Here is a 72,089-nt window from a genome sequence, read left to right as displayed (position 1 = left end):
CCATACATAATAATAAAAATGTGGTAACAGCGCAGGAAAAGGTGCTCATGAGCTTTCACTAGAGAAAGCTTGATCTAGTTTCTTTTTCCTCTTGTGTTACCAGTCCTTCAAATGATGACTGCTCCTATGACAAATATAATAACATGAACTCCATAAACTCAAGATATACGGTATACAACATGCAATCGTTGATGAGTACTTATGCACTACAAGTTGATGACATATGTATCCAACATGAAATCAAAACACTTCCCTCACACTCCCTACCACAGAGAGTTCTCCCTCGGCTATCCATCCATCCTCCCATTTCCTTCTCTGATTTGGGAATAAAGACAACTTCCATCCTGATTTGCCTTTCTAGGACCACCGCTCAGTTTTTGCTCTTTTTGATTTAGCTACCACACAGTATTATTATTTTGAGATTCATTCAAGTTGTTACATATATAAACATGGTTGTTTTTGTGGTTGAGAAATATACAGTCATATTAAAGATACTTCAATTTACCCATTCTTCTGTTTGACACACATTCTGGATTGTTTCCGCTTTTAGGAAAATTAACAATATCAAAAGTTGACTATGAAAATTAATGTGGATATATAAGCTTTCATTTCTTTGGTATAAAAACCTAGGAACAAAATGTACAGTTATATGTTAGATGTATGGGTATGAGCCTAATCTTTTAAGAAACTGTCCAGCTGTTTTCAGGATTTACTTTGCTTTATGTGTGATCATTCCAGTTAATACATTCCAGTTAATATTGGCAACAAGTGGCATGGTTAATCTTAATTTTAGCCACTGCCATGGATGTACATTGCCACCTCATTATAGTTTTGGTCTTGGATGACACAGCCCACTTTCAAATACTCTTGACGCAAACCTTCTTTCAAGGCAGATTGGCCCATCCTGCCATCAGCACAATGGGCTCAATAAACCAGAGACGCACATGCCTTTGCTCCAATGGGAGCTATCAATCTGGGCTATTAACTCTGCTCCCATTCTGCACATTCTCTTTTGGGCTAAGGGGTTTGCAATGGTTTTGCTTAGGCAATTTGATCAGTTTAAAGATAGCATACATTTCCCCCAAACAATAAAATTTCAGATTATTAAAAATTATAGACAAAATTAAAGGCAATATCACACAGCTGGTATAAGCATTTCAAATGCTTTGCTAGTCATCATGACTTAATGTGACCATGAAATAAAACCCAAAAGTGGACAAAATACAGTTCCAGTTTCCATTGATAATAGTGTATATGCAGCTGTAGTTCAACTGGTCTTCTTGATGCTTTCTAGATTATTTTTTTGGGGAGGGGAAGGAGAGGAGTCAATTTTTATCATTTGTTGTAAACTCAACAAGAGTTTCCCTCTCTCAGTGCCTCTCACATCAAGCCTGTGTTGGCCTGTCTTCTGGGGAGGGGTGGAAGGAGGATTGGCTCTTCCATTTTGTTTGTTGGTCTTAGAATTATCTTTGTTTGGTATTTTTGTGCAGGACATTTTTGAAATTCCTTGCCCAAATATGAAGGCCATTTTTAGATAAATCTAGGTTAATCTAAAACATAAATCTACCAATTGGAGGTACAAAAACTGGAATGGTATTTTTTTTTGTGCAAGACATTCTTGAAATTCTTTGCCAAAATATAAAGGTCATTTTTAGATAAAACTAGGCTAACCTAAAACATAAGCCTACCCTTTGGAGATATGAAAATTGAAATGCCCCACCAAGCACAAATGGGAACTCCTTTCTACACTGCTTGTTTTCATAGCAGAAATAACACATTATGAGTTACAGGAGGACCAGAAGAGGGTGCCAGAGTCTGTGTTAAACTTCTTGCCAGTAAACATTGTTTAATGTTGTCAAACACTTAAACATTATGCCATTTTTTGTGAGTCTAAATGTGGTTTATCCCGGTAAATTATCTACAGGAACATGAGAAGAACAGACATTCTGCTGTTGATGGGTGAAGCAGTTTATACTGGCCATCTATACTCCCTATACTGATGGACTGCTAAGCTCAACTAGCTCCTTATTGAGTCTCTGCTAGAGGAGTGTTAATGTCATCAGTCATCATAGTGGATCTATTTATTTCTGCCCACAGTTCTATTAAGGTATGGCTTCACATATCTTGATCCTCTGTCATTAAGCACATACATATCAAGGATTGCATACATTCATTGAGGGAGGGCTGTCTCCTTTATCAGTCTGGAATGCATCTCTTTAACTTTCCTTCCTCTGAACTCTATTTGGTCTGAATTTAACATAGTGAATGCCTTATATTAACAAAATAATCCCAATCCTCTGCCATTTTGGGGCCTGAACTTGGTCTGGGCGCTGTCCTTGAGCTCTTCAGCTGTAGACTAGCGCTCTACCACTTGAGCCTCAGCCCCACTTCTGGCTTTTTCTGCTTATGTGGTGCTGAGGAATCAAACCCAGGGCCTCATGCATGCAAGGCAAGCACTCTATCACTGAGCCACCTTCCCAGCCCCTCCTCTGATATTTTATACAAAATAAATACCCCTGAGAAGCATATTATACAACCTGAGTTTTGATTCACTCTGTAAGCACTAATGTTTAAGCCATGCTCCTTTCATTTAGTCTTTTCTCAAAAGTGGGTTGCTTAAAAGTTCCTGCTTCGGCTCAGTGGCTTGGCTCTTACTGCTTATTCTGCTAAGATAATATCAGCAAGTAAAGAAAGGAAAGAGGAAGCCTGGCGCTGGTGGCAAACGCCTGTAATCCTAGCTACTCCGGTGGCTGCGATCTGAGGATCGAAGTTCAAAGCCAGCCCATGCAGGAAAGTCTGTAAAACTGTTTTTTTTCTGGGGGGGGTGGGGGGTCCAGTCATGGGGCTTGAGCTCTGGGCCTGGGCGCTGTCCCTCAGCTCTTCAGCTCAAGGCTAGTGCTCTACCACTTGAGCCACAGTGGCACTTCTGGCTTTTTTTCTTTTTGCTATGTGGTGCTAAGGAATTGAACCCAGGGCCTCATGCATGCAAGGCAAGCGCTCTACCACTGAGCCATCTTTCCAGCCCCGTCTGTAAAACTCTTATCTCCAATCAACCACCAGAAAACCGGAAGTGGTAGAGCGCTAGTCTGGAGCTGAAGAGCTGAGGGACAGTGCTCAGGCCCAGAGTTCAAGCCTCACAACCAACAACAAAAAAAGGAAAGAGGAAATCTTTTGGGATAAGAAAGGATTTTTGAAACATAAGGTTTGTTTTGGAAGCTTGTTCCAAAGTGGAAATAAGCCACCTTAGATATTGTATTGGATGTGAGGGAGGCACACTTCAGATTGCTTTAAGCAGAGGGTGTTGGGTACATTTCAAGACTGCTTGTGTACGGTTAATTTTATCTCAATGTCTTATAATGGTCACTTTATGCAAATGCATCCTACCCTCTTCAAGCTAGCCAATCACAAGCATATTGTGGACCTAAGCTCAGCCAATCAAGCAGAGAGGCAGAGCCTGGTGTTTTAGGGATCAAATGGCAGTAGTCTGCCAGCTTAGTGAGGCTGTTTGCCAATGGTACAACCCTTCCGCACAGAAGTTCTGCCTTGCTGAGACAATTCTGTTTTGGTGTCTTCAGCTGTGACGCCAGCGGTCCTTGGAGAACATATTTATAAGAGTTCACATTGCTCCCTTATTAAGTCATCCTGCAGCACTTAGTCTCTCTTGAGTGACTTTCTCAGGTCTGCAAGAGTTGTGTAGTTACAAAACACTGTCCTGGTACTACCTCACCTGGTTTTCACAACCGGCCTCTCAAAGTTCAAGATGTCAATGACGTCCATTTTGTACATATGGACAACTGATGATCGAGTTGCTAACTGACTTGCCTGGAGTCCAAAGCTCTCCTGCAGTGAGTAGGAGAGGCTGGAAACCCCAAACCAATTTCCATAGGCACAGAGCTTGGAGGCAATTAGCTAGCTCTCTGTTAAATTCCAAATTGGCTATGCTCAGGGGAAGGCATTCTTTCCATCTACCTTCGCTTCATTTAAGTCACTTTGACAGCCAAATGACTGACTGTAAGGTTTTAATCTGTGTTGCATTTGGAGGTTACTGTGATAGCCTCAACAAATGTTTGTTGTTGCTCGCAATTAATAGAGTAATAGTAACTTAATAAACACAGGCAAACTACAGCTACATTCCAGTAAGAAGTGGGCAGATAGTGATACAAGGACCACCTTAGTCTGTAAGCATTGACAACACATTCCTTAACTTGGTGTACTCAAGTTTTGATCCTACCTCTTTGCCTGACAGGCTACTTTCTGATACCTAGAGACAAAAGATTCATAGCAACTGTGATGGAAATTTGGTTTTCTATTATCCTTGCTCTCTCAAAAGAGAAGAAACGATCAATGAATGTAAGTGTTTCTAGAGCACCCTGGAGCTGTCAGGAAGAGGTTGAACAATGCAAAACTCACTTCAACCCACATGTTGCCAGTGAGTGTAAGCAACCAAGAAAACGGAGGAATGGATAGGGTGCGAGAAGGATTTTACTGAAAATGTTTAGCTACTTGAAGCCAGGAGGAAGGAAGGGCAGATGTGGCCTCAAAATCTCCCTAGTAGGTAACGGTAGGCTTTATTGTGTGCCAACCACACTACCAAAATGCAAACTATACACCCTTCCACTTCCCTTCTCAGACATCAGTTCCACTGTGGTGGGAGCTCTCTTGTTTTTCTAAACCCCAAGTATCTGTCAGGAGAGCATCTCCCTTAAAGTAGGGGCTCAATTAAATGCTATTAAGGTAGATGGTGATTAGAGATGGACAGCAAAGGTATTCAATGCACCCTCAAATGCAGGGCAGTTTTCAGATGTACCCCTACGATTATTTGTCTAAACACCCTTGGGAACCCAGGCCAGAGATGATGGTTGGAGAAAGGGACAGAAGAGCATTAAGTGACAAGTGTGTTGGTTGGCTCCTTGTATGTATCCAAAACACTGTAGCAACGCAGCCAGGATGGACAGATCATAAAGCACTGTAGAGAGGAGGAATCAGACGGGCACCGTCGCTTCCCTCTAGGTGAAAGGGCTAGGTTAGAATCCAGGTTTCTGGGAGCTGTAAAACCCTTAGTTTTACTTGGGCCAGTGCCACACCCTACTACCTAGCCAATCCACACTGTGAATATGAGGAAGGATATGGCAGCTGTGAATTTAGAAACAGAGTATTTAAAAACAAAGCGCCGCCTACTTTGTTTTAACCCTTGCACTCCTCCATAAGCTGCAGTATTAATATAAGCTATCTCCATCCGACCTTCCCTGATGGCCCCAAACAATTGGTGTGCTCTAAAAACTGAGAGAGGACATTAAAAAAAAAAAAAGAACATGTATCCTAGAGAAGCAAATACTTAGAAAAAAATGGCTCCTCCTGGTACAGAGCACTTACCTCAAAGGATAAACATTTGTGGCAGGATGCATTTCATCTCAGGGATAAACACCAGTTTTAAAATATATGGCAGACTGTATTGTTGGAAATAAACTATACAACATGGGGGGGGGAGGGGGAGAAAAACCCGGAGAAAAATGAATGGGGTGACATTGTCTAAAACAAAATAAATGTACTCATTACCTGATTTGTGCAACTGCAACCCCTCTGTACATCACCTTTATAATAGAAAAATAATATTGACTGTAGGGCAGAATGCATTCCCTCCTAAAAGCGGTGCCCAAACATAATGGTCATACATGAAAAGTTCTGCCCAGTCTCAGAGCCCTTGAGCCCAAGTGGTAAAAAGTGTAACACCACCAACCTGCACAACTAGAAGCCAGGCCCGGCCTCTATCACATGAATTCGCCTGATATCAAAGAGCCCAGGGTGTCTTTTCCTTTGACAGCACCACACCCGGTTAGAGGGTGTGTCTGCGGGTCTGCGGGTGGGCTTACTGGCTTGCTTACTCAACAAAGAGCCGCCAAGTTTTCTTATTATTGTGACTAATCCTGAAATTCTTATTCGGTGATCAAAGTCGAGGACCTGGCATGGAGTCCCCATTTTTAAAGGGAAACTTCACAAACCTTCACCGGATCCAGTGACGCACACAGACAGGCTGGTGCAGTCGGTGGCGCAGGGGTGGGGACCTGGGTGGGAGGGGTGGGGACCTGGGGTTGGGGGGAGCTGCACTCGTCCCCCGAGGCAAAGCACACCGGGGGACCCCGGACCCTCGCGGCCAGAGCCCACCGAGGCGGTGCCTTCGGAGACCCTCCCGCCCCAGCCGCGCCCCCTCCCCACGCCGGTCCCGCGTCTCACCCCAGGCCGTGGGCAGCGCGAGCAGCATCAGGATCGCCAGCAAGGCTCCTCCGCAGCAGAGGGAGAGCGGGGGCGCCGGGGTCCCCCCCGGCTCCAGGGTCCTCGGAGAAGAGGCCCCCAGCATCCCCGAGCCGAGCTAGAAACCAAGGTGTCCGCAAAGCGAGCGGCAGGGGCGGAGGGGCGCGCGCCGGAGGCCCGGGCTCGGCGACCCCCGGGGCTGGGCTCTGAGTCCCGGGGCTGCGCTCGGAGCCCGGGCTCCGGCGAGCGCTCCGGCTCCGGGACCGAAAGCTTCGGATCGCGGCCGCTTCCGGGCTGCGCTTCCCGCACCAGGGGGGAGACCCGGGTGCCGAGCGAGACTCCGGCCGGCCTCGCTGCGGCGGCGCGCGGGCTCCCCCCGAGCCCGGGGACAAAGGTTGTCCTCGCGGGCGGGGCGCTGCCACATCCGTATCCACCCCTTCCCAGAACGCCGCGAGGGCGGCGGGGCCCAGGCGCCGCCCGCGGCCGCGGGGAGGATCGCAGGCCACGTGTGACGTCCGGGGCGTGCGCACGGGCGGGCGGCCTCCCCGCGGGGAGGTCGGGCTCCGCGCGCAGCGTCCCTCGGCCTCACCGCCGGGTGCGGGGCCGGGGTCAGGGCTGGCGTTCGACGCCTCTCCGAGGCAGTGGGAGGCGTTGGCCTCGGCCCCCCGACTTGGGGTGGCCCGGGTCGGTGATGGGTAGTTAAGTGCAGGATATGCTAGAGACAGCGAGCGCACCGGACTGGATCCTACAGCGGGAGCTTTGGCTTCGTCCTTTGCTTAAAATTGGCAGCAAGAGAATAAAAAAGGGGGATCATATATCCATACTGGCACTACTTCATACAATGGAAAAATATGTCTCTCTCTCTCTCTCTCTCTCACACACACACACACACACAAATGAGAAAGAGGGTCAGGTGCTGGTGAATCACATCTGTAATCTTCACTACTTGGGAGGCTGAAGTCTGAGGTGTGTTGTAGGAAGCCAGCATCCCATTCCCCCCCCCCTCCGCCCCGGGCAAATCATCTCCCATTCGCTAGCAAAAAGACAAAAGCTAAGGTGTGACTCAAGAGGTTGAGCACCATCCTTGAACAGAAGAGCTAAACTGGAGAGTGAGGCCTGGAGTTCAAACTCTGGCAACCAGGGATGGGGGCAGGGAGTCAAAAACAAAATTATATTAGGCAGTGGATTAAGGATTCAAGGGTGAGACCTGGGCTAGGCTGAATAAAGTCATTACCACCCCCCTAAGGTCACTACATCTCAATCTGTGTCACACTACCAGGTAAAAGGGCTTTGCCGAAGTGATCAAATCAAGGATGTTGAGTTGAGGACATCGTCCAGAGTTACGCAGTTGTGTCTGATGTAATCACAGGGAGGGGAAGGAAGGGAGGGAGGGAAGGAGGCCACCAAGAAAGCCAAGGCCAGAGCTGCATTAGGAGCCAGGGAATGCTTGCTGCTTCTAGAAGCTGGAAGAGACTGCAAGAAACGTTTTCTCCTGGAGCTTTCGGAAACAATTTGTCTTACCAACACCATACTGGGACACTTTAGTCCTAGAAAACTCATTAACTCATTTTCACTGCTGACCTTCACAATTCTGAAGAATCAATTTGTGTGGCTTTCAATCAAAGAACACTAATGGGGGGGGAGGGGTGCTCTACAGAGCTAGAGAACTAGCACACTTCAATTTCTGTAATCCAGTGCTGATGTCTTAACACCTGTAATCCTAACTACTCCTGAGGCTGGGATCTGAGGAGTGTGGTTCAAAACCAAGCCAGGCGGGACGGGCCTTGAAACTCTTTATTTCCAGTTAACAACAAAAACCAGAATTGCAGCTGTGGCTCAAGTGGGAGAGCACTAGCCTTGAGCCCAAGTCCCAGGACTGGCCCAATTTCTTTTCTTTAAAAAAATGCATACATATTACACATTGTAATTGTCTATCTATTGTATTTGTCTGTCTGTCTGTCTGTCTACTGTCTATCTATCTATTTATTTTGGTCTGGCATCTGTGGCTCATGCCTGTAATCCTAACTACACAGAAGGCTGAGATCTGAGAATTGCAGTTTGAAGCCAGCCTGGGAAGGAAAGTCTGAGAGATTCTTATCTCCAATTAATCACAGCAAAAGCAGGAAGTGGTGCTGTGGCTAAAGTGGAATAGCTTTAGCCTTGAGCAAAAAGGAGCCCAGGAATAGCACCAAGTAATTTGCTTCCTTTTAATCTTTTTTTTTTTTTTTTGAGGAGAAAGGAGGAGGCTCAGATTCTAATTCCTTTTAATCTTGAGAGAATGGCTCTTTTGAAGCTTTCCTGATTTGGCCAGGTTGCATCACCCTTGCTTACTTTTTAGTTACGTAACTCTGTTCCTGAGCACTTTAATTAAGATATCCTGTTAGAAGGTCCTTTAATTATATCCGGTTAATTAAGCCACCTCTTTTTGCAGATTGTGAACCTGAGCTCAACCAATCTGAGCTGAGGGCCAGGGCCTTCAGGGTGAGGGATTAAAAGGGAGCAGCCTGACTGCCCTGGGTGCTTGCTTGCCAGATTTTTTGCTGATGTTGTGTTCTTCTGCAGAAGTAAACTTTGCCTTGCCAAGTTCTTTTCAAGTTGGTGTCCTTATTCTGATGCAGCACCCCAACATCCAGAGCTATTTCTAACCATGAGACAGAAGGACTTGGGAGTGGATAGAGGGGCTTTAGTGAAGGTCAGGAGGTGTGAGATTTATTAGGCAGAGGGTAGGGTTCCAATGCACCTTATTTCTCCCTAGTTTCCATTGGGCTCTGTCTTAAGACTCTACCATAAGAAACACCAGCATTGGTCATAGACTTATGACACTTCCTTTTACCATTTATTCAAAGATCTGCAGCTGGATGCTGGTGGCTCACGCCTGTAATCCTAGCTACTCAGGAGGCTGAGATCTGAGGATTGGGGTTCAAAGCCAGCATGGGTAGAAAAGTCCACGAAACTCCTATCTCCAATAAACTACTCAGAAAAAGTCAGAAGTGGTGTTGTGGCTCAAGTGGTAGAGTACTAGCCTTGAGCACAGAGAAGCTCAGGGACCTAGAAACACACACACACACACACACACACACACTCTTTCTCTCTCTCTTACATTCTCTCTCTCTCACACACACACACACACACACACACACACACACATCTGCTGTTATCTTTCCAAGTTCTCAAAAGTAATGGACTGAGCCAGATTACAATAAGGTATGTTCAGGGAATAGGATTATGTTTGCTTCTGATAGCTTTATAACCCACTCTATCAGAACAGGCGGTTTTGCACACTTGGTATGGCAGTCATCTTGTCCCTCTGCTTTCTCCTCCCAATCTTCGAAGGACTAAGTTCCTTACTCTCATTTTACTTCCATCCTGATCCTCAGTGACTTCAATTTGGTATTTTCCAAATAGTTGGCTTTTGGAGCGCCTGGACTCTGGCCTGTGCTCCGTCATGAATACCCTTGTCCATGCTCTTGTCACTGAAACTGCATCGTCCAAACTACAACCATCTCACTTCTCTAGCTACCAATCCTATACCCCTACTACCCTGACACTCACAAGCTCTGTATCTCTTGGTACAGAGAGCAATGGCTGGCCTTACTTTAGTCACAACTCACTTCAAGTGGCCCATTGTAATTCCACCAAGGATTTCCACCATTATATAATCCATTGGTCTTCCATTCTAAATGGCAGTTTCAGGTATTTTTAATCTTGCTATTGAACACTAACACATCCTTCATCATCCATCATCTCTATTTATAGCTTTGCTTCCTTCATCACTGAGGAAATAGAACCCTGTCAAAGAGAACTTCAACATGTTCTAACATCACTCCGCCCCAACACTTACATTTGGCTTCAAAAGTCTAATTTCCTGCTACTATTGTTACAGAAAATATTCTGGGAAGAAGCAAGCCACACTGGGAGAACTGGGGCCTAGAGGAGTTTCCAAACTGAACCCTAGTGGTGAGGAGTACAATCTATTATTGGGTAGAGCACCAATGTTTTGACTTTGGGTGTAGCCCAATGGGAAAGTTCCTGGAAAATTACTTGTAAGCTGGTTCTGGCAGTAGTAGATTTAGTTCTGATAATGGCTGACTTTCTTTATCAGTATGTTCAGTAATGTTCACTCCTTTATGTGAGGATAAGCTGTGTAAACTCAGTTATTATACTTGCTCAAGGGTAACACTCAAGGATTTTCTCTTTCTATACCCACTCCACTTTTCTTCTCTCTGCCTGCCTCCCTTCCCCCGCCCCCCAACTCATTTCTACTAGGTTTTCCCACCTGTGGGGTAATGAGTCATTCCCAAACCACAGCAAGAGTGTCGCCTCTTCATTATGTTCCCATTCAATGTTCCTTTTGCTCAGAATGTTCTTTTCCTAGGAATCTATCTTCTGTTCTCTTGAGTTCTTTTTCTCAGATGGGACCACCTTAACGGAGTCTTTCTTAGAACGTTCATTCTGAGCATATACTTTCCTAGTTCCCTGCTTTGTAATTTTTAAAGTGTTTTTTCCCCCTTATTACCATCTGACAATTTATTATTTGGTTCTCCCTTACCAATAAGGGTTTCATGAGACCACATCAGTTTATCACTGTCATATCCCATGACCTGGAATTATTTATTGAATGAATGACTGAAATGACTGGTTGAAACAGTTAACGTCAACAAGTCGTTCAGAAAACATGGTGGTGAAAAGCGAAGAAGAGAAAGGAAAGAGAAATATTAGAAGAGAAACATGGATAGTTTCAGGAGTACTTACTTTCAGATTGAGGATATAGCTAATGGTTATTTATTTACTTTTGTTGGTCATGGAGCCTGAATTCTGGGCCTGGGCGCTATCCCTCAGCTCTTCAGCTCAAGGCTAGCACTCTACCACTTGAGCCACTGCACTACTTCCAGCTTTTTCTGCTTATGTGGTGCTGAGGAATCGAACCCAGGGCCTTATGCATGCAAGGCAAGCGCTCTACCACTGAGCCACCTTCCCAGGCCTATTAGTTACTTTAAATGAGTCCTTTCTTTTGGAATCCCCTTCCCCAGCTTTTCGACTGGGAATCCATGCTTTCTTCCAGTTCCGCATGCTTCTGGTAGACTGTGGGACCTCCTTCTGATGTTTTGTAGCAGATAATGCTCTGTTGTGGAGAGTATTCTGTATGTAAGGTATTTAGTATGTCTCTGGCCTTTACCCATTAGATGCCAGTAGGATCCTTTCCCTCCCATTGTAGCCACCAAAACTGACTCTAAACACTACCCAGTAATACCACTTGGGGGCAAAATCACCCCACATGAGAACCATTGAGATAAAGCAATTCTACCTAAACCTCCACAGCGGAACAAACTATTCAGCTTTTGCCTTCTGCTGATTTGATTACCCTGACCCCACTAATTGGTTTATTTGGCGGCATGTATCCCTATTTGGACAAATCAGAGCTATCAAGTAGAGTTATTGAATAGAACTATTGAAGTTGATGATGAGAGAAGCTCTTTGTACTGGAATGTGAAATTAATGGCATGTGGATTGGATGTTATCAACAATAGGTAGGTTGCCAGTGGTTAGGGAGTATCTGCCACAGAGAGAAGTCAAGGAAAAGCAGTGTGGGAGGGAAGATCTATTCCTGAGGATGCACTGGGTGTCTTTAATTCCTGTTTTGGCAGAGCAAGTGACTTGTGTGGCCTTTCTGTCATGTGACAGTGTCCTATGATTTTGGCCTGCGTTGGTATGAGATGGATGGCGGTGATTTGCAGAATGTGTCTGGGCTTGGTGAGGCTTGGAGGTGGAAAGGAGCCATCTGAGCTTGGAGAGGGTATAGTTAATGGAACAATGTTGTAGAAGAAACAGAAAGGGATGAGAATAAAATGATGTGGTCTGTGTTAGCAGAGGCTGGAGATAAGTTTGAGTGAGTGGGTGTAGCTAGGCAGGAAGTAGAGGGAGGAGAAGCTCACACAATTACCCTCTGGCGATGAGAAGGGAAGGAGGGATACCGGTGGAATTGATGGTTTGATGTGAGTAAAGAGATAATATGAGGAAATTAAAATGACACCAATGGTGAATGCATAGGAGAGGCTGAATAACACTCCTCTTCTGAGTATACATCCCAAAGTCTGAGAAGCAGTATCTGAAGTGAAACGTGTACACCCATGTTTATAACAGCATTATTCACTATAGCCAAGAGGTAGAAACAAACCATGCTCCTAACTGAAGGAAAGGACAAGCAAGGCATGGTCTGTGCATGTGCTGTGGTTACAAGTGTTACCCACACACCCCTGTGGTGAAGGCTACATTCCCAGTCGGTCATCGTGATTGGAAGGCAGCGGAACTTTAAGAAGGAGTAACCTCCTCAGAGGAAGTTAGGTCATGCAGGCGTATCCTGGAAGTGGATACTGGAATGTTCCATACTCTAAGCTATTTAAAGCAGTCAGTGTCACAGCAACAGGAAGCGGTAATGGAAGACCAGGAGAAATAAATTTGTCTAGTAGACACGAAGTCTCAGCTTCACAAACATTAAGATAAAAGTTCCTGAGATCTGCTACATAACAACAGAACAAATCTCAGGATGTACCATGAGCTGTGTAGTTAAAAATGGTTACGATGGTAAATTCCAAGTTAAATATCTTGTATTTTTGAAACCACATTAAAAAAAAAAAACAAATCAGCTACGTAGCTGTGGTGGCTCAGGCTGCAATTCTAGCTAATTGAGAGGTGGAGATCAGGAGGATGATAGCTCAGTGGTGGACAGCGCAAAGAAGTTTACTGAGACCTTCATCTCAACCAGTAAAAGCTGAGCACTGTGGCATGTACCTGTCATCACAGCTGTGTTGGAGATAGAAATTCGAGGTTCACGGTCCAGGCTGGTCCTGGCATAAATGTACAACTCCATTAAAAATAACTAAAACAAAAAAGATGTAGAAAAGCACTCCATTTCTGAGAATATATCTGAAAATCGTGAAAGCAGTATCTGAAGTGATTTTGTAAATGTAGTTCAAATGGCAGAGTGCCCGTCTAGCAAGCTCAAGGCCATGATTTCAAACCTCAGTAACACCCAAAATAAAAATGAAAACAAAAGATGTGGATTGGGAGCATATCTCATCTAGGAGAAGATGAACAGAGGAAATCATCAGTGAGGAGAGTTTTGTTTCTCAATAGTTTAAATAATTGAATAAAAGGAAATCAGCATCGACAACTAGTATCTAGTGGGAAAGAATGGATGGATTGGAGGAAGGTGTTGGCTGGAAAATAAGGATGAGTCTTGGGAGTGTAGGTTGAATTTGTGAATTGGAGTTTGGCAAGAATGGTCAAGTGTTTTATATCCAGAATGAATAACTATTAAACATGATCTCTAGAAACTCTAAGATTATGATTATCATTCAAGAGTTTATTGACTCCAGAAAGACAGAGTCACATAAGGCAAATCTGTTTTTAAACAAATACAATTTATTTTAACGGCTTATGTACACTTTATGAAATTACATCCTACCAACTACTGAAGCTCATGAGAAAACTATGAAGTATCTAACAGTCTAATCGTACACTAAATAGTTATTTATTATTATTTTTTTTGTCAGTTGTGGGGCTTGAACTCTGGACCAGGGTGCTGTCCCTGAATTCTCCAGCTCAAGGCGAATGTTCTACCATTTGAGCCACAGCGCCACTTCCAGCGCTAACTATTTATAAGTATAACTTTACAACAACTTCAAAACCATGTGCAAATTGAGATTACCAAGTGACTATGACAAAGAATATTCAGTGTCCTGAGAAATATTCCAACCAAATGGGACTAATTAATCACATCAGAGAAGGCAGCTGCTATTAAAAATAAAGCCAGTGTTCCCAATAAGGTGTGTCCAACATAGCCATACTTTATCAAAAGGCTTCCGGTGGATCTCAAGTTGAGCTTCAGAAATTCTTGTACCACACCCAGTAGAAAGCTGGGCTCCATCTGGACCATCTAGCAAGGTTTCTTTGTTCTGGAGAATAAGTGCAAAGGGAAAGTTTTAGCTTATGAAATCATTTCACTGATGTGGAGACCACAGAGAGAGACTTGCTGATATTTGAAGGAGTTCTTGAGTTCATGTGCAGTTGGATCCCAGTCCAGGAGGCACTGAAATAGATCATTTCTGTTCAGCAGGAATAGCAGCAGTGAAAGTGAAAGTGTAAATAAGGAAGGCCTTAACGTTCAACCTACAAGTCAGCTAGAATGTTTGTAAAGCTTCTAAGAAGCTATCATTCTGTTAAGAAGTACTTCTCCCTTGACATGATCTAGAACAAATATATAATGCTAAATGAGGGAGAATGGAAGAAATACTCTATTTCTTACTTGTCTATCAATTCTATAGATGTTTATGCAATAGCTTTACTACGAGGCCTCACAGGTTTGTATTTAAGGACCCCTGTGCCACGATGATCCTCCGTTTCCCTCTTCCTTTTTCTACAATTCCCTGGCAGCGAGCAGCTCTTTCTTCCTTAATGGCCACAAGGGGTTTTTTGTACCTTGCTATGGTACTTAATCTTTCACTAGGACACACACAAGTCTTATTGGTCTTAGTGAACTAAGGGGCAGAGGTGGTTGTGTAGGAGAAAGCAGTCTGAACTTGAATTCTTGACTTTGTCCCAGAGAAAGTTTTCAACCTTAGTTTTTCTCATCTTGCAAATGAATCCTGTGTTATCTGGAGATAACAGCCATCTTTTCAAAGCGGTGGTAAGGGCCAAATGAGGCAAGGCATGAAAGACCCACAGCATAACGCCTGCTAAGGTAACCTTCCAATGAATAATCCCCAGTTTTTCCATGGAACTTCTGGCAGACCGGTCACAGGGTCTGTCTCCTTGTTCCCTAGCAACATACTTAATCCCTAACATCTTTCTCAACTCAGCTCCGTTCTGGAAACAGAACCACTGGAAGAGAACTTCACCATGTGCATTTCCCATCCCCCTTCCCACCCATCTTTGTCTATGCCCTGTGTTCTGACTTCTCTTCTGTGACTCAGTCTTTGACCATTTCAGGGCAGTGACTCAGTCTTGACCATTTCAGGGTAACTCCTCTGTTCAAGAAGCAGGTCTTGCATTCTCTAATGCAGCCAAATGTTGCCCCAGCATGTTTCCTTCTCCCCTGCCTTCTATTATATTCATTAAGTGATTAGATCATTCATTACAATCATTAGATCATTCCCTTCAGCCTATAAAAACCACACTATATTTAATCATTCTTCAGAATTCTTTCCCTTGACTTCTTATTTATTTTTTCCCCACTTAAGTCATGCTATTGCTCTATTTATCTGGTCCTCCTGATGGGAAAACAGGGAGGGAGGTGTCTATGTTAATATGTACAATTTCTCTTCCTTCACTTCCCTCCCCCCACCTCTCTCTTGGTTAGACATGGAGCTTGAAATCTGGGCCTGCACGCTGTACCTAAGCTCTTCAGCTCAAGGTGAGGGCTCTACCACTTGAGCCACAGTGCCATTTCTGGCTTTTTTGAGCAGTTTATTGGAGATAAGAGTCTCTTGGAGTTTCCTGCCTGGGCTGGCTTTGAGTCACGTGGAGGCTGAGATCTGAAGATCTCAGGTGTGAGTCATTGGCACCCAGCTATCTTTTTTGACTAATTGGTAACACTTGACCAAGTTGGTTGTTCCTTCCTCTATAAACTTCTCTCTGCACTTGACTTTAGCATATCTTACTTTGCAGCTTTGGCTCAAGCTGTTGCTTCCATTCTTTATTGGTCTCTTCTCTATGACTTTAATATTACAAGAGCCAAGGCTGAGGGCTTAGATTTTTTTTCCTCCTTGTTACCTCCTAGATGATCTTCAGATCTTATTTAGTTTATCCATATGCTTACAAGGTCCAAATGTGTATGTGCAGCCTGGCCTATTGTTCACAGCGCAGAGCTAGCTATGCATCACTGGCCTTCTCAACACTGAGCTGGATGTCCATGAGACATCTCACGCTTAGCATCTCCAAAGTCTTAAGTCCCGATTTCTCTTCCTAGCCTCACTCTTCACACTCAGTTATCTAAATGACAACTCTATTCTTCTAGATGCGTAAGCCAAAAATGATGCCACCAGCGCAGCTTCACGGATGCCTCTCTTTCTCCCTTATATTCTGGTAAACACCATCTGCAACTCTTATTATTATTATCTCTAAAAGAAAATGTGTGTAGAAGCTGCCAGTTTCTTGCCCGAGTTATTGTAATTGATTCCCCATCACGCACCCTTGCTCTCCTAAAGTCTCTTTCTCACACAGCAGTTGAAGTGATTATGTAGCACTTAGGCTCAAAACGCCAAGGGTTCCCATGTCAGCATCCAAAGTTATTAGGACAATCTAGCATTCTCTCTACAATCATTACCCCTTCTCTCAATCATTACCTCTTCTCTCTCTGATTGGATTTCTACCATTCTCTTCCTTGTCTATGATATGCTTACTGGCCACCTGAGGGGTGCTTCCAACACATCAGGCACCCACCACCTTCTGGCTGTTCTTTCTTTTTGGAGTGCTCCTTCTCAACGGAGTCACATGGCTGGCCCTTTGCTTCCCTGAAGTCTTTATACAACGCTCAATTTCTCAGTGAGGTCTTCCCTTGTAACTGTCTTTTTCTCTGTCCCCTTTGGCCTATTTCTCTTCATAACAGTTCTTATTTTCTTTGTTTTGCTCTTAGCCATTTTATTAGTATTTGTTGAATGGACAAATGGGTTTAAAAACTAAGAACACGAGTTGACAATAGTAAGTATGCAAATGATTAATGCTCTGGCATGATGATTGACACCTGTGAGATAGAACCATATATATCTTTAGTAGTTATTGATTAAAAATGAAGGCAGTCTGGACATAGGCATTAATAAAAATATTTCAGGGGCATTAGATACCAATTTGTCTTCTTCTCAGCTTGCTGGGTTGTACGGATCAACAGAATACCCGTCTCGTGTTTCTAAGTGAAGCACTCCTTCTTTAGGCTTTGCATTTGTATAATAATGGCTAAATGGAAGAAATAAGAAAAAAGGTTAAAATGATCAGCTTTATTCCTTGATCATGATTACGATAAAGATGTATCTGTTGTTTGTCATTTTCCCAACTTTTAGTACTTTGCACAGATGATTTCATCTTACTGTCTTTAATATCTTATGAAGTAAATACTGTAACTTCCTTTTATTTAATGGCACATGAGAATAAATAATTTGTTACTTTGCTAACTGCCCATGTCAGAAGCAGGTGGTAGATAGCTTTATTCCATGTCTAGGATGACTCTTAAAACTAACAACAATGATCCTCAAATTGAAAGAAGAAAAATTGAAAAAAGCAATTTTTATTTTAGCATGTGATCATAATATTACCACTGTGGGATCAGTTTTATATTACAATTTAAAAGGAAACTTGCATATTTGATGTTTAAGTTGAAATTCTCATATACTGATACAGCACTGAAAACTTAAGACACAAGACACTGTTTTAATTTGATTCTTCAAAAGCACATGCATGTGTGTGTGTGTGTGTGTGTGTGTGTGTGTGTGTGTGTGTGTCCATCAGTCTGTCTCTGTGTGTCTGTGTATATTGATGGGGATAAAGCCCAGGCTTTCGGTCATGCTAAGAAAACACTCTACTATTGATCTCCATCCATAGACTGGCTATACTTCTAAAACCACTTTAGCAGAATTAGTGAAGGACAATAAAATGTGATTATAGTATCATATAGGGCTTTGAAAAAACCAGTGAGGAAAGAAAACTACTGCTGAGGCAACCTTACACCATGTCTCATACTAGCATATTTAAGAAATCAGTTTATAGGAGGCACATTAGGAATCATACAGAAGGAAAATTTTAGGGCCCTGTGAGATTTAGGCTTTGTTAAAGTAACTTAGATAGCCTAGAAAAGAATAACACAATCTTTTCCAAATGTTTGTTTTAAAAATACTTAATTTTTACAATATTGATTCTAATATTTAATTAAAATTAAAAATTTTAATTTTAAACATTTAAGCTTTTAGTTAAATATTTAATTATTTAAATCAAAGCATTTAAATATAGTTTTAAATATTGATTTTTAAGTGTTTATTACTCCTCTATTAAAAGGGTTCTAGAGAGCTCAAGTGTCAAATATTATGTCAATTATTAGAAAATAAACTGAAGCTAGGCTCTGGTGGCTCACACCTATAATCCTAGCTACTTAAAAGGCAAAGATCTGAGGATTACAGTTCAAAACTAGCCCAAGCAGGAAAGTCTGTGAGATTCTTATCTCCAATTAACTACCAAAAAGCCAGAAGTGTAGGTGTTGCTCAAGTGGTAGAGCACTAGCTTTGAGCCCCCAAACTCAGGGATAGCTCTTAGGCCTTGAATTCAAGCCCCAGACTAGCACACACACACACACACACACACACACACATACACACACACACACATACACCACCACCACCACCAAAAACAACAATTACAACATAAATTAATTAATTAATAAAGTAAAATAAGTTAGAAAATGTAAACAAGAGAACAAGACAGGAATTTACTATCACATATATGCTCTGTTCATATCAGGGCATTTAAAGACAGTATATGGATAACAAATGAGCAAACGATAATAAACATACTGGAGCTCTATGAAGTGTTTGCATTGTAAGCATTTCTAAACTTTCAGTGTTCCCCACACATGCAGTGGTCTGATAGCAAAGTTAGTAGTAGCATGAAGGAAAGAGATAGAGACCACAGTTTCTATTTATTTAAACTTTTAATTACTTTTAGCCAAAATTATTCTTCTAGCTTCCTGTGGGGAAAGTCATGCAAATAACAGACTTTTTTTTTTTGAGACCCTTCTTTTTCTTGAATTCTATGGAACAGAGTGGTTTTTTCCTGCTCAGTCTGGTCTCATCCATCTTTTTTACTTTGTTACTTTTTCTGTTCTTCTTAGTGTCAAGGCTTTCGGTGTGATACTGGTGACACCTGCCTGATCCCACGCCCTTCCCCCAAGTCCTCCATCACCAAACTCAGAATATAGGCTAGATGGAGCTGGTTATGTTTCTCCATGAGCTGTTCCTCTCTTCTCTTGGTGAGACACTGGATCACCATCACAGGAGTTGTTCTGTGTACCCCTAGCTCCCCACATCCAGTGAGTCACTAAGTCCTGGAAATCCTAATCAGGTCAACAGCAAAGATACCTCTTACCTGTGTGCCTCCTCCTAATCCCTGCCACTGCTCCCTTAGTGGAGAGCTGGATCCTACTCCGGCATTTGAAAATGCAAATCTGAAGACTTCCCTGCCTGAGATCCTGAAGGACCAACTCAGCTCCCTGTCATGACATGCAAGTGTATGGAAGATCTGCCTCATGACCTGTGATCACCTTCCTGTCAGAGTGCATATCCTACTACTAGGCTTTGTGAGTGAGCCTAATGTGGGGGTAGTCACGGTAGGTACAGTTCAGTAGCTACAGAACAAAAGAAGACTAAATAGACACAGTCACCATCTCTCTTCAGATCCCTATTTCCCTAGCAACACACACAAGGCTTCTGAACTTACCGTCCTCTGTATTTTATTATCATGAATAAGGCGATGACAGCCAAGACAATAAGCAGTGCTGAACCGGCACAAATACCTGGAGTGGCGGGGGGGGGGGGGGGAGGGTGGGAAACGGTGAATTTCAAATATCACAAGAATATGACCTATTATGAAGCGATTGTGAAGGCTATACCTTTTCTCAACCAGAAATGCTGAATTCCTGGAGGATTACAATTGAACTTAAGATTTTTTTTTCTTCCTGATTTGATCCAGTTCATTTAATTGCTAAAGTACCAAGCTCATGACCACAGATTTTCAGTCAAATTTCCATAGAGCTTCTCTGTTCCTTTCCATTTTACTTGTAATATTCCTATCACTAGGTTGAAATTAGGCACATAGGATGCCAGGATCTCGTGATTTTATCTAACAACATTTGACTCTCAGTGACAAATTTATTTTGCTACAACATCGTAAGGCTGCTGAATTCAAAAGCACTAAATCATGCAGCAGGGATTTAAATACCAAAAGCTAATGAAGATCAACCTTCTAACTTAGGAACCAGTACTAAATGGCGGTTTAAGTCAGTCCTCCAGTGCTATCCTAAAGAAGTATTTTGTAACATGCATGTTCATTAAAATATACTTAAAATACCAAAGAAGATCATATACAGTGGGTTAAAGTGAAAAAAAATATTAACAGGAAAAATATGGGGTGTCTAATTGTATATGTATTTATGAAACATTGTAATAACAGCTTTTGTCCAAGTGCTTAGGGAAACTTACCACCAAGAATCGGAATCAATGATCCTAAGGAGAATATAAAATAAAAACATCAGTTGTAGTGTCACTATCCATTGTCCCCCAAGTTCCTTTATCTTCTGATTATGTGCTGTGAAAACACTCAGCTCCCTTCCCAGTCTGCTTATAAACTATTAAATCATTGAGTTATAACAACTTTTTTTTGATTGGTCGTGGGGCTTTAACTCTGGGCCTGGGTGCTGTCCCTCAGCTCTTCAGCTAAAGGCGAGCGCTCTACCATTTGAGCCACAGCACCATTTCCGGTTTTCTGGTAGTTTATTGGCGATAAGCATCTCAAAGACTTTCCTGCCCAGGCTGGCTTTGAACTGCAATTCTCAGAACTCAGCCTCCTGAATAGCTAGGATTACAGGCGTGAGCCACCAGTGCCTGGCTATAACAACTTTTTTAAAAAAATTATGTAATAACTCATTGATTTGTTTTTCACTTTAGTTAAGTAAGTTGGGGGGAGTTCTGTATGGGTAAAAAGCCAACATATTCAACTTTATAATTAGTGATTTTTCAGGATAGAATGCAACAAGATGGGAAATCTCTGCTACAGCTCTTTACAAAATGGAAGACTGTTAATTTTGTTTGCATTGCTTGCTTTTCTTAACTGAGCTCCCCTCTTTTGATTTCCTTTTATTTTTGTCCCTCACTCTCAGAAAGATATACTTTTTCTAGAATAGATACCTAGCTTCAAGATAATTGGTTATAATTGCACTGGTCAAAGACCTGTGCTAATTGAAGTCTTGGGAGTCTCAAACATTGTACTTGACTGAGACAAACATCCGTGAAGTACCCTGTACTTACTTGATCTGCAGACCGCTAGGGGAGGGTTCCACTGGTGGTCACCCTGGCACTGGCTCTGGGGACTGCCATCCAGGGTGTACCCATCTTCACATTCCAGGGTTACTATAGCTCCATACTGATACACTCTCCCTGGCTCCAGTCCCTTCTGAATTCCATTGATCTCTTCAGGAAAGCTACAGTTTACCTCTGCAATGAAAGGTATCTAGTTGAAGCAGATTATAGTTCGTTCTTTTACCAAGAAAGTAAAGTTTCTCCTAATGGAAAGCTTCCTGAGACCAATTTATTTCATTCTCAGTATGCAAAGTGTCTTCCAGCCACCTGTTTCAACCACTTGAAGATAATTTAAGCTGGATTGGTTTCTTTTTGTGTGTGTGCCTCTATGTCTATGCTAACAGTTTTGGATATTTTGAATGTCTTCTTAGAATGGGAAGTATCATAATTACTGTTGTTCTGCACTTCTAGTCTTACTCTGTGATTATTCATGTGCATACATGCTTTGTTATTTCTTCTTTCATTTGTTCAGCGTAGAGGTCAATAGTATAAGATCGTTGATTGGAATACTGACTACCTCCTGAGCCAGTTACAAATCTCTCTATGCCACAAGGACCCCACCCATGAGAAAGAAATAATAATGGAACCATCTTCCATGGAACTTATCAAGGTTAAGGTAAGGCCTGTGCATAATATCTAGCATTTTGTAAAAAGTATTCTAGAATATTAGATGTTAACTTACTGCTTGTATTTCCTATACTTTGTTGGGAAAATGAAAATCACTTTCTGAGATTTTTATACACATTTTACCCACACTGCCTATAAGAGCAAGTGAACTCAAAATGCTTGTCATGTTCTTGTAATGGTGTTTTTCATATGCACTTATTGCAACAGTCACTATAACGTGAATACAATCTGTGCTTTAGTTCAGTTTATAAAACCAACTTAATTTTCTATATCTGAAATGACTCCATAAGGGTCAGTAGCTGGGCAGAATATGACAAAAGGCTTTTTTGTGTATGTGTGTGCTGATCCTGGAGCTGAACTCAGTGGCTGGGTGCTGTCCCTGAGCTTTTTTTTGCTAAAAGCTAGCATTCTACCCTGTAAGCCACAGCTCTACTTCTGGCTTTTTGGTGGTTAATTGGAGACAAAAATCTCAAGAACTTTCCTGGCTTTGAACTGTAATCCTCAAATCTCAGCCTCCTGAGTAGCTAGGGTTACAAGAGTAAGCCACCAGTGCCTGGCCAAGTCATTTTATCTTATTTTTTAAAGATACTTGGATGTGTTAATGTATTGATTTAGTTCTATGCATTTGATAAAGTGAGCCATTACTCTGATGATTTTAAGTTGGAAGTGCTTAAATGAACATATCTATTTGGGAACAACTTAGTACACTAGGAAGAATAATATCAACAGAATTAGATGAAGGACCTTTACAGTAAGGGGCAGGCTGGCTCCAGATTCCCTCATGAGTGCAAACACGGAGGGCCTCTCCCACCAGCAGGTAGCCTTGGTCACAGCTGTACCGGATGGACATCCCGGGAGAAAACTGTGCTGTATTTCCACCAGTGTGATTCCCCTTGAAGATTGTAGAGGGAGACTGACAGCCTAAGAAAGCTTAGAGTGCAAAAAGAAAAGATCTTTAGGTCAGCACAAGGGCATACTTATGCCTATTGGCTAATTAATTGTTAACCAGAGACATTCATTCCAACTAGAGCAAGCAACGCTGGGCAAACAGGCATTTCTTGTATGCCATGTATAATCCGATGAAAAGTATCAAAATGAAGTTAAAACATCAGTGGCTGTGGACCCCACCTAGTGTAATGTTTTTCCATTTAAATAGAGATCAGGCTGCAGTCCAGGCTTCATTCAATGCCCCCAAGAAGCAGGAAGTAAAACAACCCAATGTAACAAATTAGAAAAGTTTGATCCTAAGTTCTAGCCACTGGAAACCTCACTGCAAGTTCACTGTAAAGTCCTGGAATGTAGAAACAGATTTCCGTTCATATAAGACCACTGTGCTGATTAAAAGGAGTGGTTCTGGGAACTGAAATCAGTTGAATTCTCAAATGGCAGACTCAGCTCTAGAGAATCACCAACAGGATCAAAGATGTCCCCGATGATAATGGACACTACAAGAAATGCAGTTCAGTAGCTTTGAAGGCGAATTTCATTTTCCAGATTATTCACAGGTCTTTTCACTGACACAGTAGCCTTAAATATCAAAATATCAAGCAATGTTATTGTCAGACATGTGCCTAAAAAAATTGAGATTTTTTCCCCTCCAAAATCTCAATTCATAGGAATAGTAAAATTGGAGACCCCATCAATTTGGAAGCTAACATCGTCTTTTCATGTGCTATTGCTGAATATAATGAGAAAGGAATGGTGGAAAACACGATCCAGATAGAAGTGAGAAGAAGGAAAAAGGCATCTGACATAACATTATAACTGCTTTGGCTTTGAGATGATTTTCCTTAGGCTGAATACAAGTGCATATTCAACACCCTTCTTGACTTCATCCCTTCAAGGACTTACCCATTTTGATACATGTTGGTATGCCTGGTACCCATGTGTTATCTGTGTGACATCTTATCAAGTGACTACCATTCATGAGGAAGCCAGGATTGCAGGCCACATGCACTATATCGTTGTGGGAATAGGTAGCACGTGTCTTATTGAGTTTGTATCCGTGTTTGACTTCTGGGTTAGGGCAGTGAGTTACAGGAGAGCGTAAACACTGTGGGAGAGGCCCACTCCAGGATCCTTGTCCTTTAGAATCTTTGCTGCACTGTAGATTTTTCTCTCCCAGAAGATAGAATCCCGGGTCACATTCATAAAAGACTTTACTTCCATATAGGAATGGCTCTTCCACTGTGCTTCTGTACTTCCCATTGGCAATCATGGGAGGAGGCTGACAGTGAATAACTGCAGAAGAGATATTAGGGGATTCAACTTCATCTAGTACATCCAAATGTTTGCATTCAGGCACAGATATCACCATGAAACGCATCATTACGTTACACAATTGTCTGTTCTTTGGAGCCTGGATTATAATGGTGTTGAAAGACTCCATTAAATGTGATTGTGTGAGCAATGCACACTCATAAAACATTCCAAAAATACATACACATACTTGATTTTTAATACAAAAAATCAGAAAATATGATAAAATCTTAGCAGGTAAGAAAGACAATGATGTTTTGGTATCCTGAAAATATAGGCTACAATTTTTCCACATAGTAAAATGAGCAGATATATAACATCTATTCATTCTTTCTAAACAATCTGTTTCCCAGTATTAGTGTTAGCCACACACTAAATTATCACAGGTTTGCCAATTAGCTCTTCAGTGTCTTGCCCTCTCTAACATGTCAGGTGTATGGAGAGTTCCCTCCCCCCACACCCCGGTTTACCTGTACAAACAGGAATCTTTTGAAACCAAACCCCATTCTTAGTATCTTGACACTTCTCATGAGTATAGCCAGTCATTTGGTACCTACAGAGAGACAGATTATAATGTGCTTCCTCTTCCCCAGATCACATTTCTACCACCTAGCCTCTTCAAACCCCAAGTACAGAGGTACTTCTACGTAAGAACGTTGACAGAGACAGACTAAAACCCATGTTCTTGTAAGTCAGTCACTCACATCAAAGCCTTTCCTATATCAAAAAGACATGAAGGAGTCAGAGTTGGAACCTAAGGTGGCTGCTGGCTGTGTGTGCTGAGGAAGGACCCCTGGAGGGGCTGCCTGACACAAGCTTTGGTGGAGTTAATACACCATCCATAGTGACTTCTTTCTCGGCATGCATTGTTTCACACTTACCCATCTTGACAGGACGTATTCACTAGTTTCACAGGTGAACCACGTGGAAGCTGCACAGGTTCACATCCTTCTGGAAGAGCAAAGTTGGAGTTACTTATAGATGCATCTCAGCAGAAAGAAAGACAACTCTGGAGCCAAAAGTACCTTCGCATCATGGGGCCGGACTCCACTGTCCTGAAGGCATACAGTGGATGGATTTATTTCCCACAAGCATGTAGCCAGGGTCACAAGTATAGTCTACAGACATCCCAGACACAAAAAGGATCATATTTCCACCTGTATGCCGACCGTGATGAATCTCAGAAGGAACCTGGCAGCCTGGAGAGAAAACTCCCCACGTAAACACAGAGGGATTTCAGCCTTAGAACTGCCAGGGCACAACATAATCTAAAACTCTGAAGCCAAGGCTAGGGTAGCTTTCATCCACCATGGAATGCTTTCTTCTCTTGTGAAGAAATAAGTCCCTTTAGAAAGCTTATCTCATTATCCATCCTGCGTATATCCCACATCCCAGGGGGTGGGCATTTGCATAAGGAACGCACACTGTGTACAAGGGAACAATGGGAAGGTAGGAAAGTAGCCCATGCTCCTTTTCCATGGCCTTTTGGTATGAGTCTAGCTTTGGGTGGAGATAACAAACAAGTATTAATAAATAAATGCTTTGAAAGAAACTCCCATTGCATTTTTTTTCTTACCTTTTTCACAAGTTGGTATATGAGGATCCCAGGTGTTATTGGCTTTGCAACGAATTTGGCTGCTGCCATTCAAAATGTAGCCAGGATTACACTTGATGGTTATACTGTCATTGTAGACATACGAGGCGTTCTTGACAGATGTCGTGTATCCATTGTCAATGATCACCTTTGAGCACTGGACCACAGGGAGCCTGAGTCTGCAGAGGGGAGCTGGACTGCTCCAGCTGCCTCTCACTCCGTCCTTGCTTGTGCATCGGATGGTACCCTCCCCGATGAGGTCGAATTGCACTCCTTTCTCTGGCCCAGGGTTACATGTATACGTGACTGTTGTCCCATAGGGAACATCTTCTGAAGTACTTCCTGTGTGTATCCCATTATAGATAACAGGGGGTGGTGAGCAGGTGATTTCTAGAGAGACAAAAAGATACTGTAGAAGTTTGTTCACATGAAAGAAGAGAAGAGAAGCTGGTTATGATCCAGGGCACGAATGGATTTTCCTGATGGGAGTCATATCCAAGTTCATTATGTATATAAAACACAATGTAAGCAGATTCCAGAGGAGAGAAACATCTTCATTAAAAGTGAATACGCTGATCAAGTTCATGTTACATGAGGCAGTAAGGCCCAGGAATCAATTGCTACTGAAAAGAAGAATTTTTTTAAATAACCAATAGGGAAATGAAATGTCCTTTTTTTTTGTAGTATAATCTCTTTGCTGTATGATAATCTATATGGTTAGCAAGGAATATTTGTTGTTGAATGAACATCTAGTTAGCAACAGGCAGCTTCATCATTCAGAAAGTAGGGACAGTACCATTTAATTGCAAGAATTTTGGTTCCTGTAGATGTAAAGCTGAGTGACTAGAATTCTAGAGACTCTATGTGAGTTGCTTAAGGTCAAACAGCTATGAAGCAGTAGGAGAAGAATCTGAATCCAGATCCTTCCTTAATCACTAAAACTCCAATGTATCCCAAATGAAGAATAGTGGGTGAACACATATTCATCATCATCATTAATATCACCCTAAACCACAGCGAGGTATTCATTTAGCTGGCGAGAATAAAGGGGTGAAAATAAAAACACAGCTCAGCTGTGCAACCATAGCTGCTGACAAAGTTAACAGAACAGTATCAAATGCATGAATCCCCAAAGCCTGGCTTAACACAGACAATTCCCAGGGAGCACACAGTTCTCAACCATTGTACATCCTGACATTTTTTGCTACTCACCTTTACAAAGGCGAATCTCTACAAACCAAGGAACTGTACCTTGACACAGTTGGTAAGCACTCCCACTCAATCGGGACCTAGAGATAAAGAGTCAGGTCATTCAGCAATGTGGGTCACAGGAAGCTAAGCAAAAGCTATTGGCTTCCAAGCAGACTGAACACTTTCAGGACAAGGTGAAATAGGAAAGCAACATCATCATCAACAACAGAAGGTAGCCAGCTTCCATACCATCCATCCATTGTCTAGTTTCCATGCTTGGAGAACTAGTGGGGTCCATAGTCCATGAGTGAAAGAAACCCTTACATAAGAGATCGCAGTGAGCACTGATAAGCCCATTCTGACTGATATTCAGTCTTCACTCACCCTTCACCACAAGAAGCATTAACAGCTGGTCTAATGAACCGGTCCTTGGGTTTTGTAAAGAGTTGTGGTCCTATGGGTTTACACTCTGCCACTAAGAAAAGAGACAAGGATGAGAAAACCAACTCAAGGTAATCTTAAAGCCAGAATATCAAGTGTACTTGAGGTCTGGTACCTTTGCATTGGGGGACAGCAGGGGACCACGTCCCCTCAGGGGTGCAATGTATGGATTCTTCTCCCACCAACACATAGCCAGGGTCACAGCTGTAGTTTACAGATGTTCCTGGGTCAAAGCGGACCATGTGTTTCTCTTCTTTTTGCCCATTGAGAATTTCAGGAGGGGCCTGGCATGCTAAAGCAAAGGAAAAATACAAAAATCCTCTTTTAATGTAAACCACCGAAACCAGGCGCGGTAGATAGATCATGCCTCTAAGCCAAGCTACTCTTGGAGCTGCTCATTCTCAAGCTGAGATCAGGGTAGACAGACGTGAAAGATTCTTAGCTCCAACAAACAACAACAACAACAAAGATGGAGCCAGGCAAGAATGCAAGGCCCCAAGTTCAAGTACACACACACACACACACACACACACACACACACAGGTGCACAACAGAAAGAAACCCAAAGTAATTGGCATGAATGTTAGAATTCCATGCTGGTGCCAGCTGCCTGGCACAGAGGGGCATCTCGCAGTAATTTTTGAACGTGGCTTTCCCCTCTGTCTGGTTTTCCTTTCTGTGCTGAAGCAGTTTCAGATCTTATTCAGTTTCCTGTTGAGTGTAACTCCTCTCCTCTCACCTCCATTCTTAAAGTGCCATCTCAGATGCTTTGAAGGGGCTTCTGACATAGCCCTGGGTGAGGCTTTGATGACTTGGCTTTTAAGAAATCAATGTTTAGCACAAAGAAGTGGTCTCCCCGATTCTTTCTGTCTTTCCTAAAGAAATGGACAACTTAGTGATCTCTAACATTTTTCCCTCTGAGCATCGAAACAACAGTGGAGATGGTATGAAGAAAGCACGCCATAGACATTAGTGTGACTGAGCCTACTGGAGCTGGAAAAGGCCCTGTTTAAAGTCCCTTAGCTCTGCCTCTTAGCTCTTTCAAAGCCAGGCATCCGTAGCACCTTTGCTGACTACTGGAACACCTACCCTTTTCACACACCGGGGCTGGTGGCTCCCATATTCCTTGGGCATTGCACCGGACTTTGTTGCTGCCCTTCATGGTGAAGTCAGACTCACAGGCGAACACCACAGTCTCATTATAGGAATATTGCTCTTTCTGCACAGATAATGTCAGGCCTCTGAGAATCTGGGGATGTGAACACTGAATGGCCGAAGTAGAGAGTTCACAGCGTGGGGCAGGGGCGCTCCAGCTCCCAGACATCAGGCTCCCCGCGGTACAGTGGATAGTGCTCTCCCCTACAAGGACAAACTCGATTCCTCCCTCTGGGCCTGGGTCACACGTGTAAGTGACTCTACTTCCATAGGGAAAACGCACTGAAGAGCTGCCTGTATGTCTTCCATTGAGGATAGCGGAAGGCGCTGGGCAAAGGATTTCTAGAGAAATTGCAGAGAGATACAAATGATCACAGACTGCAGATAAGAAGGCCCTAAGTGCTGCTGGGAACTTCCTCACATACTAGGTTCAAAGGCAATGATATTTTGAATCTGGAATGAGTCCAGCCAGGCAGCTAGCTGCGATGATAACTTGGAACTTCCTTTCTGAGTTTACCTAGTCTGGCTCCATCCATTTCTAAGATCTGCTTTGTGTGAGTAACCTGGCTGTGTACTTAGCATGTCTATGTAGTTGTGTTTTGTTTTTTGCCCTGGGACTTGAACTCTGGGCCTGAGTGCTATCCCTGAGCTTCTTTTGCTCAGGGTTAGTGCTCTACCACTTGAGCCACAGCATTACTTCTAGCTTTTTTGAGTAGTTTATTGGAGGTAAGAGTTGCATAGACTTTCCTGTCTAGGCTGGCTTCGAACCATGATCCTCACATCTCCGCCCCCTGAGTTGCTAGGCTTACTGATGCCCAGCTCTATGTAGTTTTGAGGGAAGGAAAAGCTTAGAAACTCTTCCTGGACTGGAGGAAGTCAGAGAATAACGAGGTCAGGTAGGCTGATACCATGGAGGCTGTCAGTGATATCATAATCCCTAAAGATGTTAGTTCTTTGTTGTGAGCCTGTATGATAACAAATGTATGTGGTGTCCTGTTGAGCCTCTGAGATTCCTTAGAAACCAGTGAGTTACCTCACCTACCTTCACAGACAGGCTGTTTGGTCCAAACAGCTTTTTGTCCAACAATCACACACTGACTAGAAGGTTGGCCTTTTAACCAATACCTGCAAAGAGAGGGTTGTCGTTTTGGAACTGTTGATAGTTTGTGCTGAAGAACAACAGCCTTTACTTAAAAATCAAAGACAAGTTCACTTAATCTCTGAGCACCTACTCTTTCTATCAGCGCCCTCTCTCTCTCTCTCCCCTCCCCCTCCTCCTCTGGGCCTCCCTCTGTCTTACTCCCCTTCCCTCCCTCTCTCCCACAACCCCACTCCAGGCTCTTCTTACAGAGATCCCTTCTTTCTACAGGCTTCATGGTTTATACTGTGTGTGTAATCCAAATGAATGAAATCTCACTCCTCCCCTCCACTCACCCTTCATTACAGGTGAAGCTCGCAGTTACACCAAACCGAGGACTTGCAGGTGCCTTTACCTTCCCGTTGGGAAATGGTCCTAGAGGGTCACACTGAGCCTCTAGAAAACATCCACACATAAGAAAGCATACCAAATAACAGAACAACAACCCAATTTCTTCAACTAGATTGTGATTTTAGGGTACCTTTGCAAGTGGGACTGTCTGAGCTCCAGTCTCCTGAGGATAAACACTCAATAGTCTTCTGTCCATCAAGCAAGTAACCAGGCTGGCAGCTATAAGTCACAGATGACCCTGGGGCGTAGTGGCCAGCCTTTTGCCCTGTGTGATACCCATGACGGATCTCAGCAAGTGGCGGACACTCAAGCGGGAAATCTTTATACACATCAGAAAAAGAAGCCATCAGATAATACAGCCTTCACAAGCTAAATGCTGACATAGAACCAAGAGTTACATAAATGGCATGTGGTCTATGTATCGCTGTTCATCATTAACTTTCAACTCAGCCTTTAAAAAATTCTCTTGGCAGTACCAGGGGATTCAACTCAGGATCTAATACCTGAGTGCTCTACCACGTGAACCATACCACCAGCCCCTTGGTTATTTTTGAGATAGAGTCTCACTTGCTGCCCAGGGACCTGGACTGTAATCCTCCTTGTTCTTGCCTGTGCCTCTGGGGATGACGGGCCTGTACCACTGCACCCAGCCACTAGGTTACACTGTAGTAACAGATACATGCCATTCTACCTACCAGGTGGTGGGGATGAGAGCTCATGAACGTTTATGCCCCGGCTGGCCTCTCAGTGTGATTCTCTAATCTCCACATTTCAAATGACTAGGTTTACAGGCTTAAGCCATCATGCTCAGCTCTGAATTGAGCCTTTAAAGGTCAGACATTGTATCATTGTATCCATTTCCTGTCATGATTATTGTAATGTTCTTATCTTTGATTACACTATACTTTGGCTTGAGAAAAAGATTAATTGTTAAAAAGGCTATTTTCATCTCAGATTTAAAATTGTTCTCTGGTCCAAAAGGTACATGTTATCATTTAGAGAGTTATATTATCAGACATTAGAATATTGTTTATTGGCTTTTTATATCTGGTGTATATGCATATGTAGATGTATGAGATGTCTATGGATATCATATATATTACTTTAGTCTTGCTTCCTTTATTTAATGATACAGTGTATTTGATGTCTGTAACATCTCTTTTATGTCAATACATAAGTCTTATTTATTTATTTCTTTGTGCTGGTGTACTAAGGCTTAAATTCAAGGCCTCAGTGCTCTCCATAGCTATTTTGGTTAAGGCTGGTATTCCACAACTTCAGCCACAACTCCACTTCTGTTTGTTTGTTTGTTTGTTCTGGCTAATTGGAGAAAATAGTCTCACAGACTTATCTGCCCAGGCTGGCTTCATCTTAGCTTTCTGAATGGCTATGATTATAGGCATGAGCTATGACAACTAGCTCTCAGTCTGTATAAAGGCTTGTTTTTCCATACAAGCCAATTTGCATCTACTTTAAGATCCCCTTCCTCCCAGATTATCCATCCTTATCTCTATTGATTGATCAACTCATTAACACATAGATGGGATCCTGTTTTTGAACAAGTTAATATTTTCTTAGATCTTTAATCTACTTAAAATTTCTCAGCATTGTTCTTTATTAAGAAAATTAAAATACTTCATTGTGTTGGTATAACTTGTACCAAACATTGCCTGTATCTATAGCATTAAATGTAGATTTGGATTTAGAGTTTTTGTTAGCCATACAACCCACATCAAATGAGAAGGAAATAGAAATACACAATGACTGTACTTTCAAAGTCATTTGATTTGAGATATGACAGCTCAGGAGATGACGTGGGGGAAGAGTAGATCTCTTGAGGACATGTTTGCTAAGGCCACAGAAAGCACAGCCCTGCCTTGGCCAGACTATATTAACAGATAAACATAGATGAATGTTATTTCCCTTGGTTGTCTTTTTGGTAGTAGATTCCATATTTCCTCTTATTTTAACACTTAGATATATAGTTTAAAGATCACCCGGTTAACTGCTCCCATTCTTGGGAAACTTTTCCCATTCAATTATGAGATAAATTCAATTAAATTTTCTTATACTCAAACTCCTTTTCTCATTTGATCTTTGTTGTTGATTTTTTCTATTGTTGTTTGACTCAGGGCAGGCGCCCCTATCTCTGAGCTTTTGTGCTCAACGCTAGCTCTTTACCACTTGAGCCACAGCTCCACTGTGGGCTTTTTTGATGCTTAATGGGAGTTAAGAGTCTCATGGACTTTCCTGCCTGGGCTTCCTTCAGACCACATTCCTTAGATCTCAGTCTTGATGCTTTTTGTTTTTGTTTTGTTTTGTTTGGAGGGGCAGTTCTATTCCTCTACACCGAAGAAAAACCAGGAGGCTATGATGTTCACTGTTCCTCTTGTTTCCCCTTTCTGCCCGTATCATTCATATGGGTAGACGGTTCTCTTAGAGGAATGGAAAGCACTCTCTGTCCACAAAGGCAGGAGCCCCATCTCTTGAATGGGTTGTGTTTTCAAGTGAGTTATACTTACCACTCTCACAGGTTGGCACTGGTGTAGGTCCCCATGTGCTATTTGCTCGGCACCAGACAGTTTTGTTTCCTTTCATGGTAAAGTTGGTGTGACAGGCAAATGTCACAGAACGGCCATGTGTATATGATGTCCTAGATCCTTCCTTCTTGTACCCTCCGGGCACTTTGGGCTCGGTGCACCTAGCATTTCTATTGAAATATTCACACGTAGGAGCAGCTTTGTCCCAAACTCCAGTCACGTTGTCTTTACTTATGCAAAAAAGCGCCTTTTCTCCGATGAGGCGAAAGACATTTGGGCAAGAGTATATTACAACAGTACCCAGAGATGGGGTATCAGAGACAAGACTTTTCCCACCATGTTTGATAGGAGGAGGAGGGTCACAAGAAATCCCTGGAAAGTAGGAAAAGGATTATATAGGGGTACTGATCATTGCAACAAAAGGACTCACATTTAAACAAAAGATCCACATCACTCTTTTCACAAGCAGAAATCTGTGGGATTTATTTCTGACTCATAAAGACTGTTCATTCCCAATCTCCTAAATTCTTACCTCCATGTAAACTGTCTTAATTCAACAATGATAACAAACTGGTGGTCAATTTGAACAATGAACAAAAGATAAACTTGGCACATGAGAATAATAAATTCATGGAATGTTAATGAATTTCAAATTCCCACTGTCTTTCAATAGCTGTATGACCTTAGGCAAGTCGTACCCTCACGTGTGGTAAGCAGCCAGCAGGACAAAAGAATGTGAAGGGCACCATTACAAAATCTGGAACATATCTGAAATTCAGTGCCTATTTTAAACACATACAGGACTACAGGTAGCTTGACCACTTTTAGTTCTTCCCATAAAGACACACTGCAGGTGATTTTGTCATCTCTTAATGCCAGGCCCCTTTGAGAAAGAAAGCTATAGAAAATAAATAGAAAATTTGAATCATGACCTCATATCCTTTATTTACCTATCCCAAAGGGGCATGAAGGATATTAGTTACTAATAGCTACCTTGGTGTGTGCACACCTTTCCTGGGTAAGTTTCAGAATGAAGGGAAGCTTGCCAACTTCCACATTTCCTAGTTATCCTCCATTTGGCTCTGAGAGGAGCTCTTCGGTAGAAAAATGGCATATGAAGACACAGCAAACTTTTCAAACACATTAGTACTAGGCTCAGATTCAGTAAGGGTCACCTTCAAGAGTCCTTACTGTTATATATATGAAATCCACAATACAATATGCCATTTAATGTGCGACCCATGAAATGCTTTCAACCTGCATTCTAAAACACAGACAGAGGAGAATGGCTTCTGTGTGTTCAAAGTATGCACATGGGTGGTAGGATATAGTCAACACACGTGTGGAAGCACTCACAAAAACCAAGAGGCCACGATTTATATTTGATGAGTTTTGTTTTCTACTCACATTCACAGACAGGAAACTTATTATTCCAGATTACTGTCACTCCTTCTGCGACACACTGACTAGAAGATTTGCCATTTAACCGGAACCTTAAACAATAAGGGTAGCAAATCATCACAAGGTCCAATCGAATCTACATTTTAAAGCATTTCCAGCTGAAGGGAAAACGTTACTTGTGACTCTGCTCAGCAACACGACGAATTCAGACTAGGTAAAAGCACAGAGAAAACAAATCCTAGGAGCTGTATTCTTTTTTTTTTTCCCTTTAAGTTATCTCTTGCATCTGTGACATCCAAATCTCAATACACTCTTGACTAACTTGACACAAACATCCTTAGTTCCTGGAGAAGAAAACATCAAAGATCTTGTTTCACAAGTTAACCCCCAAGGAGTTTATCCTACTGAACCCCAACCACAGCTTGTTCTCCTTAACAGGAGCCATCACTTCTGATCCAAAGTTTTCCCTTCCAGATGAAGAACACACTATTCCCAGTCTGGCTGGGAAAAAGCAGAGAAGATTTGATTAATTGACAGGCTTCTGAGTCATAAAGGATGAAGAAAAGGACAGAAAACAAATGAAACCATTGGCTGTCTTTCGAGTTCATACTTGGCAGTGTGTAGCTATGGGTGGGCATTCAGGCTCTATCCTCACACTCACCCTGAGTCACAGACAAAGGAAACCTCTGCCCCAAGCTGAAAATTGGGAGGGAGCAGCACACGGCCATTGGGCAGTTGGTTGGGAATGGCATCACATGATTTCACTAGGAAAGAAAAGACAAGGCTAGCATGGGAAGAATCGGGAAACGGTTGAGTTTCCTTTGGATGGAACAGAGCTGTAGGCACCTTCACATCTCGGGGCGGTAGAACTCCAGGTTCCCAAGGATGTGCACTGAACAAGGTTAGTTCCCACGAGAGTGTAGCCGGGCTCACAGCTGTAGGATGCTTCCTGTCCAACTGAAAAGAACTCCTTATCCTTGGTATTAGAAGTACCATGATGGATACTCGGAGGTGGCAGACACCCTGAGAAAAGAACAGGACCAGAACGAGTCCTTTTACTTCTGAAATGAAACGTTCTTCTCTACAGCTCCTAGCCTGCTTGGGGTTGGTAGGATGAGGTAACCACGCTTGAGTAAGGCTCATGTACATGACGCTGCTCAGTCCTGCTGAACCACAACGCTGTCTTTTCCCTGCCTTGATCTAAATCAGGAATCACCATGCCTGCCATTCATCGTTCATCTCCTGCATCTCAAGGGCCTGAGATATTGTTTCAATAATATAGCCAAGGGAACCAAACTTGCGTAACACATCTTCTCCACCTAAATCTAGCTCTACCTTTCTGCTCCCCAAACAAAGTGAAGGAGATTTCTGAGCCTTGTGAAAGGCGTTCCCGATACTGCCAGGTTTTTAGAAAGTCAAAAATTCTACAATAAGAGGAGAGAGGGGGTAAATGGTGGGCATAGATTTCATCTGACTACTCGCCTTCTTCCAGAAGGGTTACATTATCGTTGATATGGAAATGTTTAATGTGTAAACTATTTTGAATCAAATTCTTATTTCAGTTTCTCCCATTGAGATGGCCAATAGGATTGAGAATTCATTATATTCTCATTTAATCTAGTTGAGTCATTTTTATATCTAATTACTGGCTTTGGCACTTATTTATATTTTCTAATGGATATAAAATACCTACTTATGTAATACCTAGTACTCTACAAACACATGAATACATTGTATCATATTCTACTTAGGGTAAATTCATCTATCTTCTCAAACTTCTATCATTTCTTTGTTGTAAAACCTTAATTTTTTTCGTCTAGCCTTTTTTTTTTCCTTGTTGTTGGTCATGGGGCCTGAATTTGGGGCCTGGGCACTGTCTCTGAGCTCTACTGTTCAAGGCTAGTGCTCTACCACTTTGAGCCACAGCTCCGCTACTGGTTTCCTGGTGGTTAATTGATTTTGTTTTAGTTTTTTTTTGGGTCCAGTCATGGGGCCTGAACTCTGGGCCTGGGCGCTGTCCCTCAGCTCTTCAGCTCAAGGCTAGTGCTGTACCACTTGAGCCACAATGCCACTTCCAGCTTTTTTCTTTTTGCTTATGTGGTGCTGAGGAATCAAACCCAGGGCCTCATGCATGCAAGGCAAGCTCTCTACCAATGAGCCACATTCCCAGCCCAGTCTGGTGGTTAATTGGAAGTAAGACTCTCACAGCCTTTCCTCCCCAAGCTGGCTTTGAACCATAATCCTCAGATCTCAGCCTCCTGAGTAGCTAGGATTGCAGGTCTGAGTCACCAGTGCCCAGCTCTTCTGGCCTTTTTGAAGTACACAGATTCATTATCATGAATCACAGCTGTGCTACTGTGCAAGACAGCACACGAACTTATTTCTTCAATTTGACTATAACGTAATGCTTGTTCATCAAGATCTTTCCTACTGCTCTCCCCAGCTTCTGTTCTTCTATGAGACCACCTTTTTTAGATTCTACATGCAAGTTGGTATTTGCCTTTCTGTGCTTGTCTTATTTCCCTTAATATAATAAGCTCCAGCTCCATCCATGTTGTAGTCAATGCCGGACTTTCACTCCTTTTCATGGCTGCCTGCCATCCCATTGTGTGTATATATGACATTGTCTTTGATTGATAGACACTTGGTTGTTTGTCTTTCATGGCTCCTATGAACGATACTTTGGTATACAAGAAAGTGCAGTGATCTCTACAGTGTACTGATCACATTTCACTTGACATCTATCCAGAAGGAGCTTTGCCAGGTCATGAGGCGGCTCTCTTTATGTTTAACTTTTGGAGGAGCCCTCATACTGTTATTCATAGCATCTGTACCAATTTACATGGTCACCCACTGTGTGTAAGATTCCCTCTGCTCCTAATCGAATCCTCCATTGTCCTGGCCTTACTTTGTCTTTCTGATTAGCAGCCATTCTAATCAGGTGAGAAGATCTCATTATGGTTTTGATTTGCTTTTATCCTCATGACTCATGCTGTCGAGAATTCTTAGATAGCTCTTGGCTATTCCTTTGGTTTCTATTCATATGTTTTAAACTGAGGTTATTTAAGTTTCTTTGCTACTGAGTTATTTGAGTTCCTTATGTTTTCTGGATAGCCACCCCTTGTTATGTAGCTTGCAGATACTTTGTTCCATTCTATATGTTCCCACTTTATTCTATCATTCCTTCTGTTGTGCAGCATTTAGGACCTCATATCTACCAGGGCAGTGCTCTTAACTGGAGTGATGAGCCATCTCCCCAGTTCTCTTTGTTTTAGTATACTTTCCAGGTCAGGCCTCACAGCTTTTATCCCTTACCCTGTCTGTCTGTATCCTCACATTTAGCTTATTTTTTGAGATAAGGTTTCACTAACTCTTTTGACCTGGCTACTCTCAAGCCACAATCCTCCCCTCTCTGCCTTCCACACGTTGCTGGGATTACAGGTGTGCGTCACAATGCCTGTCCCCTGTGGAAGCCTTTTGGTTTGATGTACCCCTATTTTCCCATGTTTACTTTCATTTCCTATGTTTTGGGGAGTTGTTTTCCAAAACCTTGTAACTGATCCCAATGACCTGAAACAGTTCACCTATGTTTTTTCTAGCCATTTTGTATCTTACATTTTTGAGCCTTCAAGTTATTTTGACAGCTTTGTAAAAAAAAAAAAAAACCCCAAAAGCTTTACTAATTTCCCTTACAACAACACAGATGCAATACTGTTCCACAACAATAAAATTTCTTATCTCTTCAACACTTAGATATTACTTCCCAAATTCATTTTCAAATTCGTTAGCCACGAAATTCAGCCGTACATAACTTTCACGATCCTACTATGCCTATCAGCACCTGTCCCTATTCTGCCAAAAGCCTAATTTTATTTTAAGAAACCCAGAGTATCAGCTCAACTTACCCTTGAAGCAAGTTGGCAGGGGAGGGTCCCATTTGCCATTTGGTTGGCACCAGGCAATGCTGCTGCCTTTCATAGTAAAGCCAGGCTTGCACGCAAACATCACTGAATCGTTTAAGAAAAATTGCCATCTAAATCCAGATTCCATCTGTCCGTTTTTAATTTCTGGCCTTGGGCACTTGACTAAATCAATGCACTGCGGGGGTGGGCTGCTCCAGATGCCAACTTGATTGTCTTTGCTGGTGCAATACATCGATTTCTCACCCACCAGATCAAACAGCTTTTCCCCATTTCGTCCAACGCGGCAACGATATGTTACCACACTTCCAAAGGGAAAGACTTCTCTACTGATGCTGGAGAAGGTCCCGTTGGAGATGGATGGGGGTGGCTCACACAGAATAGCTTAGGTGGGGGCAGGTAGGAAAAGAGAAGGCATTTAGATGTTATAATTCCTGAGAACTTTCTCTGCACAGGCTTCCGCTGAGCCTACAATTGATCGATTTTATTGAACTTTTGTATCCTGAGCTAAAAGGTGATCCTAAATGGAAAGGATCCAGGTAGGAAAATGCATGGGACTCTGAACGATGAAGCCTCTAAAGGCTGTAGATAAGCTGGTCACTAGTCCCCAGCCAGCGGACAGATAAATGCCTACGGGAAACAGTGAGACTTAGTTTGTGCATGGTAATGAGGCTGTGTGTGAGCTCACGATCTATTTTAGAGTTAGGAATTTATTCCTTATGCAGTCACTTTTCGTCACAGGTCAGCAGGGAGAGGGAAGTGTGGTGAGATGAGGAAGTCACAGAGGAAAATAAATCACTGCTCTGTGCCAAAACTAGTGAAGCCTTGGGGACTCAGGTTGATGCAGATGCCCAGCGACTCTCTAGGAGTGCAAGAGGAATTGAATAGAGTGCCATAAAGAAATCATTTTACTCACGTTCACAAGAAGGCATATCCGCATCCCAGACTACAGTATTATCTGAGACAATGCATGTAGCAGAAGTGTCGCCAATGAGTTGATATCTAGGGACAGAGAAATGTGTGGTCACCTCTGAGCTACACTTGTGTCTTATTTGTTTGTTTATTTGGTGCCAGTAATGGAGCTTGAACTCAGGCCCTCACACTTTCCTTTGACTTTTTTAGTCGAGTCTGTTGCTCTACCACTTGAGCCACCTCTACATTCTGCTTTTAGTTGAAGAGAAGAGTCATGTAGACTTGCTTGCTTGGGCTGGCTTCAAACCACAATCCTCAGGTCTCAACCTCCTGAGTAGCTAGGATTTCAGGCATGAGCCACCAGTGCCTGACATCATTTACATTTTAGAAAGGCCACAATTTTTCTTTCACAAATAAGATACAACAGAATAGAATGTGTAACAGGTAGTGGTGAAAAAAATCAAAGACTCAATAATTTAGAGCCAAAGGGCATTTGACATCATCAATAGCATTGGACAGTTAAAACTAAAGAGGAGCCCCCTCTCCTTTCTCTGTAGGGACTTTCTTGAGCTGTCTTCTGGAGCAGATTAGGGTGATAACACCATATTTTGCTTATTTAACTTTAAAGGGTAGGAAGTAAGGACCTGAGTCTCTTTTGGATTGATGGATAGCATTGACTCTCAGGACTGGATAGTTTCTGGTTAGAATTAATATTCTACATTGCATATATCCTGGAGATGTCTACTGCCAACTCACCCTTTGTTACAAGAATATGTAATGGTTGACCCAAACTCGATCCCCATGGGTGTACGCACAGAGCCATGGAGCAGGTCTTGGGGCCTCCTACATGATTTGCCTATAAGGGGAAACAAGACAAAACAAAATAGAATTGGGGACTAAAATCCAGAAGACCTTGTGTTTTGTATTAAATCCTAATGAGGTGGGAATTCGATTCTCCAACAGTTGAATCTACTTGTTTGATATATATATATGTATGTATATATATATATATATATATATATATAGGTTGGTCATGGGGCTTGAAATCTGGGCCTGGGCGCTGTCCCTCAGCTCTTCAGCTCAAGGCTAGCACTCTACCACTTGAGCTACAGCACCACTTCCAGCTTTTTCTGTGTATGTGGAACTGAGGGATCGCACCCAGGGCTTCATACATGCTAGGCAAGCGCTCTACCAGTAAGCCACCTTCCCAGCCCTCAAATATATTTTTTTTAATATTTAAAGAATTCATACCTTTTATGGATCAGTCGGTTCTAGAATCCACTTTGTTTTAAGCGTATGTTTCTGTAGCTGGATGCACAACTGTACTTGAGGTTGATTATAACTTAGAATCTCCATTTTTCCCTCTTTCTTATTATGTCCATGGATGGCATCGCCTAACAAATCTCCTGGATCAAAGCAACCTCGCAGTCATCCTTTCCTTTCTGACACTCACCCTTGACCCCTGGCCCTTATTCACTCACCACATTGACTGACAGGAATCTGGTTATTCTGCCACTGCTGTAGGCTCTCATTTGGATTATTGAGTGATATAATTCTACACATGTAAAACTCAGGTTGCCCTTATGTGAGTACACCCTCCACAGAATGTATGCAAATGAGGTCACATCATACCCACATTGGAACACATACAATGGTTCACAACTGTTTCTAGGAAATATATACCGCCTATTATATAGTTTAATGCTAGTATACTTATCACCCTTCCTCACCAAGTAGACTCTACCATACTGATTTTTTTGGTCTATTTTTTTTAGACATCATATTCCTTCCCACCTATAAGCTTTTGTGTACACAAAAAGTGTCCTCTGCCCACAACTAGATTTCCCTAATGTTTCTAGATAACTACTTACTTTTCTATGATCTTAGGCCATGTTTCCTCTAAAAATAAATGATACGTACAACATGTATTTAAAAATCAGTCTTTACTGATTGTAGGAAATTCCTACAAGGTAAAACTACCCAACTATTTGGTTTTCCCAAACCCTATTGTTTAATTTCATGTATCATACTTACTACTCATTCAAAACTATTTATTGAATTGAGTGGTACAAGAATAAGCTGAATTAATACTTTTTCTTTTTTTCCCCCCCTCCCCTTCCTTTTTTAGGTCATAAGGCTTGAACTCCGGGCCTGGGTGTTGTCTTTGAGCTTTTTTTTTTGAAAGCTGAAGGCTAGCACTCTATCACTTGAGTCACAGCTCTACTTCTGGCTTTTTGGTGGTTAATTGGAGATAAGAGTCTTATGGACATTGCTGGGTTGGCTTTGAACAGTGATCCTCAGATCTCAACCTCCTGGGTAGCTAGGATTATAGGCATGAGTCAGCAGTGTCCAGCTGACATTTTGTAGACTGTCTTTTTTACCTCATCCTAAGACATTGCAGAATGAAGAGATGATCAGAAAGAAGTCATGGAGAAAATAGGACATAGAGGGTTGGCCAGTGGTAATGACTTTAACCCAATTAATAGCGCACTCTGAAATAAAAGGAAACATGGAGACCTTGGGAGCACCCTTTACTTGCCATGAGCTACTAGTGTGTCAGTCTTTTATCTGGAATAGATCCTCTAGGACACGAGATGGAGAGTGACAAGGATTACTCACGTTTACAGAACTGTTGAGCATCTGACCACTTGGAATTCTCTAGGCAGGTGATAAAGAATGACTTCTTGGTAAAGCCAGGGAGGCATTTGTATTCCCAAGTTGTGCCAACAGCAAACTCAGACTGATCACTCCCAATATTAGGCTTAGCAAAAGGGTACCTTGGCAGGAACTTACACTGACCTAGAGACAGAGATTATAGGGATATCAAAACTAAGAGAAGGGCTGAGGGCGTGGCTCCAGAGGTAAAGTGCTTGTTTGAAACTTACTTTGTACTTTAAAGCAAAGTACAAAGTGAAGTGTGGGTAAGCCTTTTTGTCTGCTTTTGTTTTGTTACCCACTGTTCTAACAACATTCAGTTTTTAGGACAGACCTCAGAGGAAGAACTAGAGAAAATAAAATTTCATAATATCCTAGAAAGACCCTGTGGTTACTTCATTGTGTTACACATTTTAAATGAAAATAAGTGAGTTTTTGTTTGTTGTTGTAGTTTTTCTTTTTTTTTTTTTTTGTTTGCTCTGGTTCTGAGACTTGAACTCTGGACCTGGGTGCTATCCCTTAGCTTCTTTTGCTCAAGGCTAGTGCTCTACCATTTGAGCCACAGTGCCTCTTCCATTTTTTTCCCCCGTTGTTTGCCTTTCACAGTAAGGTCAGAGTCTGGGGAAAATGGAAAAAGCCTGTGGTGAAGGCCTTCAGCGATGAGCACACATGCTTTGCTTTGCGTTGGTTTTAGATCTATTTGAGGGAGAGCAGATATTCATATTTTTTCCTGCCTGTAATGAAGCATAATTGGCATACTTAAAACAGCATGTGATTAACATGTATGATGTGTTGAGTTTGGAGCAAAAAAAAAATCCCCACTTTTTTTTTTTTTGTCAGTCATGGGGTTTGAACTCTGGGCCTGGGTGCTGTCTCTGGTGAGTACTCTACCACTTGAACCACAGCACCACGTCTGGTTTTCTGGCAGTTCATTGGAGATGAAAGTCTCACAGACTTTTCTGCCCTGACTGGCTTTGAACTGAAATCCTCAGATCCCAGCCTCCTGAGTAGCTAGAATTATAAGCATGAGCCACTGGTGCCCGGCTCCCCACATTTTTTTAATATAAGTAAAAATAGAACCTTACAATAAAAAAATCTTAGAGTAAAAACTTTTAGGGGATAGCACAGGAAACTAAAATACATCCTAAGTTATGCATATTTAATATTGTGTGTGACTACTGGTACTTCAGCTTTTCTCCGGGCCTCACATTTTCATTTAGCTTTTTCCACTCACAACTGGTGCTTGATCATGCCTCAATTCTGGCTTTTTGCTGGTCAGTTAGAGGTAAGAATCTCCCACATTTGTCTTCCCCGGTGGCTTTGAAGCTCAATTCTCAGATCTCAGCCTTCTTCTTGAGAGGCTAGGATTAGAGGCATGAGCTTCTGATGCCAGCAATCCTTTAATATTCCTTCAATAAACCGAAATAATTATCCCAGCCTTTAGTGTCTTCAGAAAAATATGCTTATTCTCCATTATTTTATTTTCACCAACCATAGTAAAATAACCCCAGAGAGAACTTTGGAAAATACTCTCTGATGGTTACGAGGTAAAAGGAACTAAAAACTTCCAGACAGTTTCCTCTGACTTAAAACAATCATATTTAATAATTAAATAATTGGTATCCTAGTAGATGGGCAAGAAACGGTAACAATCATGTAAAGGATGTTTTCAGAAGTCATTTTCCTAGGTTATGAGAGAAGATTCGAGTTTCAACTCCTTAAATTCATATACAGAGAGCAAAAAGTTCACTTTCCTTTCAGATCCGATAGTCATCATATAGAAATGTGCCTAGCTGCAAAGCCTGCCCAGAGAAGAAGAATATTTGAATGTTAACTTTGTGAGTCCTCTTCAAGCAAGTCAGAGACAGGTAAAAAAACAAACAGTAAACCCGGGGTGCTCCTAAGGCGCTTACACCTCCGCTAAGTTGTAACCAGACTTAGCCTTTCTGTGGCTTCATGCCTCTAGTGGAGAATGAATGTAAGACTGCGTCACTGGAGAATCCCCATCCATGAATTTACTCCCTCAACTCCTTTAGTTTCCTTCATCAACGCCTACAAGTGCATATCCTGCAGATCGGAGGATCTTCACTGAGAATCGGACCTCCCTGAAGACAGACTTTTGTACCAGTTATTCTATGCAAGTGGTTTTACTTGTAATTATCAAAAGCAAATAAGAACCATGCCAAATTATCTTTTACAATCTGAAAAAAACAAACAATTTAAACTCCTAAGACTTAACACCAATACAGGTTAAAAAGAACTCAAGATCTAAAAATGGCAAAAACTCAGGATACATTACAGCTAACACTCCACAATGAAAGCAGATGAGAGTCACACTTGCTGGATAGGGAGCAATGGAAAAGACTCATCTCTAATAAGACCACATGGGACGTTCTTTCTCCGCCTCTCTGTGTCTCTGTCTCTGTGTCTGTCTCTGTCCTTCTGTCTGTCTGTCTGTCTGTCTGTCTCTCTCTCTCTCGAACTTGGCCTTCTTCCTAATGAAATTACCCCCAAATCCCAGGATGCAAGATAGAATTCCAGAGTGAGATAAGAACTGCTTAGTTAGATGACTTGTCCTGAGAGCCACTGTGCCCTTTCCACATCTTTCTACAATCAGGTGTAAAGACCTGGAAGACAGGATATTCACACATGCACACATACACACACTTCAAACCATATTTAAAACTAACTAGGCAAAACATTTTCTGGAGAATAGGATATAGTTAACTCATTATTTGTTTGTAAGGAGCTTTACCTGAATGGCTTGGATCATTTGAAATGAGCGAACGATGTGTGCAAGTGTGTGCAGGTGCCTGGCTGTGTGTGTATGTGTATGTGTGTGTGTGTACCCACACACATATCTATCATTATATATAAGATATATATGATTGTTATATTCTATAATAATACATTAGTATATTATTACAGAGGCTGGTCAGGAAACATGTTAAAAGGTAAATAATGATCTTTGAGAATAAGCATTATAATTAAATGCTTTAATACTAGGACCTTGCTATTTCATAAGTAGTGTGTGTGTGTGTGTGTGTGTGTGTGTGTGTGTGTGTGTGTGTGTGCGTGCCAATCCTGGGGCTTGAGCTCAGGGCTTAGGTGCTGTCCCTGAGATTTTTGTTTCTCAAGGCTAGCACTCTACTACTTGATCCACATCTCTGCTTCTAGCTTTTTGGTGGTTAATTGGAGATAAGAGTTTTATGAACATTGCTGCCTGGGCTGGCTTTGAACTGTGATCCTCAGATCTCAGCCTCTTGAGCAGCCTGGCTTGATGGGTAATCTTTTGAATAATAGTTACACATATTCCCTAAACATTTCCCTAAGGTACAGTCCTAGACATGGGGCATCCATCTGTGAACACTGGAGACAAAGTTCCCTTCCCCACATAATTTATATTCCAATCAAAGGAAACAGACCATGAATAAATACCAGGAAATAAGTAAGATGGTACTGAGAAGGAAATGGAGTGGACTGACAATTCAATGCACTTGAAAGAGGAAGAAACATGTCATGTCCCCTCCACATGGCATTTAGGTTGCATGTTGGCACACAGAGAGAGAGAGACAGACAGAGAGACAGACAGAGAGACCTATGGAGGAGAGACTGGAATAGTGACTGCAGGATGAGAAGGATCCAGCCAAGCACCTGAGGCAGAGGCCTGCTAGTCCACTGGAGTCAGTAGGCTTTAGGGAGAGGCAGAAGGCAACTGCGATCAGGCTGTAAAGCAGGTATGAGATAGGCTAGAAGAATAGGAGGGATGGTACAGGATTACTTAGGCTACCACAAGAAATTTGGAGGGTTCCCTGAGTGGAAGTCATTGGGGAGTTCATGCAAGACAGCCATGGGACATTATTTGCTCTTTTAAAAGAATGCTCTGGCAGTTGGGCGAATTACACAATTCTGGGTAAAAATGACACTTGGTTCGAAAAGAGGCAGTGATAAGGAGATGCACTTGAAATACATTTTAGGAGAATTGATAAGCTATTGTATTAGATGTAGGATTAAAGAAATGGAAGGAGCCAGTAATTACTTCTAAGCTTTTCACTTGAGTTACCTGATTGAGGGAATTACCATGCAGTAAGAGGGAAGGCCTGGGGAAGAAATGGGCCATGTGTGTGCATGTGTGCACACACGTGTGCATTAAAGCTTTCATGTGTACTTGTGTGTGTGGTAAGGAAAGCGTGTGCTATGTCAGACCTGGTGTAAATACATCATTACGCACAGATTTGCTGCTCAGAAGTCAGGACAACTGATAACAAATTTAAATAGTATTTAAAGCCATGAGACTATATGAGATCTTTTCGGAAGAAGATAGAGAGAAAAAATGGAAGACGTCTAGGGTGGAGCCGGAATACCCACTGATATTTAGACATAAGGTCATAGAAACTGAGCATAAGTAGACACCTGTGGAAAACAAAGCTCAGAGACCCTGTTGTGGAAGATGAGAATGGCAACTGTTTTGTGAAGGAGGAAGTAGTCCGCTTTTGACAAAAGCGTGGGCACAAGGATGCGCAATGCACAGACAGGCGAGGCCCAGTCACAAGGACCTCGTTGACCCATTGGAGTAGATTCCCCCCCCCCCCCCCACACACACACTGGCATTCAAGAGCCCATTTAGATTTTCTTAAAGCCAGGGAGTGGAAAATGAATATGTATATAGGTAGCATACATATGCAGATGATAGATAGATTGATTGATTGATAGATTGATTTTTGTTTTTCATCGTCGGAAAGTTTAACAAGACTGGAGACAGAGTGGCTTGTACATGAGTAATTGGATTGCTCAGGATTGCAATACTGGTATGAGAAAGATTTAACAAGGCTGTCATGGCATGGTGAACACATCTGTGTACTCAGGAGGCTGAGGTGGGATGATCTCAAGTACAAGTCACTCTGGGCTACTTAAAAAGACCTAGGAGCGGGCTGGGAAGGTGGCTCAGTGGTAGAGCGCTTGCCTTGCACACATGAGGCCCTGGGTTCGATTCCTCAGCACCACATAAGCAGAAAAAGCCAGAAGTGGCGCTGTGGCTCAAGTGGTTGAGGGCTCACTTTGCGCTGAAGAGCTGGGGGACAGCGCCCAGGCCCAGAGTTCAGGCCCCACAACTGACAAAACCCCCTCCCCCCCAAAAAAAAGACCTAGGAGCAAGAAAAGGAGAGGAAGATGGAGGGAGACAGGGGGAGGGAGAAAAGGAGGAAGAGAGAGTAAAAGAGAGAAGGAGAAGCAAGGAGAGAAGAAGTGGGAGGGAAAAAGGGGAGGGGAGGGAGAAAGAAAGAGGGAGGGAGGGGAAGGATAAGGAAAAGGAGAAAGAAAAAGGATGGGGAGGGGATATGGGGAGAGAGAGAGAGAGAGAGAGAGATGAACATGGGCACAGGGAAGACCTGCTTCTCTCTTATTAGGGGTCCTGGATGGTGCTCTTGCTCTAGCACTGGGTTTTCTACTTGGAAGGGATGGTGAGGTGAAGAATTTGCTTTTCCACTGATAATATCCTTCTGAACTGTAGCCATAGGAATGATTGGGAGGTGGGAGGTAGGTTTGATGCTGTACAGCATGCAGGTGTATGGCTGTCTGTGATGGCGTCCTTGCTCTCATGGAGATGATAGGAAGAGGTGAGATGAAGAGAATGATTTTTTTTTGTCAGTTGTAGGGTTTGAACTCAGCTCGGGTGCTGTCACTGAGCCTCTTTGTGCTCAAGGCTAGCACTCTACCACTTGAGCCACAGTGCCACTTCTGTCTTTTGAGTGGTTAATTGGAGATAAGAGTCTCATGAGAACTTTTCTGCCCAGGCTGGCTTCGAACCGGGATCCTCAGATCTCAGCCTCCGGAGTAGCTAGGATGACAGGTGTGAGCCACTGGTGCCAGGCAAAGTGATTTTTGAAAAGTGTTCGATTAAGGGTCAGGAGGTGGTGAAATGTCAGTAAGAAAATGGTATGTTGGCATAGAGTGGACCATGTCTGTGATCAGACACCTGAACAGGCTGGCAGGGGTTTAAATGCTGGCTGCACAAAACAGGGCCCCACACAGCACACTTGTTACTGATGTGGAGGAGTAACATTTGCCTGATTTCCTCTGCCTTCTGGAGCATCCCTGTGACATAACCGATCAGTGTGTGGCTGATTTCAAGATGAAGAAACTGAGGTACTTAAATGACTTGCCAAAAGTCACCCAGTTATTGAGGCCGGCAGGCGGCAAATGCCTTAGCGACTTTAACTATACCTGAGGAGCACTTCACAGACATCATCTAGCCAAGAGTTTCCAATCAGAACACATGATACTTCTTTAAAATCAAGCCAAGTTGGAAAAAAATAAAAAAGGTGGAAATACAATGAAGCAAGATCTTGTGGTAGTGTAGTCCCCACCATGAAGGGAAATAATAATTAAAAAAAAAACAAGAAGAAAAAACACAGTTTTAATTCTTGTCTCCACTCTTCCCACTAACCCATCAGAAGAATAAAAAGTCCGTGAGACCCCTGCTGGAGAACCAAAGTTTACTCTGTAGGGAAAAGGCCGCCCAGGCTCTGCTGGGGCAGGAGTGGAGATAGTTTGGTACAGAACCACCTGTGTGCACTAGGGTCCTGGCGCAGCGCACATGCGCATATGTGCATGCTAAGTCTGGGTAGGTTTCTGATGCAAGCTAGGCAGTGGCTCTTAAAAAACAAAACAAAACCCAAAACCCACTTTGGGCCATTGGCTATGAGTCCCTGCTACATCCAGGGGGCAGATGGGGTGCCCCAGCCAGGGGAGACATTCTCCTCGGGCTCAGCATCCATGTCCTGAGGTCCTTGCTTCAGAGGAAGGGCCTGGGGACGCGCAGGACGCAGGAGCTTGCAGGGAGGGGTCCCCCAATCCAGCAGGGATGGGGCGAGCGAGCACTCGGCATTGCCCGCCCTCTCCTACTTTCTGGCTCCTGTTTTGCATAGCCCCCCCCCTCCCCCGACGATTGAGCTCCCCCATCCCATCCCAGCTCACCGAGGACCCCTGGCGCGAAGACAGTCAAGGAAACCCAGAGCAGGGTGGTGGCGCCCATGCCAGGGCGGCCGCGCCGGCGGCGGGCGGGTGGGTGGGATGCGGTCCGGACCCCGGGAGCTTCCAGTGCGCGTGCGCGCGGGGGCCGGGGCGGCGGGCATCTGCCCGCGCCTGGGGAGGCGGCCGCTTAAATGGGGTCTGGCAGCTCGGGCGGGGGGAGGGGTGGGAGAAGGGGGGCAGGGGGAGGGGGCTGGAGAGCTCGCCTACAGGTGGCTTGGGACGGGAGGCGGGGAAGGGGTGGAGATCAGACGGGGAGGGACGGCCCCCGACACCCGGCGGTGGGAAGGAGACTTGGGGTTCCCCCCAAGTCTTTGGGGACCCAGTCTGGAGGCTCAGTGCGGTGACTCACACACTTTTTTGGCTAAGCAATCCCGTATAGTCATTTCCTTCCCAATGTCTTTCTAGACCTGAAGGGCAACTTCCATCCTTACTAATGGACGAATCTGCAATGCTTGCGTCTGTGCTGTTCTACACTATGGTATTTCTATTTATTTGTGTATGTATTTATTACTGATGTATTATGTATGCATGCATGCATGTATGTGTGCATGCATGTATGTATGTGTGTATGCACGTATGTGTGTATGTATGTGTGCATGCATGCATGTATGTGTGTATGCATGCATGTATGCATGTATTTTTCACTTTTGCGTGTGCCCTGACTGAGGACTGCGCTCTTCACTTGAGCCACAGCCGCATTTCTAGATTGTCGGTGCTTAATTGGAGATGAGAGTCTCACAGGACTGGGGATCTCATGAAATGAAAAGACACCGGACACCAGCCATCTAGGGTTGACTAGGATTGGAGGAGTCCACTGAGGATGGTCCACTCAATGGTTGATGATTGGCTGCCTCACTCCTTCACTGTTGGGGGTCTACTGTGGGGGGCTACCAGAGTATTATATGGTCTCAGGACAAGGCAAAAGCTAGAATCTCTCTCTCTCTCTCTCTCTTTCACTCCCTCCCTCTCCCTACCCACCCCTGATGCTGAGACTTGAACTCAGGTTCTGGGCGCTCTCCCTGAGCTTTTCTATTCAAGGCTAGCCATTCTACCACTCCAGGCCACAGCTCCACTTCCAGCTGTTTTGGTAGTTAATTGGAGGAAAGAGTCTCATGGACTTTCCTGCCTGGGCTGGCTTCTAACCTCCATCCTCATAACTTAGCCTCCCGAGTAGCTAAAATTATAGGCATGAGCTACTACCGGTGCCAGTCTTAGAATGCTTTTTATGACCTGTCCTCAGAAGTCACATTACATTATGTTCAGAATATCCTACAGAGCACACAGATCATCTATCTGTTTAGTGATGGGAGATACTCTGTGTATGAGAATACACTAGACCCTCGATGTCAGCCTGTGTATGGAGCCACAGCCACCACTGAAGAAAAGCCAAGCACGCCGAAGATCCACACAGTTCACTACTCTAAAATCACTCAGATTATCTACACCACATGTGCAATAGGTCTGAGCATCCATACTTTGAAAACATATGGAGCAAGCTACCTACTGTCATAAAATTACTGTGGTACCGATTAATACTGCTCATCAAAAAGTAGACCTTCATCCAGGCAGGCTCTTTGTCTCAAATACCAGGGCTGTTTGATTTGTTTGTCACACAACACTACCCACCTTCTACTAAGACCATGGATCTTTCCACAGATCGAAACTTCTGGTTTCATCATTTATATTGAATGCATTAAGCTTTAATCTCACTTTTAGGAGCTGAACCCTCAGCAGATCACACAGAAATGTTAATGCACCTGACAATTCCACGGGACTGAGAGTTTCATGTCCACCGAGCTGTCTAATGCATGTGCTAGAATTAAAACCTTTTTGTGGTTGAGATTTCTTTCAATTTTTAAATGTATTACTATTTTTGGACCATGCTTGGTCAAAGTAGAGTGTAATAAATCTGTGAATTAGAAGAGATTGCTGTACTAAGCATTGTAAAATTATTACAGAGACCATCCTGGAGGCTGGCTACCCACATCACTCAATTTGAGTTTGCCTGTTGTTTCTTCATGGTGCGTTTACGTTATGCCTGATAGACAGGAATGCCAGAGAAGGGATAGTAGATCCTTCTATTGTTGATTGGGCCAATTACTGGTGGTGGTAATTTCCATCATTTTAGTGGGTTGTCTGCCAGGTTTCTCTAGCGTAGAGTTACTATTCTTCCTTTGGTAATTCATAAGTATTTTATGGGGATATACTCTAAACCTCTTCAAATACTTAACTTAAGAAACTTTGTTGTTATTATAAATGTGATGTACAGCAGGGTTACAGTTACATAAATCAGGTAAAGAGTACATTTCTTTTTGGACAATGTCACCCCTTCCCTTGTTCTCTCCCAGTTTTTCCCTTCTATACGTAGTTAATTTTTTTAAATAAAAATTTCACCCATTGATTTTTTTTTTTGGTCAGTTGTGGGGCTTGAACTCTGGGCTTGGGCGCTGTCCCTGTCCTCTTTAGCTCAAGGTGAGAACTCTACTGCTTGAGCCACAGCACCACTTCTGGTTTTCTGGTGGTTAATTGGAGATAAGAGTCTCATGGACCTTCGTGCCCAGGCTGGCTTTGAACCCCGATCCTCAGATCTCAACCTCCTGAATAGCTAGGATTACAGGCATGAGCCACCAGCGCCCGGCCTCACCCATTGATTTTTTTAGCGCCATTAATGATAAATAATAGTTGCCAAATTCAGTTTTTCCTATTACAGTCACAGTGGTATTTTTCCTTTGTAAGTCACCTTTCACTCTCTATTCATCAGTTGGCATTCTACTGTAGACAAAAGACTTCCTTCCCTGTCTATTTATTTATTTCTATTCTCATAGACAGTATCCATATCAATATAAATTTATTTATTTGATAGGTTATAGTATGTTATTACTGTTAAGTAAATTATCATTTTTTCTCATTTGGTTAATAGAAGAAAAGTAGTGTCTCTGTCGTTTTTTGACCTAGTATAATTTTTTTTAGCAGCACTTCTTTACTTCCTGTTCCAAATTCTCTTTGTACCTTCCAGACCTGGCATTGGAATTTTCCATTTCTCCAGTGAATGCTGCCTCTTGTTGGTTTGGAACAGTGTTTAGAAAACAAGATCTAATGCTGTGTTGATTACCACTGGAGGATCATTGCTTTATCGTTTTCTTTTTGTTCTGGTCCTAGGTCTTGACTTCAGGGCCTGGGCATTGTCCTAGAGCTTTTATGCTCAAGGATAGCACTCTAGCACTTAGAGCCATGGCTCTTCTTTGGTGGTTAACTGAAGACAAGAGTCTCATGTACTTTCCTGCCCTCGTTGGCTTCAAACCCTGATCCTTAGATCTCAGCCTCCTGAGAACCACAGGCATTGGTCTTGGAATATTGCTTTATTACCATCTCCACACAGAGCAAGAAAAGATACATGTGTATCCTATCCTTTTTCTATCCTTATTTAAATACCTTAAGAATTCGTAGTACTAATTTTTCCAGTTCCAGTCTAGCACCATAGATTTTCATGTCCGTCTTTTTTTTTTCAATAAGTTTTAACTCCTTCCTCTGACAGTGAATCATCACATTTCTAGAGTCTATGTGCTTCTCTCAATCCTAGACTATGGAGGAAAGAAAGTGTGAGGGTCATTAACGCCATACTATCATAGAAACCAACCTCTCTCGTTTAACAGCTTGATTCTGTTAGAGCCTAAGAGTACAAAAAACAGTTTCAAAAGCTATTTTGATGAAGTATCCTTTCTTTAGTATGCTATTCACTTGACATGCAGTTAGATTCATTGGTTTCTCTTTGTATGACATTTTAGTTTTTACCTCACTTTTCTTTTCTTTTTTTTTGGGGGGGGGGTCTGGTCGTGTGGCCTGAACTCTGGGCCTGGGCGCTGTCCCTCAGCTCTTCAGCTCAAGGCTAGCGCTCTACCACTTGAGCCACAGCGCCACTTCTGGCTTTTTTCTTTTTGCTTATGTAGTGCTCAGGAATCGAACCCAGGGCCTCATGCATGCAAGGTGCTCTACCACTGAGCCACCTTCCCAGCCTACCTCTTTTTTTTAAAACAGAGCACCAAGTCCTTCACTCAGAGGGTCTTACTTGTGTTGCTTGCAATGCTCCTCCGCCAAACCCCTGTTTGCTCCCTCATTTTTCACTAGTCTTCACTCAGAGACATTCTCAGTGAGACCTCTGTCTTCTTACCGTTTGATTTGTTTCCATTCACATCACCTTCTTTGGCATAACAGCCCCCCTCCAGCTCCTCCTGCTTCTGCTGCTGCTGCTATTCCCCGGCCCCTTCCTCCTCCTCCTTCTTGTTACCAACTGAGCTCTATTGAACACATTGTATGTTTTATAATTACAGTGTCTTTGTCTCTCTGTCATGTAAGACCCACCAAACTAGGATTTTGTGACTCTTACTTAGATTTACTATGGCCTAATCTCTTAGCTCCATAAATACTGCTTTTGTGGTAGACAAGTGAATTTGTGTGTGTGTGTGTGTGAGGGAGGGGGGGAGAGATATACTGTGATTTGAACTCAGAACCTCATACTCTTGCTTGACCTGCTTAATCATGGCTGGTGCCATTAATTTGATGGTTAATAAGGCTAGTGCTCCCCAGCCTGATTTTGTGCAAGTTAGTTGGAGATAGAATCTCTTGGACTTTTCTGCCCAGCTGGCTTCAAATCAAAATCCTCCCAGATATCAGCCTCCTAAATAGTTAGGATTATAGGCATGAGCCCCCTCTGTCTAGCAAATGAATTACCCATTACAGTATACTATTTTTGATGTTGTTGAGGTACTGGAGTTTGAACTCAAGGCCTTGCACTTACCAGGTAGGTGCTTTGCCTCTATAAACTAGAAGTGTTATGAATAAATGAATACAAGAATTCCATGATGAGAATGGGGATTTGGGTATCATCTTGTACTACAATTTCCCATGTTACACAACTCCACTCATATGAAAGTTTACCTAGGGGACATTTATACAGATAGAAAATAGATGAGTGGTTGCTTAATAATGGATAGAGGATGAGCTTGGAGATGGAGGATATAATGAAGGGAATTGAAGGGAACGGTATTTCTTTGTGAGATGATAAAAATGTTATAAAATTGATTATGGTAGTTTTGCATGTATTCATAAACATTAAAAACTATTGAATTGTGGGCCTTAACAGGAGAATTATGTGATATATGAATGACAGCTCAATAAAGTGTTTTTTCTTTTGAACTCAGGGCCGGGGTGCGGTCTCTGAGCTTATTTTTTGCTCTAGTTTAGCATTCTACCACTTGAGCCACAGTTCTACTTTGGCTTTTTGGTGGCTAATTGGAGACAAGGATCTTATGAACATTCCTGCCCAGGCTGGCTTTGGACTTTGATCCTCAGATCTCAGCTTCTTGAATACCTAGGATTGCAGGTGTGAATCACCAGCACCTGACAAGCTAGGTTGTTGTTGTTGTTTTTGGGTTCTTTTTGCCTGTCATGGGGCTTGAACTCTGGGCCTGAGTGCTGTTCCTCAGCTCTTCAGCATAAGGCTAGCGCTCTGCCAGTTGAGCCACAATGCCACTTCTGGCTTTTTCTGCTTATGTGGTGCTGAGGAATCGAACCCAGGGCCTCACGCATGCAAGGCAAGCGCTCTACCACTGAGCCACCTTCCCAGCCCCGACAAGCTAGTTTTAAATATAAAGGGTTAGAAAACTTAAAAATTGATAATGTGTGAAATATATCATGTAAATATTAGCAAATATATCATATAAATACTGGTTACATCTGGGAAATCCAAAGTTAGAGAATGTTACTGCAGAAGAAGAGGGCCAATTAATGATGAAAAAAGAAACAGTCTCATGTGACATGATGATTTTAAGTCTATTTGCACATCAGAACATAGCTTGAAAGTGTGCTGAGGCTAGTTTGACGAATCTACGAGAAGAAACACAACTTTATAGTTCAAGTAATTCACAGAGAATATGCCAAGATTTGACTTCACAAATAGACAGAAAATTAGCAAATTCATTGAAGTTTCAAATTTTGTACTGCCTGATTAACACATAGGCCTTTAGCACCACATACCTGACAGATGTGGAAGACAATTTTCTTTCTTTTGCTGGCACATAAGGTTTCATTTACAAAAATTGGTCACAGACTATATCCTAAGCAAATCTCAAAAAACTGCCAAGACCGAAAGCTTTCAGAATATGTTGTCTGGCCTCACTGTTATGGAGCTAGAAATTAGAAATTAGAAGATTAGTTTTTAAAAGCCTCTACTTTTGGAAATTAAGATGGGTAATTCTAAACAACACATGGCCTATGGGGGGAAATTATAAGAGAAAGGAACAAGCTGGGCATCAGTGGCTCACACCTGTAATCCTAGCTACTCAGGAGGCTGAGATCTGAGGATCTCAGTTTGAAGCCAGCCCACACAGGAAAGTCCAGGAGATTCTTATTTTCAATTAAGAATAAAAAAGCCCAAAGTGAAGGTGTGATTTAAGTGGTAGTGTACCAACCTCGAGTGAAAAAAGCTGAGCAATGATACTCACGCTCTAAGTTCAAGCCCCAGTACTGGCACAGGAAGACAGACAGACAGACAGACAGACAGAAACACACACACACACACACACACACACACACACAAGGAAAAGAACATACATTAGTATATATTTCAAACCTAACCATAGCGATGGTGCTGCCTCTAAAAATTCATGAAATGCAGTTAATTCAGGGATGAGGAGATCCTAAGTCTTGTGGATGTATTGAAAGGAAGAAAGTCTGAGAAGAGGAAATCCAAAGACAGTAAAAGGAAAGGCACACTAAAAGTAAGGGGGAGAAAATATAAATAAAAGACAACAAGAGCCAAGCTAAATTCTTTTTTTAAAAAATTTTCCTTACGAATGATTAGTGAAAGGGATAAAGGTAGAAAGAAGGATAAAAATAAAAGTAATGATGCCTCTTAAAACTGTGCAAGAGAGAGACTGTTTAGTGCAGATGGATCGAGAAGACCTGAAGCTCTAAGCCAGAAGTCCCTAGAACAATGTCTCCCTGCCCGAGACTTCTCCAAAGGGAGTGTCTATTATGATGATTTGCATTCAATCGTCTTAGCTTTTGGTGAACTAAGAGAGGCTGATATCAAGTCCATGTAAGCTATTTCTGCTCTCTCTTCTTTTATAGCCAAATTTATATTCATGCTCAGGCCTCCCTTACATGGGATCTTTACCCTAGCACAAAGCAATTGCATGATATGAGTGGATCTAACACCCCTGCAAGCTGTGGCTTTCAGAGCTCATGGAGCTCAGGAGCGAGGCCTTGAACCTGCTGGGGTCTGGTGAAGACCTTACATAGCTGGTAAGGGAAGGCCTTGACTAACAGCACAGAGGTGGCTGCAAGGGAAAACATTCATTCTCCTTGAAGCTTAGATTTTTATTCCCAACTCAAATATTTGAAAGCAAAGACATGATCACAACCTGAAAAACCAGAATGGAACTTAATCACAGCGGAAAGATTTCTACAATCAAATTCAACACATGCCTTGGGATGTGAGTCACATAGAACATAAATGTTGTATATTAAAGACAAACAAAAAACCCATCCCTATTGATTCCCCTAGATTTCTTATCAAGGTATACTGGTGCATTCATTCAAGAGCAGAAGAGGAACTCTCCTTTTTCGGGGATTTCCATTCTGGCTTGGGAGCTACAGGGATGCTCATACAAGGAAGTTCATTCAAGAGTCACATCCAGAAGGGTGTTCTTTTCCTTTGGAGAAGGAGAGTGAGTGGAGTAATAGATTGTGTGGAATCACTGTGTATGAAGCCGGGCACCGGTGGCTTACACCTGTAATCCTAGCTACTCAAGAGGCTGAGATCTGAGGATCACGGTTCGGAGCCAGCCCAGGCAGAATGTCCATGAGACTCATGTCTCCAATTAACCACCAGAAAACTGGAAGTGGCCCCGTGGCTTAAGTGGTAACACACTCACCTTAAGCTAAAGAGCTCAGGGATAGCACCTAGGCCCTGAGTTCAAACCCCACAACCAACGAAAGAAAGAAAGAAAGGAAGAAAGAAAGGAAGGAAGGAAGGAAGGAAGGAAGGAAGGAAGGAAGGAAGGAAGGAAGGAAGGAAGAAAGAAAGAAAGAAAGAAAGAAAAAAAGAAAGAAAGAAAGAAAGAAAAAGATCACTGTGTGAAATCCTGCCCAGGATAATCCTTCTCCAATCCCAATTTATTTTATTCTTTGATTGAGCAGCTAGTTTAAAACCAGCATCCCTGCCCCCTGCAGTAAATTACTCAGAATACTTATGCCCATAATGCCATTAACAAGTGGACGGTGAAAATGGTCAAACATGGAGCTGATGGTGATAGGGTTGAGGGGTGGTCTGGAGAAATGAAGGGAGGATCCTCTGCAGGGACTCTCCAGCTAGCCTAACTTTTTGCAAGCATTTCATTATCTTTTTTTTTTTTTTAAATTTCTGTGAGGTTGAGGCAAGAAGAGATTTTCCTACCATTTGGACCTGCCTTCCTGAAAAATGCACTGATTTTCATATTATATTTGTCCATATTTAACTTATTTCAGTCCTGTGTTTGTAGCCTACTGAAAAAAGTTTGAATAAAATTTTCAGAGGTGCCACGGGACTGGAGACTGATGGCTGCCGTGGCACATCCATTTCTGATGCCAGAGATCACCATGGCAAGAGAGCAGTCAGGACCAGTAAGGACAGCAGGAGAATGGACTGCACTCTCCTCCCAATTACCCACCCTTTCTCCTCTGTCCCTTCCTTCCTTCCTTCTTTCCTTCCTTCCTCCCTTCCCTCCTCCTTCCTTCCTCCCTTCCTTCCTTCCTTCCTTCCTTCCTTCCTTCCTTCCTTCCCTCCTTCCCTTCCTTCCTTCCTTCTTTCCTTCCTTCCTTCCTTCCTTCCTTCCTTCCTTCCTTCCTTCCTTCCTTCCTTCCTTATTTTTTTAGTCCTAGACCTGGACTCTAACCTGGCACCTGATGCTTTCATTTATTTTAGCCATGCTTGCAATCCTCTCTACTCTTTTTTTTTCAATATCAAAATAATATATTTTATTCTGGACCTCTTTCAGATTTGATTCAAATTACCGTTGTCAAAGCAACACAGTGCAAATGGAAACTGCAACAAAACCAACAACAATTGTGCCTAGAAAGCATAAAAGGTCACTGGGTCACATCATTACGATGGAACCAAATACGTTTTAGTTGTAATTAACATGGTCCAGGACAGCAGAGTACTAGGACTTGAACTCAAGGTTGGATGCTCTACCGCTTGAGCCTGGGCTCCACTTCTGGCTATTTGCTGGTTAATTGTAGATAAAAGTCTTCCAGATTTTTTTTTGCCCCAGCTGGCTTTGAACCTGGATCTTCAGGTCTCAGCTTCCTGCGTGGTTAAGATGACAGACATGAATCACTGACATCCAAACACATGGGTAATTCTTGAAAATATATTGGAGCATAGATAGAAAAAGTCGGGATACGTGGATGACTCCATTTACATAAAAACTACAAGTAGGCAAAACAATACTACTTCTGCATCCATTTTGATAAAGAGATAAAGCATGCATAACAAGGTGAAAGACACTTTAGGAAGAACTTTTCCTTTCAGCAGAGAAGGCAGGAAGTTGAATGGGATAAAAGACTTCCTGTTACCTTGCAAAAAAGAACCATAAAACAATCACTAAAGTAAGTCCCAAATGGTGAGATGATAAACGTTAATGTTGGTTCACAGTATTTTGTTATATTCATTTTTCTGAGTGTTTGAAATATTTCATAATGAAAAATAAAGTATATTTCAATGTAAAAAGAAGGTAGTTTACAACAGAAGCTAGAATACCTGTTATAAGAAAGTTGCCAGGATATATCTATGCATTCTTGTCCAGTAGGGCAGAGGCTGATTTTTTTTGTATTAGCACACATGGGTTGTATAGAAAGATTTCATCTTGCTTGGTATTTCTGCACAAGCACACAATGCATGATCAATATCTCCTCCCCATCACCCCCCCCCATTTCCCGCTGCCCTTTTTGGAACAATTTCAGCAGACACATCACTCATACTCACTCTCTTTTACCTTCTCCATTCATCCTCCCCCATCCCTTTGGGATCTCCTCCCCAACAGTCTGTCTTATTTTTCAGTCATTCTTTTTTCAGTATCCTTTTGCATAAATGTATGTGCACAAATGTATGTGTCCTTATACATACATATTATACATGTGGCTATTATCACAATCCATTATTCTTTTTTCATTTCCCCCTTCCCTCACCTTCTTAAGTAGTGTCATAAGTGGCATTATGTTCTCTCTCTATATATATCTATATCTATATTCATTCCTGTGTGTATATATGTGCATGTATACATTTGTGTGTACATATATATTTGTGTATATATGTGTGCATGTCCATTAATATGTATATCTCTTAGGTCTAGATCCCACAAATGAGTACAAACATGTGATATTTGGCTTTTGAGGTTGGCTTATCTCACTCAGCCTTATTACCTCCAGTTCTATCCATTCTCCTTCAAATGGTATAATTTTGTTTTTCTTTATGTCTAAGCAATATTTCATACCATGTACATACCGTGTTTTCTTTTATTCTTTCATTGGACCTTAAGCATTTTGGCTGATTCTTCAGTTTAGCTATTGTAAACGGAGCTGCGACCAACATGGATATACAAGTATCATTCTTATATATCAGTTTACATTCCTTTGGACATATGCCCAGTGGTGGTGTGGCAGGGTCAGGAGGGTCAGTCTGCTCTTAGCTTTCTGAGGGAACTCCAAACTACTTCCACAGTGGTCGGAGGAGGAGGTCAGCTCCTCCCGTGTTATCTCACCTCCACAGTTGTGTTCTATACATCTGAATCTCTCTGCAGTATCATCTCCCACCAACCCCAGTCATGGGGCTTGGTCTTAGGGCCTGGGCACTGTTTCTGAGCTTTTTTGCTCAAAGCTAGCACTCTACCACTTTGAGCCACAGCATCATTTCCAGTTTTCTGGTGGTTAATTGGGGATAAGAATCTCATGGCCCTTCCTGCCCATGCTGGCTAGGAACTACAATGATCAGATCTCAGTCTTCTGAGTAGCTAGGATTACAGGCATGAGCCACCTGTCCCTGGCAGTATTTCCTTTGTGCACTACATTTCTCTGTGTTTGATTGTTCTACTTGTCAGCATCATTTCAGTAAATAGTAAACCAGATATCAGATTCATCCCAATAACTTAAATTTATTATCTATCTCTTTAATGTTGCTCTTAAATGACCACAATCATAGGTTCTCCATTGTGAGCCTACCGACATGTTTCTACATGTGGAACAAATCACCATCTAGTTCTTGTTGTCAGTATGAATTCTGTCAACTATTACATCAACTTTCATCCTAACCTACCTCTGTTACATGGAGGTCATAGAGTGGTGTCTGGGGTTGATGATCTTGGATTTTATTTCCTATGTGCCTACAAATGGAGGCTCAGATTACAGTCCACATTCTATTACTGCAAAAGAAGAAGGTTTTGATAAAGATGGCCTCCTGTATACATCGATTTTCTCATTTGCAAAAGAATGCTACACTCTAACATCCTTAGGGGCTGCTTCTGCACTTATGTTTTATGATTTTCAAGATACTTTAAAAAATGATCTACTGAAAATGGGCTTACAGCTTCATTTATAGAAAGTTTGGTCTGATGCTGGCTTTTTCAGCAGTCCTAACTCTAAGGACAGGGAATGCTAGTTCTCCAGGGACCCAGGATACATGTAAGAATTGACACAGAAACTAGAAGTGGATAAGAGACAGGGAAAACACAATTCCTGAGTGTTACGGTCTTCTGTCCATGCTGACCTAAGCACATTTGTGCTTTGTGCAACTTTTAATCACAAGCAACTTACTAATATGCTCTTTAAAAAATTGGATATTTGGACAAAAGGTCCTTTTCTCATTTTTGGGAATTCCCTCTATCAGACAAAGAAACCCCGGTTCTTTCTGCAGGACAGCAAAGGGGTCTTCTACTTGACCCTGGAGCCATGACAACCAACAAACACCCACACTGTACACTAATGTAGCAGAAGAACCACACAACGAACAAACTAGCATTTGTTTCTGCTTCTTAATGCTTCCAGATTTCTCCTTTGGGTTACATTTTTATAACGTGCTTATGAATTAACTACTGACAAATTAATGAATATTAATTAAGCCTTACCTTCCTTGAAAATTCATTAAACAATTTGGGCCAGCAGTGTCATCTTTGGTAAGGATTTTGGTTTGCAGATTTGAGATCAAAATTTGGAAATAATGATTCCATGATTCCTGAACATGGCTGGTCACCTCAACTAGCCAAGAACATGTTAGAAGCACAGATTCTGGAAGCCTCAATTCAGTGCAACTAATTTAGAAGCCATGGGTGAAAGTGTATTTTAATGATCATCCAAGTATTATTTTAATTATCTGCTTGGTCCACTTGGAAAGCAAGCTTTGAAAAAATTTTGGGGCCATGAAATATTCCATTCCTCTTCCCTAGGAAAGACACTCGGCATTAATATCACCCACAATGGGCCTTCCTAGCTCTCTCTGATCTTGACGTTTGTTTAAGTATTCTCTTTACTTGGTTTGGGATTGATACATTTGCTACATCTTCTCTTTTCTCTCTCTTTTTGTGTGTGCTGGCAATAGAACCCAGCACCTCATGCAGGCTTTGCATGAACTCTACTATTGTGCTACACAGCTCCTCCAGCCTTCACCAGCTCTTTTCAATCAGTGACTTTAGCAAGACCTGCCAGTTGGAATTTCCCAGAATGAAAAAAAGATGCTTTGATACATGTTCAATACCAGCTATCATCATCTCTTGCACTGAACATGATTTTTACTTCTTTAATTATTTACTTAGCAGATTTGAAGTTCTCATATCATTTTCTTCATTCACTGTTGGATAAAACCCACGCTGCTCATGCTTCTTTCTAACGTGTGCTGGGCAAAGCCTTCTTCAATGTTGCATAGTGTCATCAGCAAAGAGATGGATCCCGGGGTGCTCACCGCCCTTTTCCTGAGTATGCTACCTGAGCTAATGGGGCCCAAAGTAATGGAAGTGAATTAGTCAGTTCCATCACATTATGGACTCAGGTTAAATTAATTACCTCACAAAGTTATTTTTGCATATGCAGTCCTTAAGCCTTGTTAGTCAGTGGTCTGAACTTAGATATTCAGGCAATAGGAAGATTAAACATGTCAGCTAAGTACTGGCATTTGAAGTTATATTAGCCACATGTCTTCAAGTTAGACTGATCTAAAGTTTTCCAAGGTTGGTACTATTTTGGATCTTCATCCTCCAACCATCTCAGACTATTTATCCCTACTTCATATCAAATACAAATGTCATTCACATACCCTAAACAATGACTCTTGACTCTGAAGATCAATTATTTTGAATGGATTGAAATGAAAATTCAAAAAGTTTATTGTAAGTGCCAACACATATGTCAAGCATATGTTTCACAGTAGTGTGGTGAGGTTGAACTGTTTTTCTGAACAAATACACTTTAAAATTCAATTTTCTTTTCACCTGGAGTTGATCTATCTTATTGCTATTTTAACCTCGCTATCTCTGGCTGATCTGACTTACATAATTAAATTCACTTCCTCTTTCCCCCCATGGGTTTTGCCTTAAACTCTCACAAGAAGTCCTATAGGAAATAGGAACCAAGGTACAATGAACTTCTTTTCAATTCTTCTTTTTCTGGTCCTGCCTAGGTGAGTGTGTGTGACAAAAGCAACTTTGAAAGTTAGTTTTAAGTTCCTGATTATGTCTTGGTTGCTGAGAAATACATGGTAAGAGTAATCATAGAATTTGAAACAATACTATTTAGTCTTATGCTGTTTTTGGTTATCCTTGCTTGGGATGAATCCAGGACCTCATATAAGCTAGGCAAATCTTCTACCACCTAGCTAATATCCATAGCAATAAATAGATGGTTTCAAAACCAAAATTAAAAATTCTTTCAGGTATAATTGCTGTAGCAGAAAGTTAGTCTTCAAAGTCCTATAGAAATGAAAGTCTATGAATCTATTCCTAACTTTTTTCAATCCTATCTTAACACTTTCAACGTTGTTTATTTTTTCTTTTTCTTTTTTGATTCCTTTACCATTTGTGTATTTGTCTCCGGTTCCTCTCTAACCCAGGTTTCTACAGTACCTTCTGAAATTATTCCACTGTTCTTATTTCCTGAAACTCAGATGTGGAAGAGGATATAGGGAAAGAAGAAAACTTGGAAATGAACTTCACAATTATACAAGTTTGACTGACCTAAATTTTATAGTGAAATCTAACATGCAATTATAATAATGTTTTGATGGAATTATTATTGAGTGTTACTCTTATAATGGAGAGATCATGTATTTTCAAAAGACAACCATAAGATGACAAAAGAATAGAGTCGTCTTAGTATTGAAAAATTATTCAAAATTAAATTAGCTCCACAAAATGTCTGTTTGGGCTGCATTTGCTTGTATGTAGTTCATGGTCTCCACTTTCCAGCCCTCCAACTGGCTTCTTTAAGATGTCCAGCTCCAGTAATCTGTATTGAGAAATTGAGAAGTCACCTGAGGAAGACTTCCCTATCTGTCAGAGTAGCGCTAATCATCCCTGACCAAATTTACAGAATCACGTGAGAAGCTTCTTTAGTCTACAAATTCCCACGTCCCACTGAGAAAGAACTACTGAATCAGGTTGGCTGTGGTAGGTTGAGGTATTATGTAGGCCCTCCAGGTGACTCTGGTGACCAGCCAAGGCTGTGAGGAGCAGACTTAGGGAAATTCTGGTCATGGTTAAAAGAAATTTGAATGCTATTGAGAGGAAGTATGCCACTCTAAATATAAAAGTTTGCAGTTGCTACCAGTTGCAGACATGTAAATGAAGTCAGTGTGAGAATGGATTCTGAGACATCACCTGTAAACTTTTCCCTATTAGTTGCTTAAAAATAGGATCAACTCCAAAGCCATCATGGGATTATACTGATTTTGAAGAATAAGGTTCAAATGTAGCATGGTTTTAAAAAGATCCTTCCTTGATAATACCCTAGATCTGGATGGGTAGTAATACTGTAGAACTTCCAAAATCCTTAATGTGATCACCCTACTCTCTGTTTACAACCTCCTCCACATTCAGCCTCCAAAGTCAAACTACTAGACAGACCCTCCGTTTTAGGCCATCGAACCTTTTCTCCCACCTCTTTATGCCCCATTTCGCCCCATACCTGCCTACTCTTCTTCAGTTCCTCCTTTAATGGGTCTGAGATTAGAACCTCAAAGTTCAATAATGTTCCTTTCTAGCATTCTCACCTTCTTCACAGACAAGTCACTGGAGACACATTCCCTGGATTTCCTGCTACCTGAGCCTCTGTGTTTGTGTTTTCCTTTTCCCATCCAATGTCTCTTCCTATATATGGATGATCCTTTCACATGAGATCTTAGATTCTCCTCTTTTCTGATTCAGGGACATTTTATTACCAGTAGTTCCTCCATCTTGTTTGAATGTACAAGTGTAGAAAGCGTAAGCGAATACCAGAACTCCTCCTATCAATGTATTTCTTAAATTCAGAAAGTGGAGTCTTCTGAATTCCATGGGATATTATTATGAGATCCTGGCTGGCTTAAACAAACCATCTCAAGATTCAAATATCCTCCAGCATTTGAATACTTACTTTAAGTGTTCTTTTTTTGTGGTTGTAGTTCAATATTTCCATCTAGTACTCTTCTTCTTCCCAAAGTATCTTCCTTTGGTGACAATCTTTTAATATAAAGTCTGCCGGAGATTGCACTACTTTTGGCATATCTGAAAAACTCTATCTTGCTCTTGCTTCTCAAGGAGATTTTTATTGCAATTCTAGATTAACAGATTTTTTTTTCTTGTCTCAGTATTTTAGAGATATTTCTGTTTGTCATCTGGCTTCTATTAGCTGTCACCCCTATTATTACTCTTTTACAAGTAAGGGTCTATGTTGGACTGATTTTTAAAACTTCTTCTCTGTAGCTAGTTTTGAGCGATTTGATTACAGTGTGCTCTGGAGTAGCTGTTTTGTGTTTCATTTGCTTGTGGCTCATTTGATCTGTTCATGATAACTTTTATACGATTATTAGGGCCACTGCTTCTCACATCTTTTTGGTCTTCTTACCTGTCTCCTTATCCTTTAAGACTCTAGTTCCAGTGGTATCAGTGATTTTAAACAATTGATTTGCATTCTGATTATAGGCTATATTTTCTTTCTCTTTGTTTGGCTGGTCATTTTTGAAAATCATTCCAGTGACTTTTGTCTGGAGTTGGAAAGCCTAATTCCACAAGATTTAGATCACTTATTAGCGCCTTAAGCTGTAATATTTTCATTTATGTTAGGTTAGTTTAGATTTAGGTTTTAGTTGGGCATTGAAGGGTTTTTAATCCAAGTTTGGAAGAAAGATTTATAACTAAATGAAAGCCTTACTAAAGAAATTGTATTAATTTAACCACCTATCTTACATTGTAGTAATATAGGTTGACTCTGTTTTGTCTTGTGTAGGATTCAATGGTCCCAGGTTACAGATTGGACTCAAGTATGTCCCATGTGTTTTTGTTCGGGGTGCCAGGCTGAAGTTCAGTGGCCACCCACAGTTTGCTCTTTGAAAAGCAAAATCTCAAAGTGAAGAGGGTAGACACAGTTCCTGATCTGATGGTGTCAAATATACTAAAATTCCATTGATCAGAGCAAGTCATTTGCCTAAGCCAACATCTCTTGGGAAGGGGAAGAATGGGTTTTAATTTGCCTACATTGAAAGCATGATAAGTCGTCCAGAAACTAGTCTGGTTTGGATAATTCCACTTTTAGGAACCTATTCCAGAGAAGTAATCTAAATTATGTTCCAAAATAAGAACTCTTCCATTTGTGGTAAGATGCAAACAAACAAAACACTTCCATATCTAAAGGTAAAGGATTGATAAATAAAGATATATCTATGCATATTGTTATGGATATTTCAAAAACAATGATGAAACAGTCCACAAAATATCTGATCCTATAAGATAATGCTAAGTGAAATGAACCCCAAGATATGGACACAAGAGGTCTTTCTTTGTTGTTGTTTTTAATTACTATGTGATTTTTTTGGCTTCTTTTTGTATGTTCTTCCCCTTATGGTATATTCCCTGTTGTCACAGTACTTGATTTTGCTACCCTGCATTTTTTATATACATTAGTTTATTTGGGGGAGGGGAAGGGAAATAGCAAAATGCTGAAACAAGGACACAGGGTGACCCATTGCAACAACAATACCCACAAGACAATATATTGGAAATGAACTTTACAGCCTTGGGAGGCGGAGGAGTTAGGGAGGTGGGGGAGGGAAGGGATAGTAGGAGAACAATAAAAGAGGGGGTAACAATGCTAGACAAGAAATGCACTCATTACCTTTCTCAGCTAACTGTAACCCCTCTGTACAGCATCTTTACAAAAAAATAAAAAAATTAAGAATACTCAATTTAAAATATTCCTTAGAATATCACAGGCTTATTACATTACACTGAAAATTCTGCATTTATCATAAAAATGTTTCATACTTCCATTGTTGTGCAGATCTCAAAATCAGTCTATTGTTGTTGGATGCCTACCAAATGTCACTAAAAGATTCAGATATCCTATTTTTTTATTTTAAAGAGACTAAAGATATTTAAAAATAATAACAAAAATAAAATTATTAGTGAGAGGGGAAAAACAGCAGCAGGAAGAAAAAGAAATACTGTTTTAAAAATACAAATTTCCCAGTGGCTGCCTCAGCATTTAAGAGAATGACAGGTGGTAAAACTCTTTTAGGGGAAAGAGCTTCTCTGTTTAGGGGAGTAGACAAAGGAGACTGCAATTCTGCTAGGCAAAGCTACAGGTCAGTCTGGATAGGGAAAGGTTAAAGACTTAGAAGCCGAGTTGTTTGGCAGACTAAAGTAACAAGAATTTTCAGGTTTTTTTTTTTTTTTCCCAGCAGTGACCTAAAAGAATATTAGAGGGCTTCTTCTAGAAAAAGAAGCAGCAAAAGTGGCAGCCAGTGAAGTGCCAGCCAGCTTGGAACTGAAGAAAGGTGGTTTTCATAATGAAGAGGATCTTTTCCTCTGCATGGAATCTTAACTTTGAGCTTTACATTATTTGTGTTGTATTACATGATGCTTTTGATGAAAATAACATGATAGATAGTTGAGAATTCTATTCATTTTACAGAATTGAGGAACAATTGTGCTTTTTGTTCAGTGGAGGTTGGTAAACAAATACCAGTGAGACTTTTTATTTGTTTGAGGTTCCTTTCTTTCTTTCTTCCTTCCTTCCTTCCTTTCTTTCTTTCTTGCTTGCTTTCTTGCTTTCCTTCCTTCCTTCCTTTCTTCCTTCCTTTCTTCCTCCCTTCCTTCCTTCCTTGCTTTCTTTCTCCTTCCTTCCTTCTCTCCTTCCTTCCTTCCTTCCTTGCTTTCTTTCTCCTTCCTTCCTTCCTTCCTTCCTTCCTTCCTTCCTTCCTTCCTTCCTTCCTTCCTTCCTTTCTTTCTTTGCCGAGGATTGAACCCAGGTCCACATGTTGTGCCAGTGAACGACAGCCCTGTTTGTGTTTGCATTTGCCTTTGTTTGTTTTACAACAATATCCCTTTACCATTGTTAAACCTTTCTTTAAAATTTATTTAAAAAGAAAATCCACCCCCAGTACCATCAAGGGGGGGGGAAGCAAAGCAAAGCAACACAAAACAAAATAATAACAGCAAAACACAGGCGGTAGAAATGTGGTTTTGGTGTTTGAAGTGGAGACCAGGTGAGAGAGGAGGAACTTGCACTTGGTGTTATTTCAGATGAAGTTAGGAAATCCAGAACTTACCATCCAGCTGAACTTTCTGCAATGTCAGAACGTTCTAGATCTTCACTGTCTAAGACAACAGCTACTAGCCATTTGCAACATGGCAAGTGTGACGGGGGAACTGAATTATTAATATTACTTTTTGTGCTGTCCTAGGGCTTGAACTCAGGGTCTGGGTACTGTCCTTAAGCTTTTTAATTTTTTAAAAATAGTTATTATAAAGGTGTGTACAGAAGGGTTACAGTCACATGTCAGGTGAAGAGCGCTCTTCTTTTTGGACAGTGTCACCCCTTCCCTCACTCTTTCCCAGGTTTTCCCTCCTATCCTCACCCTCAGATTGTACAGTTCCTTTTCAGCATAGTGTCTGGTGAGTGCCACTGCTGCATTTGTTCACCCTTTGTCTCTCCATTTCTATTCATCTCTAAGCTTTAAGTTTTTTTTTTCTCAAGGCTGGTAACTAACACTTGAGCCACTCCTCCACTTCCAGCTCTTTGGTGGTTAAGTGGAAATAAGTCTCATGGACTTTCCTGCCCTGGCTGGCTTTGAACCTCAATCCTGATATCTCAGCCTTCTGAGTAGCTAGGATGACAGGCATAAGCCACCAATTTGCTCAGCATCTCTCCTTTATTAAGTTACTTCAGGACATATCAGTTGGTACTCCTGATAAGAGGCACACCATAAAAAAAAAAACACCAAAAACCGCACCACGATGAGTATTTCCTCCTGTTCCAATATTCATAGCAGCTCCCTAGAGGATCAGGACCAGAGCAAAACATGAAAACAAACAGCACACCATCACATTTTCCAATTTAATTTTTTCCCCAAAAGACACTTCATAAATTAAAATGTCTAACGAAATTCAGGATCAGTAAATATTGCTGGGCATTGAAGAATTAAATTTTCAAGCAGTCATGTGACTAATCTGGCCATTCAACCTCATAACTCAAACCTAGATAGGAAATTCCTAATAGGTTTAACTTGCAATGTGAAGGAACATGTACACATATGTATATGTATATTTGTGTATATGTGTTATGAGTTCATTGGTTTGTTGGGAGAGAAATTACCTCTGACAGTATTAGTCAAGGGGAAAAACAGTAACTCATTTAAAGGTTAGAAGTTGAGTAACATGAGAAAAATGAGTCTAAAATGCTGAAAGACAAATGACATATCATATGAACTTAAACCTATAAAGCACAAATTGGTGCTTAGAGGAAAGACTGGAAAGATAGATATCAAAATGTTAACTTTGGGTAGTGTGATTTTGAATTGATTCTATCTTTCTTTATTCTTCCTGCACTTCTCAAGTGTTTTCCTTGCACACGTATCAGTTTATGTTTTTGTACTTGTTTAAAACCAATTGTCTGCATGGTATTTGCAGCATGAGTGAGCTTCCCTGTCAATTTCTCTATTTCCTTCCCCATGCACCAGATCAAATACACAGCTTACTGTAATGTTTTTGCTTCTGGGAAGATGTGAGGTTGGCAAAAAAAAAAAAAGCAGAAGTAATCTACAAGGCTTCTGGTCTTTTATTTGAGTGTATAAAGATTTATAAAGATTTTAAGACACATTGGGAGCTTGGAAGAGACAGAATTGTGTATGTGTAGGGTGAGGGGCAGCAGTGATCATTTCTTCATACAACAAAGTGATTCTCGGATTCTCAGTGGATGAGAAGCTTGTGAATTTGGCAGTATAGTCACCTATGCATATCTCATAAAGCCTTGGTTCCAGGGTCCTCAGCTGCCCAGACTTCTATATGGAGCAGTATTCCCACATTACCTGCATACATTCTCGTGTATTCATGAAGCCATCTCTAGTTTACTTACAATATCTAATACAATGAAAATGCTATGTAAAATACTATATAGTTTAGGGAACAAATATCTCTGTGTGTGTTGAATACACATACATTTTAATTCTGAGAACTTTATTTTGACATTTTTTATTGTTTTTATTAAGGCGATGTACCGATGGGTTACCGTTTCATAAGTCAAGCAATGAGTACATTTCTTTTTGGACAATGTCACTCCCCCTCAGAACATTTTTGATCCCAGGTTGGTTAGCTGGACAGATGTGGGACCCACAGCTCCTGAGGACAGTTGTTTGGGGGACCAGGGATGGTTTTCCCATAGTCCTGAGCTGTGCATGGCCTCAGGAGAGATGGTGGCCTGCTACATCTATGACAATGTCCTGTCCCTCGGACATGGTGTGGAGGCCACAGAGCCTGCCAGCCTTGAGGGTGTCAAACCAGGTGATGAACCTCTCAGATACCACTGTGTGAACCAGTGTCGGACTGTGTCAGTCCCTGGATTTTTATACAGTCTTGGTGTGTGTGTGTGTGTGTGTGTGTGTGTGTAAGGCCTAACGATGAAGAGAGTGTGATCCTCCCTCATCTGTGCAGGGATCATTTGAAACATTAAGTTAAATTAAACTGAATGAGTTCATTTTTTATGGTGGAAACGTGCAAAATAGTGTGGTAGCTCCTTAGAAAGTTATCAGATGATCCAACAGGATGAATGGTAAACATATATGCTCTAAGTTTATATATATATATATATATATATATATATATATATATTAGTGTATGCCTGCCTATATTAATGTATCTATCCATGTGCATATATGTATATATGAATATGTTAGTGTGTCTATGCAGATATTGACTCTTTACCCTGCTCTCAAGGATCTTTATTCTGCTCCCTCTGTTACTTCATGCTTGAAAATAGTTTCATCATCTATTTTATCCATTTTACTTGTTTTTGATCACTTCCTAGCATGTGTACATGTGAATTACAATCTTCTTAGTTTTTAGAATTACTACCACATGGGCTTGGAGGTGTGGCTCAGATGGCAGAGAGCCTGCCAACAACTGGAAAGTGTCAGGTAGTGAATTCAAGTCTTGGTCTCAGATGGAAAGCTTTAAAAAATTTTCTAATACATACTTAATTTTTTGAAGTACTTCATTCATACATAATTGTTTCTCCTCCCCCCCCAAAAATAGTTTCTCCTCCTTCTCTTTATAAATGTCATTAATCTTAATTCAAGGCTTTTTTTTTTTTTGTCAGTTGTGGGGCTTGAACTCTGGGCCTGGGCGCTGTCCCTGAGTGCTCTACCACTTGAGCCACAGCACTACTTCCGGTTTTCTGGTGGAATAGCCGGGCACTGGTAGTGAGACTCTTATCTCCAATAAACCACCAGAAAACTGGAAGTGGTGCTGTGGCACAAGCGGTAGAGTGCTCACCTTGAGCTCAAGAGCTGAGGGACAGCGCCCAGGCCCAGAGTTCAAGCCCCAGGACCGACAAAAAAGAAAAAAAAAGAGTCTCATGGACTTTCCTGCCTGGGCTCGCTTTGAACCGTGATCTTTAGATCTTAGCCTCCTGAGTAGCTAGGGTTACAGGTATGAGCTAGTGGTGCCCAGTTCTTTCTGTTACCTATATTTCTTTGGATGTGATTTTTTTTTTTTAGTGTCTAACATCCATCTTTCTTTTCTGATAATTTATCACCTCCTGGGAATTATATAAATTTAGTAAGAACTCGTCTTCTACAGGAGTTGTTTCCACAGGAATCAAATGTACGGGTTTATGGACATTTCCCAGTGGGATTTGGGGTTTGGATGTCCTAAGGCACAAGGGATTCAATCTATACAAGAATGTGTCAGTGGCTCATGCCTGTAACCCTAGCTACTCAGTAGGCTGGAACCTGAGGATCATGGTTTGAAGTCAGCCTGGACAGAAAAGTCTAGAAGACTTTTACCTCTAAGGAAACTACAAAATGCCAGAAGTCGAGGTATGGCTCAAGAGGTAAAGCACCCACATTTAGTGAACAAGTCCAGCAAGAGTACAAGACCCTGAGTAAATCCCAGTACCAGCACCAAAAAGGAAAAGAAAAAAACACCAAAAAATCAGACGGTGTTTTCCACATCGGCAGATCACTGAAAATTCATTCTACATCCTCAACAAGACTCTGCGGTGACCTTCCTATTTCTTTCTTCTTGTACAGTCAAGTCATTGCCCTGTGTCCTCTCTGTCATGGTGGTAGAATGAGTAGGAGAGATATCCTAGCTGCCATCTTATGGACTGGTTCTCGGATTTACTAAAGCGCCATTGCTAGCACCAATGGTTGAGTCTAGACTCAAATACAGAATCTATGTGTGAAAAAATGTTCGTATGTGTTATACCCAAGAGCCCCTGAGGGATTAGCTCATCCTCATGTCTTCACAGGTCACTGGGTTTAGCTCTTGCGTTTGCACTGATTTTGAATAGCCTATTCATTTCTTCTACCTGGGGATTTTCTTTTCTTAACTTCAGTGTCAGTTCTTCATTCTAAAATTCAGCTTGGATCTGTCATATTCAGTTTTTCAAATGATTTTGTGTGTGGAAAGGAAACTGCAAGAGTCAAGCATCCACCATGTTGCTTTGAGGAGTAGGGAGTAAGAGGAACATCATCTGACTCTCAAGTCAAACATCTTCCCAAGCCTTCGCTCACCTTCAGCTTTGGACTACATGTATTATTTACGTTCTTTCCCCAAGAATTTTGAAGGCTAGAATATGAACTTACTATCATTGCAGTTGATTGTAACAAAAATGGGGCAGGACTCTGAATATCCTAGCAGTATACCTGTTGAAGAAAACACATGCAAAGAGAAGTTTCAAAATTTTTAGTAATTCCTTGGTTTCCTTAAAGTTGAAGACAAATTTTTCCTTTTTTCT

The 72,089-nt window shown here is 41.8% G+C and overlaps 2 protein-coding genes across 5 annotated transcripts in view; both read right to left on the bottom strand.

The window, feature by feature from the left end:
* Positions 1-6,624, bottom strand: part of LOC105986440 (complement receptor type 1-like) — a 35,209-nt gene extending 28,585 nt beyond the window's left edge. For all 4 annotated transcript variants that reach the window (XR_001175105.1, XR_001175106.1, XM_013017340.1 and 1 more), the window contains exon 1: positions 6,232-6,624. Coding sequence is in view for 2 of the 4 variants with exons in the window: in XM_013017340.1 (XP_012872794.1) it covers positions 6,232-6,355 (124 nt within the window). In the remaining 2 variants the exon portion in view is untranslated. The remainder of the gene's footprint in view (positions 1-6,231) is intronic.
* Positions 6,625-13,651: 7,027 nt separating this feature from the next.
* Positions 13,652-48,670, bottom strand: Cr2 (complement component (3d/Epstein Barr virus) receptor 2). The gene is made up of 26 exons (XM_013017337.1): positions 48,522-48,670; positions 41,511-41,690; positions 39,648-39,747; positions 38,896-38,981; positions 37,965-38,363; positions 34,906-35,082; positions 34,721-34,823; positions 34,066-34,151; positions 32,641-33,030; positions 30,249-30,437; positions 30,064-30,163; positions 29,672-29,754; positions 28,564-28,971; positions 27,590-27,766; positions 27,418-27,508; positions 27,055-27,131; positions 25,825-26,232; positions 25,130-25,199; positions 24,719-24,801; positions 23,841-24,230; positions 22,734-22,919; positions 21,312-21,497; positions 20,487-20,510; positions 19,726-19,801; positions 17,091-17,199; positions 13,652-14,204 (listed from the first exon to the last, which is right to left on the bottom strand). Exons 1-25 carry the CDS (start codon positions 48,577-48,579, stop codon positions 17,106-17,108), a joined length of 4,221 nt encoding a protein of 1,406 aa, XP_012872791.1. The 5' UTR covers positions 48,580-48,670; the 3' UTR covers positions 13,652-14,204; positions 17,091-17,105.
* Between the last annotated feature and the right edge of the window lie 23,419 nt (positions 48,671-72,089).

This window comes from Dipodomys ordii, unplaced genomic scaffold (genome assembly GCF_000151885.1).
Source record: "Dipodomys ordii isolate 6190 unplaced genomic scaffold, Dord_2.0 Scaffold35, whole genome shotgun sequence".
Taxonomy (NCBI): Eukaryota; Metazoa; Chordata; class Mammalia; order Rodentia; family Heteromyidae; genus Dipodomys; species Dipodomys ordii.
The sequence above is the reverse complement of the archived record's forward strand: the minus strand, read 5'-3'. Positions and strand labels throughout refer to the sequence as shown.

What these genes read in the sequence shown, in the direction of transcription:
- Cr2 (XM_013017337.1), bottom strand. Translation starts at nt 48,579, where the DNA reads ATGGGCGCCACCACCCTGCTCTGGGTTTCCTTGACTGTCTTCGCGCCA. An exon ending in ACATATTCTTGTAACAAAGG is followed by an intron (nt 38,982 to 39,647) that starts GTGAGTTGGCAG and finishes CTCTGTCCCTAG; the next exon opens with ATATCAACTCATTGGCGACA. An exon ending in TCCTTTGTCTGTGACTCAGG is followed by an intron (nt 34,152 to 34,720) that starts GTGAGTGTGAGG and finishes TTATTGTTTAAG; the next exon opens with GTTCCGGTTAAATGGCAAAT.